The sequence below is a fragment of the Pinus tabuliformis genome, chromosome 3_2 (assembly GCF_031772625.1).
Source record: "Pinus tabuliformis cultivar Carrire ecotype Pingquan chromosome 3_2, CPIR1, whole genome shotgun sequence".
Taxonomy (NCBI): domain Eukaryota; kingdom Viridiplantae; phylum Streptophyta; class Pinopsida; order Pinales; family Pinaceae; genus Pinus; species Pinus tabuliformis.
This window is the reverse complement of record NC_142302.1, coordinates 211,534,576-211,606,664: the sequence shown is the minus strand read 5'-3', so window position 1 is coordinate 211,606,664 and position 72,089 is coordinate 211,534,576.

The window sequence follows — 72,089 nt, the reverse complement described above, 5'->3', positions numbered from 1 at the left end:
TTTGTTGTGGTCACCAACAACCCCCCCTCTTTGCTTGATATTAGCAATAACGTCGAGCAAAGGGGGGACCCTGAACAAAAAATCCCAAAAAATATTTTGTTAAATTTTTGTATTTTTCTCCCTAAGGCTTAAATCGCATCGCAAAGAAAGGTTGAAGCATTACTTAAAGCGCGAAAAGTAAAACTGCAAAAGAGCGACGCGAAGTTCATCGCGTCGCATGCATCTCAAACGCGCTCTAAAAGGAGGACCTCCAAGAAGCGCCGATCGCCGATATGCGACATCGCACATCGCAAACGTCACGCTATGGCACCATGAACCATTGAATAAGATCTGCGATCTGCGATGACTGCGATCTGTGATGACTGCGATCTGCGATATCAGTAAACTGCGATCTGCGATCTGAAAAGACTCATCACACGATAAACCCAAAGACCAAGCGCGCGCCTTAAAGGAAATTAATGACCGCATGCTTGAGTATCAAGGAATGATTGCATCGCATTTATCGAAGAGTCAAGTCATGATGCATGTCAGGATTATGCATTCATTAGAGTTTAATGCTTTTATGTCAATCTTTTCATTTCCCTTCTTCTTTGCGTAGACTGCAAGACACGCAACTGATATAAATCTATATGCAGGAAACATCTGAGAGAAAGGGGAAAGCGCCAATCAAATAGCAGAGAGAAGATGCCTCCGCAAACGAATGCCGCATGCAGCAGGACCACAGATTCCAGACTATCAGACAACCGACACTGATGAAATTAGACTATCTAGGACTCAGAGTCAAAGGCGCAAAAAAGCAGCGTGTTCACAAAAGATCTTGAAGCTCAGACTGGGTAAAGCAAAAAGAGAAACGCAAAAGAAGGAGGACGCTCCAGAAAAGCCTGGAACAAAGAGCGGAAACAATTCTCGAAACAGGGGATTGTCCATACAGCGCGACTCCTAACCCACTCAGTCATTCGCACGACCGGAAACCGGAATAGCAACAACAAAATCAGTTCGAGAAGAACCTAGGTTGTGCTAAGTATACACGCGGCGAATACACCCAGCTAGAGAAAAGTTTTCGAAAATATCTTCTGGTCTGTCAGAAGGAAGTGCCAGCTCTTGTTATTTCCACTTTTATCTCCCGAGCGAAAGAAGAAGGCGGCCAGCCGACTGTTCCCAGGAAAACGTTGTGCTGTTGACAACACTAAAGAGAATATACAGAAACGGTCAGAAATTAGATTTAAAGTTTTAGAAATAAATTTGCTTTTAGTAAAGGGCGGTCATTTGAAGCCGATTCCCTAATTTCGTGTAATTAAGATTAATTAGTTAGTAGTATTTAACCCTTCTCATGGCATTTGGAGAAGGGTCCGGAAATCTGTCAAAAAACTTGTCCTCAGAACATGCACTTCTGCACCCTCAGAGGAGGTTTTTGATGAATGGATGGATCGATATTTATTTATGTTTGCATTTTAATGTCTGTTACTGATGTTGCACTTCTGTACTCTTAGCAGATATTAGAACAAGTAGAAGTAAATCATTATTGCTTGAAGTTTATTAGTGAAATCAGTCATAAATGGTACTTTTATCTCTTGACTAAATTCTGCTAGTATCCCTAAAGTGATATACAGCTGAGTTCTTTATATGTTACTGTATGAATGTCTGTATTACCATTTGGCACTTCTGTACGGTGGAGTCATTTATTTATGCTTGACATATAGAAAACTGATTATGCGATATGCTGTTCACAACTACTCTGCCTAACTTCTTATGCAGAATGGTTTATCTTTATCGATTTATATTCTGATAACAGTTGAATGATCTTTATTACCAGCTGTTGTTAGAAATCTTTCTAGATCGCATAACAAAAGAGAACACCCCGGGTTAGTGTAGATTAGATGTATTGTTTCTCTTCATTAGATCACATTAGTATAGAAGTAGTTTAGCTGTTAGAATTAAGACTAGTTCAGAGAAACCTCTTAGATTAATATCATCAAACTCTACACACACACGCACACCCTTCACATTGGGAAACTGGTCCCATTACCCCCAGTCGGACCCGCTACTCCAAACGGGCAAGGAGCCGCCAACCAGGTTCCGGACCGGGTGGGTATCCCCCTTGTTGTCGACCCGACTTTGGGGCCCTCAACATTTCTGGCGCTAGAAGGAGGGCCTGAGCTATGAATGGCGCATAATTCAAAATCCAAATACCATTCTGAGAGCAAATCACCCTCACCAACTTCCCCGACTTCTCCAGTACGACTAAACTCAGAACTAGAAGTCGCTCGGACATCCACCGCTGCTATACACCCCGATACATCAGACCGTCCTATTATCGATCCCCCTGAAGTTCAAAATTTGATCCGTAAACTCCAGGGATTCTCTATTTTCACCCAGAAGTCTGATAAATCTAAAGGCAGCTTGACTTCGCAGTACAACCCTGCTCATCCCCTGACCCGATTGAAGAGTGAAAAGTTTGGCATCCAGCCAACTGAAACCCCTCTCCCTACTAGGAAAAGAGCAAGGAAAGCACTTCCAGAGTCTGACAGAGAGACTCTTTCATCCACTTCGTCCATTTCAACTCCCTCTCCGCGAAGTCTACCACCCACGTCGTCACCTCAAAACACTCATCCATCTCCCACAACCCTTCCTCCGCAATCGTCGAAGGTCGTAACATCTCCATCTTCTCAACATCAAAGATCATCTTCTGCACTTTTGTTAACTAGTCACTCAGCGATGGCCCAATCTCCATGGAACAATCCTGGGGCGGTTTTAATGCCTCCACCCCTAAGTCCAATACCTGCCCATCCTGAGAAATGGCTGCCGAAATTCAATCCAGAAACATGAATGCTAGCTGAAGAACATATTAATAATTTCATGCTTTCTGTTAATCTCAACGGAGTTACCAACGAAGATGCCGTGGTCCGACTTTTCCCTATACAATGCAAGGGACAGCCGGGTCATGGTACTTTTCGCTGCCCTCCGGATCTATCACCAGCTGGGACATTTTTCAAAATCAATTTCTCACCAAATTCGGCGATGATAGATCGACAGCGACACTGATCAACGATTTATCCAATCTCAAAGCTGAGGCTAGAGAACCCATTAAAGATTTTAACTTACGGTTCAACAAGATCCTCAACAAAATCCCCGCTGCTTCTCAACCCAGCGAGGAAGTAAGATGCGAATGGTACATCACGGCCTTACCTTCAAACTTGGCCATCTTCGTAGATAGGGCGAGCAAGACAACCTTAGTCGAAAATTTGGCTGAGGCGTTAGCAGTTGAAAGACGCATAGTAGCCCTAGAAAAGAGATCTACAATCGAAGAGCGTAAATCTAAGAAAATCTCTTTCAAAGAAGACACCAAGAAGAAGCAAACGAAAGATCCTTTCGACATGGAAGGATTACAAAAGGTACTAAAGGCCATGTCCAATGAGATGATTGACAAAAGGAAACAAGTAGCAGAATCGTCCCCAAGAAAGCCTTTTAGGAATTTTAAGAGAAATCCTCCTATGGAGACGAAGCCACCCAACGTGGTCTCAAACGTGGAATCTGACGAAGAAGAAGAAGAGAGCACCATCGAAACGCAGACCGACGATGAAGAAGTGGTGGAACTGCAAGGAATGTGGGATTTCATCCTCCCACAAGAGGAAGATCAAGAAGCACTTCCGGTCAGCACACGAAGCAGAAATCAGCTTGATCCTCCCCAGAATATCCCAAAACAGAAGGGCGCAAGCCCTGCAGCAAAAGAAAGGGTCGCACCAAAGAAAACAACTGCTAAAGCGACCTCTTTTAGCCCAGTCCAATCAGAGCAAACGCCTCCATCAAAGACACTAATAGTGTCGGATGAAATGGAGTATAACATCATCGATGACATGAAAAAGACTAGGGCTAATATCACCCTGTACGAGTTGAGCAAATTGAAACACCAACAGAAAATCATGATGAAAGAGTTACACGCCGTACCTACTACACCTTTACCTACAGCCGTAGCTTCCCATAATATAGGAAGACCTGCAATCAACACGATCAATAAAATCGATCCAAATGACATCGCTTTGATTGGAGGGAGATCTAGATCTCATACTCCTCCTTTCCTCCTCACTTATGAAATCTTTAACAGAAACGTGCACAACTTCTTGGTTGATTCTGGTGCTTCAACCAATATTCTACCCAAGTCAATATGTGCCAAACTCAACGTTCAACCGCAAAAATCCGCAGTGCGCATAGTTCAACTTGATCGATCACAAGTCGAAGTGATAGGCGAACTGAATCAAGTGACCATAAGACTATCGTCTAACCCCAAGGTATGCCAAGTTATCGACATCCTAGTGGCTCACATCCCTGAATTTTATGGCATGATTCTTAGCAGGGACTGGTCCGAGAAACTCCACGGATACTTTTCGACCGACTGGTCGCACATGTGGTTACCCTTCAACGGGAAACCAAATCAAATAAAGGTTGAACGAGAATTGCACCAAAAATACATAGTGACGGATTTGGAAGGAGAGAATGAAGCCATAGCATACAACAACAACATCATAGGCAACTACTCGGTAGACTATTTCGTCGGAAATTTCAATGCTCACATATCACCATATTTAGAAAATTCAGTTTTGTCCCAAGTAGAAAACTTTTCCCAGACTGATGATTCAAAATGTGTTAGTTTCTTAGATAACCCTGTAAATACTTCTCTATTTTGGAAATTATATTTTGATGGCTCTAAATCCAACGAGGGAGTGGGAGCAGGATGCGTTTTGATTAGCCCTGACGGAAATAAGACCATGCTCACATGCAGACTGGAGTTCGATTGCACGAACAACACAGCGGAATACGAAGCCTTGGTGCAAGGCCTATACAAAGCAATCGGCTGCAACGTCAAATATCTTCAAGTCTTTGGAGATTCCGAGATCGTCGTCAAACAGGTACGTAACACCATACACTGCCTGTCTAGTCATTTAAAGCACTATCAATCTTTAGTACAAGATCTCACGGCACATTTTACAGCGTTCAATATTTCGTCAATCCCGAGACTTCACAACGCAAGCGCAGACCTGTTAGCTAACGTCGCCTCCAGACTCATTCCCTCCGAAGACTTTAGTCCAGATAGGTTTTCGATAGAACTGATTTTTAAACCGTCTATCCCTGACAACATCACTAACTAGAGAGTATTCAACGACGACCCAGACATCGTAAGTTTCCTCACCTCCGAAGGATCCTACTCAAACCAGATAATCGACGAAGACCGTCATGATAACCAGATACAACAAAATAACACTGATAATGCCATACCCAAATCGGTGGTTAAACTAGAAGACTTATACGACTTGAAAAGTCGGTTCAAAAGGTCAGCCAATGCCAAACTTTACAGTTCGACTCTGAACTACGAATCAGTGAACCTAGGAACCGATGAGAAGCCGTAAAACATTAATCTAGGCCAAGGCCTGGCTCCTGAAGAAAAATCAGCATATATCCGTCTTCTACGACAGTACAAAAACGTCTTCGCCTGGAATTACGATGAGCTGAAGACTTACAACACTTCTATCATTCAACACACTATCCCCATGATTGACAACGAGAAACTTGTCCAGCAGAAGCTCAGAAAAATCCACCCCAACTTGGAAAGTCAGATAAAAACTGAGCTGAATAAATTGTTGAGAGCCAGAATAATCTTCCCGGTCAGACATTCCAAATGGGTATCCAATATGGTACCTGTTAGGAAGAAAAACAGAGATATTAGAATCTGCATCGACTTCCGGAACCTCAACAAAGCCTGTCAGAAAGACAATTTTCCCCTCCCACCTATGGAGAAAATATTACAGGCAGTCGCAGGCTCAGAGTTAATGTCTTTCCTGGATGGATTTTCAGGATATAACCAAGTGTTGGTACACCCAGATGATCAGTTAAAAACCACCTTCCGAACTAAATGGGGTACCTACGCGTATCGGAAAATGCCGTTCGGTCTGATCAACGTCGGCGCTACTTTTCAAAGGGCTATGGACATCGCGTTTAAAGGTTTAGTCAACAAATCGGTAGTGATTTACCTGGATGATATAACTGTGTACTCCAAGAACCGAAACGACCACCTCAAAGATTTGAAGCAAATCTTTCAAAGATGTTTAAGGTATGGGATCTCGCTTAACCCGAAGAAATCTTTTTCGCGTTGAGTGAAGGAAAATTGCTAGGATTCATAGTGTCCAAATCTGGCATTCACATTGAACCTGACCGAATCAAAGAAATTTCCGAGATATCCATGCCCCATAACAAAAAGACCATGCAATCTTTCCTAGGACAGATCAATTTTGTCAAAAGATTTGTCCCAGATTTTTCACGTATTATTTCTCCTTTACAAAAAATGATAAAAAAGAATTCAAACTTTAAATGGGGTCTAGACGAGCACGAAGCGTTTAACTTAATCAAACAAGCCATCATCAACGCTCCATCTCTAGCAACCCCAAACTTTTCAGAGCCTTTTGTCTTATACACGTTTGCCTCAGAGAATTCTTATGCTGCAATCTTGACTCAAGCGAATCAAGAAAAGGTAGAAGCTCCGATCGCATTCTTTAGCTCAAACTTACAAGGTGCTGAGCTTAAATATTCGGACGTAGAGAAACAGGCATATGCCGTTTTTAAAGCGATTAAATATTTAAGACCATTCTTGCTAAAGGCCCATACCAAAGTCATAGTACCGTTCCCAGCGGTAAGAAATCTCCTGATACAGAAGGATGTGGGCGAAAAGAGAGCGAATTGGATCACCGCCTTGCAAGAATACGACCTGGAGATCAAGCCGGCACACATCGTTCGAGGCCAAGGCTTCTGCAAGATGTTAGCTGGAGCATCGCAAATCCCCGAAAAATCGTCTGAAGAGGTACACGCGTATGCGGTAAGCCTAAATGACGCAGAATCATTATATGCTGACATCATTTATTTCCTAAAGAACGGGCATGCTCCATTTCACCTGGATCACATCAAGAAGAGAGCCCTGAGATTAAAAGCCAAACAATACCAACTCGTGAATGATGTCCTGTTTAAAAGAAATTATGATTCTGTGCTTCTTAGATGTCTTGAGAAAACTGAAGCCGAAAAGGTTTTGCAGGAACTCCACGATGGACCAGCAGGTGGACACTATGCTGGAGAAGCCACCGCGCACAAAATCTTACGTGCAGGGTACTACTGGCCCATGATGTTCAAAGACTCGTACAATCACGTAAGAAAATGCCAAGTCTGCCAGACTGCTGCAGGAAAACAAAAGAAGTCATCCATGCCACTGCAGCCGGTTAACATCGAACAGCCGTTCAACCAATGGGGCCTGGACATAATAGGTGAGATCGTTCCTCACTCCTCTAAACAGCATAGGTATATCCTCACGGCAACTGACTATTTTACTAAATGGGTAGAGGCAGTTCCTCTCAAGACAGCTATTTCTGAAAACATTATTGAATTCATAGATCAGTTTATCATTACTAGGTTTGGATTGCCAACGGCCTTAATATTCGATAATGCTTCATATTTTTCTGGAAATACCATGACTGAGTTCGCGCTCAAAAGAGGGTTCAAACTGAAGTATTCTGCCAACTACTATCCGCAAGGTAATGGGTTGGCTGAATCAACGAACAAGAACCTAATCAGGATTATCAAAAAGACAGTCGACCAAAACCAAAAGAATTGGCATAAAGCGCTAGTAAACGCCCTATGGGCAGACAAAATTACAAAGAAATCCTCTATCGGCACTTCTCCCTTTAATTTAGTTTACGGGAGAGAAGCAGTTCTTCCTACTCACTTAGTCATTCCCTCCTTGTCCTTAGTACAATACATTGATGAAGTATCCACTTCTCCCTTACAACTAAGGCAAACGGAAATAATCAAGCTAGAAGAACAACGAGAACAGGCCAAGAAAACCCATGCTCACCACCAAGCGCTGATAAAATCCTCTTTTGATTCGAACATAATGACCAGAAAAAACTTTCAAATGGGAGATTTAGTTTTGAAGTGGGATAAGGCACATGAAGAAAAGGGCAAACATATGAAATTCCAGAAGCTGTGGCTTGGTCCTTTTCAGATTGTAGAGGTCATAGGCCTGTCGAATTTTGTGTTGCAGGACTTGACAGGCAGAAGAGATTCTCTGCCTGTAAATGGACAAATCCTCAAAATGTATTTTCCATAGAAGGTTATCCTTCTAATTTTTGTAGGATAATTTTAGTTTTATTTATTTTTTTATAAATAAGGTTGGTTGTGAATGATCATAAATTGTATTTATGAAGAATATACCATTTCTCTATCAGATTTTGATTTCACTTGTATAAATAGTAAAACTTTTCGAAAAATCTGACTTTTATTATTGACAGATAGAGTTAACTTTAGCCTGAATATGATGTTAGTTTCAACTTCACAAAGAAATCTGGGATGAAAGTAACTTTTGGCAAAAAATTGTTTTATGCCAATGCAATGAAAAGTATCATCAATAGCAAAATAAGTATTCTCTGCAAAACTGCTGTTCTTAAACTCTATTATTGTCGTCCAGAGCTTTCTTAAGGAAAAACAATGACTTCCTCCCTGTTAAGGAAAATTGCAACATCCAGAGAAACAATCCAAGAAAACACTATATCTCAAAGAATAAGAGGTCTCATCACGAGCCGGCTTATCATGATCACATATATTATAACTTGCTGACTTTGCCACTACTGTCTATCAAAACAGGGCAACGACTCAAGATTGTTGCAATCAAAAGACAAGGGGTCTCATCGCGAGCCAGCTTGTTCAACAAAAGTGTAAATCAAGTGAATGACTGTGTCATAATTTGGCCACCAAACCAAGACATTGTTCTTTAGAGAATAAAAAATCAAAAAAGAAAGAAAAGTGTCAAAAGGATTTTTCTCTGGAATGTTGTAAATAACCTCAAGCAGGAAAAATGATCATTGCTGGATAATATGGTAACCCTGTCGAGGCTATGGACGCTTGCGGGCAGCAGAGGCTCTACCTACGACAAATGAGCATACTTTACAAAGCCAGTACACAGAGAAGACCTTATTTTGTCTTTGAAAAGACTGAGTAATGTCTAGGTGTGAATACAAGAAATAACCCAGAGGAAGCAAACAATCGGAATGAAATAAAAAGTTGTGACGAAACATCATTGACAGGATAAGGGGTAATACTCTATCCGTCCATAACAAAATTTAGACATAAGAAAATTTTTTCTGTTTTGGAAGTGAAAATGCAATAGAGCAAGCAGAGATAACTGGTTCTTCACAGTGAATCGCCATTGTTGTGGTCACCAAAAACCCCCCCTCTTTGCTTGATATTAGCAATAACGTCGAGCAAAGGGGGGACCCTGAACAAAAAATCCCAAAAAATATTTTGTTAAATTTTTGTATTTTTCTCCCTAAGGCTTAAATCGCATCGCAAAGAAAGGTTGAAGCATTACTTAAAGCGCGAAAAGTAAAACTGCGAAAGAGCGACGCGAAGTTCATCGCGTCGCATGCATCTCAAACGTGCTCTAAAAGGAGGACCTCCAAGAAGCACCGATCGCCGATATGCGACATCACACATCGCAAACGTCACGCTATGGCACCATGAACCATTGAATAAGATCTGCGATCTGCGATGACTGCGATCTGCGATATCAGTAAACTGCGATCTGCGATCTGCGATTTGAAAAGACTCATCACACGATAAACCCAAAGACCAAGCACGCGCCTTAAAGGAAATTAATGACCGCATGCTTGAGTATCAAGGAATGATTGCATCGCATTTATCGAAGAGTCAAGTCATGATGCATGTCAGGATTATGCATTCATTAGAGTTTAATGCTTTTATGTCAATCTTTTCATTTCCCTTCTTCTTTGCGTAGACTGCAAGACACGCAACTGATATAAATCTATATGCAGGAAACATCTGAGAGAAAGGGGAAAGCGCCAATCAAATAGCAGAGAGAAGATGCCTCCGCAAACGAATGCCGCATGCAGCAGGACTGCGGATTCCAGACTATCAGACAACCGGCACTGATGAAATTAGACTATCTAGGACTCAGAGTCAAAGGCGCACAAAAGCAGCGTGTTCACAAAATATCTTGAAGCTCAGACTGGGTAAAGAAAAAAGAGAAACACAAAAGAAGGAGGACGCTCCAGAAAAGCCTAGAACAAAGAGCGGAAACAATTCTCGAAACAGGGGATTGTCCATACAGCGCGACTCCTAACCCACTCAGTCATTCGCATGACCGGAAACCGGAATAGCAACAGCAAAATCAGTTCGAGAAGAACCTGGGTTGTGCTAAGTATACACGCGGCGAATACACCCAGCTAGAGAAAAGTTTTCGAAAATATCTTCTGGTCTGTCAGAAGGAAGTGCCAGCTCTTGTTATTTCCACTTTTATCTCCCGAGCGAAAGAAGAAGGCGGCCAGCCGACTGTTCCCAGGAAAACGTTGCGCTGTTGACAACACTAAAGAGAATATACAGAAACGGTCAGAAATTAGATTTAAAGTTTTAGAAATAAATTTGCTTTTAGTAAAGGGCGGTCATTTGAAGCCGATTCCCTAATTTCGTGTAATTAAGATTAATTAGTTAGTAGTATTTAACCCTTCTCATGGCATTTGGAGAAGGGTCTGGAAATCTGTCAAAAAACTTGTCCTCAGAACATGCACTTCTGCACCCTCAGAGGAGGTTTTTGATGAATGGATGGATCGAGATTTATTTATGTTTGCATTTTAATGTCTGTTACTGATGTTGCACTTCTGTACTCTTAGCAGATATTAGAACAAGTAGAAGTAAATCATTATTGCTTGAAGTTTATTAGTGAAATCAGTCATAAATGGTACTTTTATCTCTTGACTAAATTCTGCTAGTATCCCTAAAGTGATATACAGCTGAGTTCTTTATATGTTACTGTATGAATGTCTGTATTACCATTTGGCACTTCTATACGGTGGAGTCATTTATTTATGCTTGACATATAGAAAACTGATTATGCGATATGCTGTTCACAACTACTCTGCCTAACTTCTTATGCAGAATGGTTTATCTTTATCGATTTATATTCTGATAACAGTTGAATGATCTTTATTACCAGCTGTTGTTAGAAATATTTCTAGATCGCATAACAAAAGAGAACACCCCGGGTTAGCGTAGATTAGATGTATTGTTTCTCTTCATTAGATCACATTAGTATAGAAGTAGTTTAGCTGTTAGAATTAAAACTAGTTCAGAGAAACCTCTTAGATTAATATCATCAAACTCTACACACACACGCACACCCTTCACATTGGGAAACTGGTCCCATTACCCCCAGTCGGACCCGCTACTCCAAACGGGAAAGGAGCCGCCAACCAGGTTCCGGACCGGGTGGGTATCCCCCTTGTTGTCGACCCGACTTCGGGGCCCTCAACATGTTTGTAGTTCATATTTCTAGTGATAAAGGGAACGATGTTGAGGATGTTGAAGTCTTGAAGAGGTACCCTATTTTGAAACAATTTCAAGATGTGTTTCCTATAGAGATTTCAAAGTTTCCTCCTCATATAGAGGTGGAATTTTCTATTGATTTAAAGTTGGGAGAAACACCAACATCTAAGGCACTGTACGAGACGAGTACTCCAGAGGTTGTGGAATTGAATTTGAAAATTAAGAAGATGCTTGATAAAGGATACGTAAGGCCAAGTGTGTCACCTTGGGGTGCACCAGTATTGTTTGTAAAGAAGAAGGATGGTACTCTCAAATTGTGCATTGATTACAAGAAGTTGAAAAAGGTGACCATCACGAACGAGTATCCATTGTTGTAGATTGATGACTTATTTGATAAAATGAAGGGAGAAATTTTGCTTCCAAATATTGATTTGAGATTAAGATATAACCAAGTGTGAATCAAAGAAGACATATGCAAGACTACATTCCACGAGGTATGGAAATTACGATTTTGTGGTGGTTCCTTTTGGTTTTACCAATGTTCCAGCCACCTTCATGTGTTTTATGAAAGATGTGTTGCGTCCTTACCTGGACAAGTTTGTGATAGTGTTTATTGATGATATATTGACATACTCTAATAATGAAGAAGAGCATACAGATCACATGGAAACAATTTTGAGATTGTTGAGAGAGCATAAGTTGTATGCCAAGCTTAACAAGCGTAGTTTCCTTTAGTCTCAGGTTCACTACTTGGGACATGTTATTTCCAAGGAGGGGATAGTAGTGGACCCATAAATATTAAAGCTATCATGGAGTGGCCAACTCCTAGGAAATTGGATGAGGTTAGATAATTCATGGGAGTAGTAGGTTATTACAGGCAGTTCATCATGAATTTCTCAAGGATTGGATATCCTATTACTTCTTTGTAGAGGAAAGGGAAGAAGTTTGAGTCGACTGAGGAGTGTTCACCTAGTTTTGAGAACTTGAAGAATTTTCTTATAAATGCTCTAATCTTGAAGATTGCAAATCCTGATAAGGAGTTTGTGGTTTGTATAAATGCTTGCAGGAAAGGACTTGGTGGAGTCCTGATGTAGGGAGGGCAGGTGGTTTGCTATGACTCTCATGATATTGATTTGGCAGCTATCATTCATGCATTGACGATGTGGATACATTATCTTCTTGGTAGGAGGTTCTTCTTGAAGAGTGATCATAGTGGGCTGAGGTATTTTTTTGACCAACCCAATCTAAATGCCATGCAATCTAGATGGTTGGCTATCCTAAGTGAGTTTGAATTTGAGATCAGGTACATCAAGGGAATGGAGAACAAGGTTGCAAATGCTCTCAAAAGGAGAGTGCAGGTGAATCACATTGCAGTTGTGAGTTCATACAAGACAAATTTACATGAGTAGATCTTGCATGTAGGGCAACATGATGAGAGGTATTAGCAGCTGAAGCAGAGATTACAGTAGCAAGGTGAAGGTGATAGGGATGATGAGTATCACCTCACGACATATGGCTTGGTAAGATTCAGGGACATGATTTATGTTTCAGATAACAGTGAGCTCAAGAAGCTTACCTTGAGGGAGTTTCATGTCAAGCCATATTCAGGACACCTAGGATATCATTAGATGAACTTGAAGAAAGAAGTGGTTGAGTTTGTTGCAAGAAGCTTGGACTGTTAGTAGGTGAAAGTAGAGTTTAAACATCCAGCTGGTTTATTAAATCCTATTCTAATTCTAGAACAGAAATGGGATGTCATTTCAATGGACTTCATTATAGGTTTGTCGAGGACATCGAAGCAACATTATTCCATCATGGTTGTGGTTGACAAGTTGAGTAAGGTAGCTCACTTCATTGCAATAAAGTCTACTATTTCAGCTAGTGAGGTAGCTTAGATCTTCATCGGGGATATAGTGAGATAACACGGTGTTCCCAAGAAGATTATATCAGACAGAGATACCAAGTTCACTTCCAAGGTTTGGCAAGAGTTGTTTATAGGCTTGGGGATAGAGTTAGCTTTCAGTATAACTTATCATCCACAGATAGATGGACATACATAGAGGGTTAACAAGATTCTTGAGGATATGTTGAGGATGTATGTCATGCATCAAAAACGAAAGTGGGAGGAGTATCTTCCCCTGGTGGAGTTTGCATATAATAATGGGTATTAGGAGTCCTTGAGGATGAGTCCATTTGAGGCTTTCTATGGGTGGAGTTGTAATACTCCTATCAGCCAGAGTGATCTAGTGAACATGGTGTTGATTGGATTGGATATGTTGGTTGAGATGGAGCGGGAGATGTAAGTTATTAGAAGGAATTTAAAGGAAAGACAGGACATGAAGAAGAGTTATTCAGATCAACATAGATAATTCAAGGAGTTTCATGTTGCGGAGAATGTGTAATTGTGCATCAAGCCCAAGAGGATCTCCTTGAGGATTGGGTCATGTGCGAAGCTGACACCTCGATATTGTGGGCCTTTTGAGATCCTAGAGAAGATTGGACTAGTGCCCTACCGACTTGCACTGCTGCCAATAGTGAAAGTCCATGATGTTTTCCATGTTTCAGTGCTTAAGAGATATGTCCAGGATGTTGATCACGTGACTTATTGGTCTGTATTGCATATGGAACTAGAGGGATAATTCTAGCTAGAACCTTAGTGCATTTTGCAACGTAAATAAGTCATGATCTAGAACCAAACAATAGAGAAAGTTAAAGTGCAGTGGAAGCACTTTGGGCCCGATGAAGCTACATGGGAGATGGCTGATCAAATGCGGGATTTGTATCCTTCTTTATTTGTTGGTTGAGCAGATGTGTTTGGTTTATGTGTTTTAATTTACATTTACATATGCATATGTGTATTGTAAGTACTCCAATGGGTTGTGTTATAAGCTCCAATAAGCAATATGTTGTAAACACTGCATCGAGAAATGTTATAAAGCTCCATGGGCAACATGTTTTGTTGGTTATAAGCGTCATTGAACACTGAGGATGATGTTACCCCAAGGGGAAGGTGTTTGTAACAACCCTTGGTTGATTTTCAATGTAAATAAAATAATACCAAGGTCATGGGGCACATATTCCAAGGTGAATGGTGCTTAAACATCACAGTGGACATCACTTGTGGTTTAATAATGGTTATGGAAATTGGCAACGACAAAGAGGCAATAAATGGAATTTAATTACGGGAAATAAAAGAAAATTGGAGAAAAGTAAGGTAAAGAGACACAATTTGCATGCAAGGGAAATTAGAGCAAAAATGAAGGAAAATGAAGAAAAATGAGAAATCAATAATAAAAAGGCATAAGAGAATAAGTTCACGGATTTTGTCAGTTCTATCTCTTTGACAATTTTCAATGGAGCTCTTGTTCATTATCTCTTACATTCTTGCTCACTTAGAGAATTCTTGGAGCATCCTTGGAGCACTCTAACATTCTTGGAAGTGCAAGGAAACAACTGAATCATCAAATAAAACAAACTTACTTTACAGGTAACAAGTTGCATGCGTGATCTCCTTGCTGGTTTTTGGATGCATGGTATATGCATGTGATTCCTTGGCCATGTATTGTCATTGGCATGAAGATTTGCTTGGATTGACAGTGGTTTCAACCTTGCCTTTCCATTCCCTGGATAGCCATGATGTAGTGGGTTCACCATTTGTTCTTCTGATTGGTTCTAAATTTCCCTATAGTTTTGGGTTGGGACAAATTCTCTGGAGCCCTGAAATAAATTGGCTTCCGTAGAGGTTGTGGGTTGAGTTATTGGTCCTTGGAGCTTGTGGGTTGGGACAAATTCTCTGGAGCCCTGAAATAACTCAGGTTACCTAGAGGCTATGGGTTGAGTTACTAGTTCCCAGGGCCTCGACAACTTGGGTAGAGACCAATCTGGTTGATGTTAGTGATTTTTGGACCATATAGGTGAGATCACTATGCTTTAAGGTTGAGGTGCTTTTGCCTTTGGAAGCCTTGCTAGGTTTAAATTTGGTTCAACCCTTATGAACCAACATCGTGCTTGGAATAGGGCTTGGGCATGATTGGATGAAAGAGAGATTTGGTTCAACCCAATCTATGGTCGAGTGGTACGTGAAAGTCCCTGACTTCGTAGGCATTTTCATATGTTAATATGAGCTATTTTCCTATTGTGATCTATGAGCACTCATACAGGTTATTATGGTGATATCATGGTTGATTTTTCATAATTTCTATTCTGGCTATGTAACAACCCTGGTTAAAAATCCATGTAAAAGTTAATAAAGACAAAAATAAGGCCAAGGTCATGGGACATGAATTCCAAGATGAATGTTGGGAAAAAAATCTTAGTGGGTGTTCATTTTGGTTTATTATGGCTAAGGAAATTGGTAAAGGCAATGGAAAAGGCTTTGGAAAGGCAAAGATGCATTATTTGGCATTTTAGTTATGAAAATAATGGAAATTAGGAGAAAAGGAAGGTGAAAGGTCACAAGTTGCATGTGAGGAGGAAATTTAAGAAAATAATGGAAAATGAATAAAATATAGGACTCATTGATAGAAGGGATTCCAAAGATTAGTGGGCAGGCTTGGTCAGAGTAACCTTTTTTCAGTTTAGCCTTGGAGCTCTCTCATTATTCTCTCTCTCTCACACTCTTGGACACAGATTTTTCTTGGAGCATTCTAGCTTTGGAGCAAGGAAGGGAAAAGAAAGGAAAGGAAGGACAAGGAAAATAAAGGAAAGAAACGAGCAAGCAAGGAAGAGCAAGAACAAGAAAATTCAATAGGAATACTTTCAGGTAGCTTATTGCATGTGTGACTTACTAGCTGGTTTTGACATGCATGGATTTACATGTTGGTATTTGGTTCTCTGGCTGTCGGTGGCATGGTATTGCCGAGTTACGAAAGTCATTTTCATCCTTGCCTTGCCTTTTTCCTAATAGCCATGGTTTTATGGGATTGTTTCTTGGTTTTGAGCTTTGGAATTGTCGAATGGTTTCAGAATCCGGGCAGAGGTGGTTAGAGGAAAATTCCCAAAGGCCTAGGAATCCCTTGACCGGTTTTGGTGGGATACACAGTAAAGCCTGAGGGTGGAGTCTCGGTTTAGGGCCTAGTGATCCAGTGTGGATTGTGGTAAATCCTGAGAGACAAGGAGATGGAAAATTCCTCAAGGATAGTGATGGAGTTCAGAGGTATTCCAAGCTCAGTTTATTTTTGTGATCTCGGTGTCTGTTTTGGTGAGATCATAGTTTGGTGAGGGTGGAAGTGGTTTAAACTGTGGATTCCCTTGGTTGTTTTGGATTGGTTTATCCATGAGATCCCATAGTCATGCTTGGAATATGGCAAGAGGGTGAATGGCTAAAAGAAATATTTGGTTCAACCATGTCTATGGTCAGGTGGTACATGGAAGTCCCAAACCTACTTGGCTCTTGCCTATGTTTAATAAAAGCTAAGTTCTCTTGCTTTTGCACTTGTTATTATGTGGCCTTAATGGATTTTATCTCATTGTTATTTACATGGTTTAATGTTGGTTATATGACTGGCTATAGTCATGGTTATTTTATGTATTTATTTGTAACTAAAAGGATAATGGATGCAAGACCTAATTTATGCCAAAACAATTAAGGGAAGAGGGTAGTGATCCTTCTTGTCAAGTCCCATATAAGTTATTAGTCATTTATGCTCTATCTTGTATTCATGTCCTGTAGATTGCATTGATTCCAAGTGTTTGACATAATGTCATTCCTGGTTACAGATGGTCAGGCCTAGTCCTGGAGCCAATTTTTGGCTTGCAAGCCTTGTTGTCATGTAAATTGTGGACTCTAAAAGCTACAGGGGGTTTTGGGCGCTGACATGGGATTTAGGCCTAAAAAGGTGGCGCAAATCCCAGAGTGACATGCACAACACTAGGGAAAAAATTCCCTGGAAGCTCCCTTGCCCTTGCCATGGGAGCTTCTGGAGCCTCCTAGACACACCCTAGTCCATATCAAGGGAGCATTCAGGGGTTTGATGCACCAAAACTTTAGTTGGTCTCAGGGATGGTTACCTGAGTGGTTGGGATGGGTCCTGGGAGTTCTGTTTCTGATGTGGAAGGTTTGTGTGATGTGTCTACTGGTTCCACTTCCTTAACTGACACATAGGGAGTTGAACCATATCATAGTAACTTCTCGTCACATGTTTACTCCGGTTGGTCGGTTACTTGGGTAGATGTGGGAGGAGGGTGTTAAAGGTTATATGCATGGTTTTATGATGTGCTCTAGCTATGCCTATTATTCATGATTTGATAAGTTACTGGATGGTTGATGAATGCATGGGCTAACAAGTGTTTTTTGCAACTAGATTGAGAGGGCATTGAGCCTTCTTGGTGATTGGATATGCATTCATGATCTATAACTTATATGTTTACTATATGTTTGACGAAATTCCTATATGGTATTAGGCATGTCTAGGTCAATATTTTTCTCGAGCTTTGAATGTTTCACATCATTATCATCATATTCATGATTCTGGAAAGTTATAGGTAGTTCTGGGCAGTGGTATGGAGGCTAGCCTGAAAATGTGGCATAGACCTTGTGATCACATGCAAATAACAGAGGGAATTGGGTCATAACCGTATGTACGCAGGCTTATGGATGCGGTTGGAGCCTCATAACCAAATGCACAATGTGCAAAGGGTGCGGTTGGGGAGTAAACCTAGTGAAAATGGGTTCCAGCTCAGTGATTGATCACCTGGGGTGGTTGGTAGACACCTGTGTGATATGTAGTCTCTGAGGGATGTCAGTATACTTCCAGTTTGTAGGCCCCACTTCCATAACTGGAACTTGGATGTCGGGTCATATTATAGTGACACTCAGCTCATGGTTACCTTGGAGAGCTTGTTAAAGTAGGTAAATGTGGGAGGAGGCGTTACAAAAACTTTTACATCTTATTTGTTTTTAAAATATATTCATGTCTTTTCACATAATTGCATTAATTTAACATCATAATTACATCTTATTGTGTCACAAGTGTGTCATATTCATTTAGATTGCATCAAACTTTGTTGTGTTATTTCACAAATGTGCCATATTAACATAACAAGTGTGTCATTTTTTTTTGACAAGATCGGTTACTGATATATTATAAAACAAAAAGAGGGGGACTAGGTCCCAGTACATATGGAGAGGGGAAAATAGTGGGATTGGAGCAAAATGGGAACGCAGTCTCGTCATCCAAATCACTACTCAAACTTATGAAAATTTGAAAAACATATCGACTATATTGTCGAATGAACCGCCCTAACAATAAACAGAAATTACATTGCGTAGAAAATTAGCAAAGGAATCACCAAAACTGGTTAACAGAATCATCTGGAAGCTTGTCTTTTGTGTCGCAGGGCTTGGTCAAGGCTTTGCCTTGCTCACTTTGATTCAGTGTCTTTATGTATCTTACTGCTTCTTCCAGATGTTGGCATTTTTCTTTTAGCCCTTCGATTTATGCTTTCTGCTTCTCAAATTTCTTCTTCTTGGACTTATTTTCAGACTCCACTTCAGCCTTGAGCTCATTGAAATATTTGATGAAGTGTCTGATCATGAAGCAGTGTGCCTTGCAGAGTGCGCAGTCGCTGTTGGTCTCGATCTGATCCAAAGGATTGCTAGACATTTTGGAAGCAAAGGGGGAACTACTCTTGTCCTCGTTACGGATCTGTGCCCGAGGTCTTCTAAATGTGGGTGAGTAGAAGGCAACAATTCTGGAGTTATTGTCCGAAATTATCTCTTTGGACAGAAATCTGTTGCAGATCAAGTGAGGCTTGTAAAGCAGTTCTTTGCTTAAGGCCGACTACTGAATATGCCTGTAGGAGAGAGGGATTTTGAGAGGAAGGGTATGACAATGGGGAAGGATCAACCTGTTAGGGGGGTCAGATACTTTTGACGAAGGAGGAGGGAAGAAACAGAGAGGATGGGAGGAGATCTAGGGGCAATGAGAGGGAAGAAGTTGTGTGGGACAGAGAGTCTCCTCTTAAATAGATTGGAAAGCCCTGATCGAAAGCTGAAGCACAAAGACAAGCCGAGAATTAGCATAAAATTTACAGAAACATGGAACTGAAACAACTATACCTCTGCCAACATTCAGGAGAGAAAAGGAGAAGCTGCGCCTAGGACACCTCCATAAATAATGACTGCAACCTGTAAAGCACACGCTGATGGGAGGATTATTCCTCTGAAGTAACCTTATCCCGAGCTGATTCTTATAGAAACTGATGAGAAAATCCTCGTGATCCTTCCTGATTGCTGTTACAATGTGATATATGACATAGCTGATATCCCTGTGCTTGAAAAGATTGAAGCCCACTTCTATCTTTTCTTGAGGACGATACTTTTTATTCAGAAGGATCCTCTGTAGATTGCTCTGGACGAGAACGATTTTCTGCTCTGCTCTAGGCGGATTTCCTTTGGTCTTTGTGACTGTCATCTGTTGGGAATCATGGAATGGGACTTGATAGTAATGTGTTTCCTTTTTTCCCATGAGTATTGTTTTTCCCTGTATAATTTTTTTTTCCCTTTGTTATGGTCCATATCACCCCAGCCGGCTGTTTATGGAATTGATTTTTTGTAGACAACATTATTTTCTTTTGCTGACCCAACTTCTCTATCCACCACCTTGTTGGCTAAGGCATCAGCTACCTGGTTGTGAACTCGTAGCACATATTTATAGACCACTTTCCCTAGCAGTTTGATGTTTTCATTAATTCTCTGCTTTATCTTGTTCAAGGCTAGGTTTGTAAAATCTCTTCTAGAGTCCATGGTTGCTATTATAATAGCAGAGTCTCCTATAATAATTGGATATTTGACTTGGAGATTTGTGAGGAAGTTTGTTCACATTAACAAGCCATAGGCCTCTGCTATGTTATTTGACATAGTCCCAAGCCCCCACTCGAACATTAATATTATTTCACCTTGCTGATCCCGGATTAGCCCACCCACCCCAGCTCTTCCTGGGTTGTTCTTTGATGCACCATCAAAGAAAAGTTTGAATTTTTTTTGGTTTTTGATCCATTCCTCTACTTCCCTTTCATTTCCCAGCAGCTTCCAATTTGCTTGTTTGTTTTCGACATTCTTTGGGATATAATTTTTGGCTAGGCCATCCAAGGGGATTTTATTGTACCAGACTTTTTCTGCGTGTGTCCAGTTGATTTCATAAGGGGGAGGCATACTTTTGGCATTGATCATTTCCGCTATTTGAGCCCAAGTTTTGGTAAGAATAGTCCCTATACTTGGTTTTTTACCTTTGAAGATGCAGTTGTTCCTGGCCAGCTAGATTGGCCAACAAAGTGTAGAGGGCAGGCACTTCCATACACTTAGAATGGCTACCTTATTTCACTTTGCATGGGGATAGCTATGCGCCCAACTTTTGAATAACGGAGACAGCTACACAATTGAATCAACATTCATTTCAAGGGGGTAGATAACCTATTTCCAGCACTGTTTGGCTATGTGGCAATTCAAGAAGAGATGCTGGGAGCTATCTTCTTCAGCAAGGCAAAGAACACACATAGATGGCCCTTGGATGCCCTTTTTCCTCAAATTCTCCGTAGTGAGAGTCCTCCCTTTTAATAGCATCCACATGAAGAACTTGACTTTAGGTAGGCAAGAATTCTTCCACACAGCAGTCCAAAGACTCCACTTATCAAGGTTGCTATAGTTGCGGAGGAAGTTGTAACTAGATTTGACAGTGTAGGCTCCTCCACTAGGATCCCAAATATAAGTTTCCTTGTTCTTTTTGTTTATTGGAGCTGAGCCATATAGAAGTGCCTGCAAATCTTCCCACTGATCAGCAAGGCGATTTGGAAGAGTTGGCCTTTTCCAAGCTATCCATCTATCTTGGTTCCACTATGAAATAACAAATAAGGAAGAAATTCCCTTCTTCTCCATCCAGTCATGAAGGTCATTCAGGTTGTGGTGTCCTTTTAACGGGGCTGCTCCCATGATTCTGTCATTCTATATGGAGGTGTTTTCTCCATTTCTAGGATTCTTTGAGAGATGATCTTTGACGTGGGGAATGGATTTTTTGATAAGTCTCCAAATTTGAGTACAAGGATGTTCTGGGATCAGCCCATCAATTAGCAAAGACCTTTGGCCATTAAGGTATTTCCTGGCCAACGCTTCTCCACACCACCGATCCTGACCAATAAGCATTCGCCAAACTAATTTTATACCAAGAGCTTTGTTTGTTAAATTTGGAAGGCAGATAGATATACCTCCATATTCAAAAGGAAGGGTGACTTGGTCCCACCAAACCAAACTGAACTTCTTGGAGTCTTGTCTCCCCCCCGCCAAAGGAAGCCTCTGATGATGAGCTCCATTTGTTTATGGATGCTAGCTGGAGTCAAAATTAATGCGAACTGGTAGATAGGCAAAGCCGAAAGGAGCGCTTTGATTAAGATATTTCTACCCGCCAAGTTTAACCACATCATTCCCTAGCTTTGGATTTTCCCTCTTACTTTCTCAATTTGTTTGTTCCAAGTCTCTGTTTTTATCTCTTCTTTGACTAAAGGTTACCCCAAGTATATGAAGTGGTTCCAATTTTGCTGAAATGGGATTTCCAGAATTTGGGAAATCCTTTGCATGATGTTGTTTGGCACATTCCAGGTGTATATTCTACATTTTTTGTTGTTCAAAAGACCTCCAGAGACAACTAGAAAGTCATCTAGAACCTTTTTGAACCTTCTTGCAATTATACTGGATGCTCCCCCAATCAAAAGGGTGTCATCTGCAAAGAGAGAGTGATTAGTTTCTTTAACACCTCGTGCAATTCTTATGCCTGTAATCTCTCTTCTCAGACGCTAATTTTCCAGCTGTATACTTAAAGTTTCTGCCATAATTATGTACAAGAAGGGAGAGAGCGGGCATCCCTGCCTCAATCCTCTTATGCTGCCAAAATACCTACAGGGTCTTCCATTAATCAGGGGTGTGATCCAAGGATTGGAAATGCATGCTTCAATGATTCTAATGAACTTGTCTGAAATGCCAAACTTTTGTAAAACTGCAGCAAGAAAACGATGGCAAACACGATCAAAAGCGTTAGCCATATCCAACTTTATAACCATTCCTCTTTCATTGTTTTGGACGCTGCTGTGTATGGCTTCTTGTATGAGGATTACATTGTCAGTTATTTGCCTTTTTGGGACGAAGCCCCCTTGGTTTTCCAAAATGATACAAGGGAGGATTTTTTTAAGATGGTTTGCCAAAATCTTGGTAATGATTTTGTATGAAGAGTTACAGAGAGAAATTGGCCTGAATCTGTCAAAGGAGACTAGGTTTGGCTCCTTAGGGATAAGAGCCAAGTTTGAAGTTTTTGTATTTTCCCCCACCTTATGCTTTTTAAAAGCATTCTTAATCATACGTACCAGATCTTTTTGGATTGTCTCCCAATGGCTCTTATAAAAGGCGATGGTGAATCCATCGGGACCTGGAGCTTTTTCCGGATGCATGCTCCAGACTGCTTCCCTTATTTCTTCCGCTGTTACCTCCTTCTCGAGCTCAATATTTTGGTGATCGTTGACTTTGCTGTTAATTTGAAGAAGAAAATCAACGCTATCCACTTGCTGATCCTCGGCTGTGAGGAGGGAATTAAAGTGGTGAAACACTGCTTCTTTTATTTCCTCTTTTCCCTTGATTTCCTACCCTGCCACAAGGATTTTATCAATTTGGTTGCTTGCTCGACGAATCTTTAGGTTGTTGTGGAAAAAGGTTGTGTTCTTGTCTCCAGCTAAGATCCAAAGACATTTGGATTTTTGTCTAAGTTCTTCCTCTTCGTTTCTATTTTTCTTATATAGGGCCACGAATAGTTTTGCTTCCTAGGCTTTGTCTTGTTCAGTGACTTGTTGGCTTTCCTTTTCTTTGTTCCACTTCTCCATTTTGTCTTGCAATTCTGATTTTTGATTCTTGCCTCTTACAACTTCTTCTCTGGCCCATGTTTTATTTTTTTCTCTCACGTTTTTAAGCTTTGTCTCCCATACATACTGTGGGGAGCCCAACACCTCTTCTTCCTAGCTTTTTTTGATCAAAATCCTGAAGTTGTCCTTGCTGTCCCAAATTTTGCTGTACTTAAAAGGAATCGGGCCCTGTTTGTCCCATTTGTCCAACATGAGCACAACCGGCTTGTGATCGGAGGTCGAGGCATGCACGATTTTACTCTTTATGGACGAGAAATTTGCTGCAATATCCTCATGGATCAGGATTCTATCAAGCCTTTCTTTTATATTATGAATGCCCATTCTTTTGTTGCTCCATGTGAATTTTCCATTATTAGGATGAATATCGAGCAACTTATGATCGGCAATGATGTCCTCTAAGGCAGCTCTTGACGGATCTCCTATAAATTTACCTCCCAACTTTTCCTCTATATTCCGGATCAGATTTAGATCCCCTCCCATTATTAGATTGTCAATCTGGGCATCTTGTACCTCTTCTTTTAGAGACTCCCAACATAAGGCTTTGTCTCTATAGTGATTCGGTGAATATATATTTATAACCGTATATCTGATATTTGTATTCTTCTTTATTAGATCTATCCTCACCTAGCTGTTGTTGACTTTTTGGCTGAGAAATTTCCAGTTCCATTTGTTCCACAACGTTCCAATGCCTCCTGATGCCCCGTTTGAATCTGTTGCTATTCCTTCATAATTTTTTTGGATTGCTATCAAATTTTGAAATTCTCGGTTATTAATTTTGGTCTCTTGGATCATCAAAACATCCGGCTACTCTTGCTTTATCAGATCTCTTGTTGTGTTGAGTTTTAAGGCAGAACCCAACCCCCTGATATTCTAAGAGACCAAGATCATTATTTACCTGGTTTATGGTGGTTCCCTGTCTTTTCCTTTGGCTGCATTTTTTCCGCACTCCCTTTCTGTTTGCCCAAGAAGGTGTCCATAGGCTGTTGAGTTCCTATAGCCATGTCCTTTGCTATAGACTCATCTCTGAGTTCCTTATTGGATTTCCTCCCGACTTTTTTTGGCTGATCCAGAGTATTGGATGTTTCTTTGATTTTGTTTTTGGTGAGGATTCTATCGATTGAAGGTGGGGGAGGCGAGAAGCTAGGGGGAGGGGAGGAAGCACTGGCATTAGCATTTGGCTAGGGAGGGGAGTGAGGAGATGGGGGGTCATCATCAAGAAGTTCGAAGGGATTAGAAGATGGGTCTACCGGAGGAGCCGGGATGATGAGGGGGTGTGAGGAAGTAGCTGTGTTTTCATTTGTTTGGGGAGGGTTCTTGATATTTTGTTTATTACTATATTTCTTCCTTTTCACTTGTTCCCAGTTATTTTCTTGGGTTTTTGCATTTTCAGCTGTCTTTACATCCTTAAGCTTGCTACATCTATTAGAAAAATGACCATACTCGTGACATACCTTGCATTTGAAGGGGATTTTCTCGTGGTCCAACTGCTGAATGTGTGTCCACTGATCCACCCTGAGTTTGATTGCCTCGGGAAGCCCTTTTCCCAAGTCTACTTCCACGCAGATCCTGGCGCAAGCGTGCATGCTGTCTTTTGGTTCGTATCTATCAATATACTTGCCCACAACATTCCCTATAGCTTTGACTGATTCGTCCCCCCAACAGTGAAGTGGGAGATGCGGCAATCTAACCCAAACCGGCACTGCATTTGGAATGTCCATCTCAGGATCAAAGTCCGGAGACCACCTGTTCAAGTATAGGCCTTGCGAATCCATGAAGTAGGGTCCGTTCCTGAAGATAAGGTTCCTGTCTTCTTTAGTTTCAAATAAAAATGTGTAGTAGCCCCTTCCGCAGAACCTGATCGCAATTTTCCCTTGTATGTTGGCGCTCCAATTTCTCTCCACCCATTTTTGAACTGCTCTGGGGGAGGGCCACAAACCTGTGAACTGCCCAACCAGTCCCCATTCGGCCAGAGAAATGGCTGCTTTCCAAGGTAGAGTGGGGGGTAAGGCTATTTGAGGAATTTCATCAAGTTTTTTTACAAATTTGCTTGCAACTGGTTTGGTTTTTGGGACTCCTTGATCTGCTATTAAGGAGGCGAAAGCTGCTTCTTGGTTTGGATCATCATTTGGAGATGAAGAGCCATCCCCCGGCTGATGAGACATTAGGCAGAGGGAAGCTCAACAGCAGAAAGCTGCCAAGATCTGGATGAAAGAGGTCAGCGTGGAAGGATCCCGCTAGCAGGAGGCGAGAAGGAAGGGAGGAAGCCTGACAGCAGCAGGCTGCCAGGCCGGGCAGCTGCAGGAGGCAGGGGCAAGGCTATGTCTCGGGCTCGCAGCAGCAACGATCTTCTAGATTCATAAACCTAAGGGTTATTCCTTAACAAGAGTGCCATTTGAGTGTTAGAATTTCTATCTAATTATTGTTAACAATTTACCTTTAAAATAAATATTAATTAATAATTCAATAATTCAAATATTATGAATTGCTTAATTATCATTGTTAATTTCATTATTCTTGATCATTTAATTATTATTTAATTTTTTTGGTATTTTTATTTTATAATTTTTAATTATGGATGAGATGATAATTAATATAAATCCATTTTGGAGCATACTAATCACAAAAGGAAAAACCATGTATATATAAAAGCAATTATGCTTAAAAAAACTGGTATGAGTAAGTTTCGGTGACATTGTACAATAAATTAGTTCAATCCAAGCACAAAGTCTAGTTTTGAAACTTGGAAAAAAAAAATGCAAAATATGCAAGGGGTTTTCTAAAATCCACCTTGCTTGTATAAGCTTTTGAAAAAAATCTAACAATGATTACGTTATAAATTCGAAGAGACTATCATACCATAAAATTTTGATGTGCACAACATGAAGTCTATAATAGTTAAGACAAAGTTATAATTTTATTTTTGATGTGCAAAACATGAAGTCTATAATAGTTAAGACAAAGTTATAATTTTAAATTCGAAGAGACTATCATAACATAAAATTTTGATGTGCGCAACATGAAGTCTATAATAGTTAAGACAAAGTTATAATTTTAACAAGATTTTTTCAGAGTTTTCCTTTTTGGTGAGGTCTCATTTAGTGGTTATTTTATGCCCATTTCAAAAAGTGATGTCACTGTTAGCACAATTTTTTGGGAGGGTGGTTAAAATTCCAATTTTTTGAAATTGAAAACTTGACTAGCACTCTAATGTGCAACAAACTTTAAAATTTATTTCTAATTTGAAGAGTGATGCTATTAGTAGTACCAATTTTATTTTTGAAGTTAAAATCATGCCATAATTGAAATAATGGGCTTAACCATTAGTATCATTGTAAATAAACCAACCTAGATCCATCTTCACTCCGGATTTATCAAGTGCCGAGAGGGATCAACTCTCTTTTCACTCAAGAGATTTGATCTCTTTTGGCGCTTAGTAGATCCATAGTTAAGATGGATCTAGGTTGGTTTACTTATTAATTATAATTATAATATAATTATTAATTTTACCTTTTTATTTTATTTTATTTTTATTGTGTCGAGAGACACTCTCCAAACCAATATGGAAGAGATGTTGTGATGTCCTATCTTGTTAAACATTTTGACTCAGTCAAATTTCTTAAAAAAAATAAAGTAAAGAATATCATTAATATTACTATTTATAATTATAATTAGTAATTACATCAGTCTAGATCCATCTCAAATTTGGATCTACCAAGTGTCGAGAGGGATCAAATCTCTTGAGGTGCAAACCTCTTTTAAAATGAAAAGAGATTTAATCTGTCTCGACGTTTGGTAGATTCAGAGTTAAGATGGATTTAGGCTAGTTTTATTTTGAATGAGTCAAATGGTTAAACAAAACATTACAACATCTCTATCGTACTACGCTGAAGAGTTTTATGTTTTAAAATTTATTTTATTTTGATATAGTCAAAATGTTAAACATTACAACATCTCTATCATACTGGAAATTGACACTGAAGTCCAAAATTGAAAAACTTAAAATTGACTCTAAAGTCCAAAATTGAAAATATATTTACTAATTAACTTGAAAATAATAATTTATATTAAACAATACAAATATTGAAGAAGGAAAAAATTAGTAACCACTTTAAAAAAGGCAAAGGAAAAAACTACCATTTTGTTGAAAAATATAACACAAAACATAGTTTAAAAAAAGAAAAAAGAAAAAAAAAAAGAAAAAATATAAAAGATGAAAAAAATAACCCTTACAAAATTAAAATTAAAAAAAAACTTCAAAACCACATGTTGCACGAGTTTTTATAATGATGGAACTTTGGGAACATGGGTACGAGTTCTAGAAATGGCTACATGCTTGGTTCAAATTTTCCAAAAACATAAAATTCGAAGCGACAATATTATATTAAAAAATGTAAAAAATATTTTAGATTACATTGTTTCAAATAATTTTATATTTTAAATATGGTTTCAAATAAATTGAAATTTAATCGAGGAGAACTCTACTAAGATATTTCTATATAGTGTTCATACTATAATATATTAGTAGTATACTACATTCTATTTTCAATATTAATAAGTATTAACGGGGAGGCACGAGTGGGAGGGGTTATTTTTTGCCCTGATGAAGAAAGAAAGATTTAGTATGCTTGGGGTTTAAGATTGCTAACTAACAACCATGCTGAATATTTAGCGCTATGGCAAGGACTTAACATGACAATATCAAGGGAAATTTAATATCACTCTATCTATGGCGATTCGATGATTGTGAAATAGCAAGCAGTTAGGCTAAAAGAGAACTCTGAGTAGATTAAAACTCCCATACTGCATAATATAAGTTCTCAAATTGCAAAATTTGATAGTGTGGAATTCTTTCATGTTAGAAGAAATCTCAACTGATGTGTAGATTTGTTGGTAAATATAGGTGTCACTATGGAACAAGAAATGTGAGCATTAGATGCTGTTAATCCATTTTACAATTCTTTGCCATGATAAGAATACATCTATTCCTAAATATGTATGTCACAGTAGGATCCATTAATCGAATTAAAGGAGGGGGCATTTACTGTCCTGTTGTTAGAATGATTGTAAGAAATTCCTTAGATAATCTGTCATTCTCATTATTTTGGTGACCCTTTCCCCACAAAGAGGCTTGTATTCGTGTACCTGTTTGGAGCTCCCATGTTCTTCAAGATTCGTCAAGGGACAGATGGAGGTCGAAACACATTGCTATTAAATTTGAGTTGAATTTTAAAATTAGCAACTTCACAATTTTTATTTAGAAAGCACACTTAAGAATGCAACCATTATGGGAGAAAGAAATAGAACTCATATTGGAAATTATGGCTTTGGAGCTTCTTGTTTGATGGTTGCACAAAAATCAATGCAACATTTAAGCTGTAAGGAAGATCACTGGTCTCCAAAAACTAGAAAGCTCTGGCTATAAGAAGAGAAGTTTTGTTCTTGCAAGTTCATAGTCACCCATCTAGTATTCATTCCAATTGAGTAAATTAAAAGGTCGTGCTGTGTCCACTATAATGGAGAACCGCCATATCCTGGAGCATGCGGAGAACAACTTATATCTAGCTCAATTATCAATGTTAATGGAGTTTATATCAACATGATATTCAGGCAAGGAGAAATGATCCTATTAAAACGAGAGCCCATTGCGCACTGGTAAATCAAAAGTTAAACTTGTTGGAGGCTAAATTGGACAAGTTATAGGTGACCTTTGATCGACTAAACATCAAGATTGGAAACATAAATATCCCTCAAAATTAGAAGTATTCGAGGAGAGCAACAAAGAATATGAAGCCTCTTGAGTGCAACAAGTGATGACTTTTGATTTATAGGTGGTGGAATCAGGAAACATGTCCTCTTACTCTCTATCTGGTTCTGAAATCCTTGAAAATGAAGACCCCCTTGCACAAGGGGCGAATATTAAAGAATAACTTTTTTCATGTTGGTTTAACTTATACATAGTAATCCTAGGAGTGCTTTGGAAGATATATAAGGATAATTCCTTTAGAACAGTGGCATGTAATAAAAGGAGTATGAGAAATGGTTTATTTTGGATCATTTTGATTTTTGATGATGAAGACAATGTCACTGATGTAAAAGGTTATGGCCTTCAAACTAGACTGCATTAATACAAATCTCATAACCATTTCTTAATATATATATATATATATATATATATATATATATATATATATATATATATAGATATATATATAAGTATTAATTTCAAGATGTATTAAAAGCTCGAAAATTAAAAATTTATTAATTTGTGCTAATAATTATATGAAAATATTTGACAAAATATTAAAATTTTAATATAAAAACATAATTTTCTACAAAATAGATAATAAACTAAGTAGAGAAATATTAAAGTCTTTATAAAAATGAACTTTCATTGTTTTAGTTTGGTTTTGAAAAAAGACGATTACTACTCGTAACACAAAAATACAATAAAAATTAATAATTTGGATTTTTTTTTTTAGTTATATGAAAATTTGTGCCCGGATCACAACAAATACATCAGGTAGTACATAGTTATATCTTCAAAAAAATTTCCTGAGCTCTCTCATCCAATAAAACCACAAATTTCTCTAGAGGGACTCCAAGTTGGACAACAAAAATTAAGATTTTTTAGGTATATACCTTACAAAACCAACCCACCAAAAAACATAATTTACATGTCATACTATCACTGATTGATAATGTAGTCCTTCATAACTATGTAATTCCAATCCATTTAGTTATAAGGAATAGGAGAAGGCTTGATTCAATCATTGATTTTTAAGTATCCTAATATTAATTTACATCCTTCATTAGCACATAAGTATGCAAATTTGGAGAACATGGAAATATGATATTGAAGAGAACCCTTCCGCTGCTTTCCTAATTCTTTTTGTAATCCTTTCCAATGTTTTATCCCTCAAAGAGGAGCCTTTCACTAAGTTCTAAATAAGAAGGAGGGAGTCTCCCAAAACAATGGGAGAAGTTACATGTATTTCTTTGGCTAATTGAATCCCCTAGTAGAGGGCATAAGCTTCAACTTGGTTGTTTGCCATGCATCCTAAGCCCGATTAATACTATGCAAATTTAAACTCCTTAGGGCCATAGAGCACCCGTCCCCCTCATGCCACCCTAAATAATTTGGATTCTTTTTGAAGACTTACATGTTTGGTTTTTGCACAAAGAGAAACATATATGCATTAAAAGTTATGCATACACACAACTATAAAGTGAATATTATTATTTTTTTTATTTAAATATTTTTTGGAATAAGATTTATGTGTATTTTAGGGGTGGAATGGGGGGGGGTGCGGGGGGGGGTGTGGGGCTTTCATATAGCCTTGATGAAAAATCAAATACATGCCTTGGGGCTGAGATCAATGACTAATAGGCAGGCTGAATTGCATGACCTATTGTAAGGGTTGATGCTAGCAAGAGCTCTTCAAGTAACTAATATCATCATCCTTAACGACTTGCCTGGCCTAAAGAAAGTCGTCTGGAAAACATTATGAAGAGAATCAAAACGTTGCTTGAAGAATTTATTCATAAATATTTCTTCCATATCTTAAGGAAGTAAATAAGTGTGCTAACCAGGTTTGCATGCTCAAATCTAGACAATTGGAAATCAATGGCACCCAGGGTTGGAGTAATTTACCATAAACACACCCAAAATCAAGTAGAAATGAAGCATTACATGAAATATATTAATGTCATCACACAAAACTTAAGGCATACTATCAATACAATGAAATTAATCATGCTAATCAATCTCAACAGGTCGCAAGGATCTTGATACGGATCAGGGCCTCCATATATCAACTCCATCCTTTCACTAACCCAAGCCAAACCATATTAACACGCTACTTCATCGTCTAGAGGTCACAAATCGATAACATGGTACACTCTCCTTATGGAAGCATAATGGATGTCCATAATTGAGGAATTATGGTCAGGCTCGAGGCTTTAACTCCTCACGCAGGTTGTTTATTTGGGAAACATCCCATCATGATTACCTAACCGACACACACACATTAGAATTCTCCATTTTTAAGAAAAACTGTGATGGAATATGATTATGGTTAGCTCTGCGACCTTGAATTCAGGCCGAGGAAATTCAAACTTGGCATGTGAACTATAAATATACATGGGAGATTGTTGAAGGATTAACAATTCATAAATTTTACCTTTAGTGGGAGATATTGTATGACATTCTAGCTCTATGGGTTGAGCTATCTCTAAATTCGGCTCTGAAGCCACCATGTGAACGTTCCCCTGTAAACTTGGTTAACATAGACAAGTAGGATAAGGAAAAGAAAGGAAGAATAATAGTGAATTCAAGAAGGAATTATTGTGTTCTAATCACCTAAAGATTTCTATTCAACGTTTCCAAACTCTTTGGCCTCCTCGAGTTGATATCATTTTTGTTTTCTATTTTTCTTGGGGGCAAAGAAAACTCTGTGCTGGTCTGCTAGTGTATCACCAGGTCTTTTCTCTCTTGCTGACGAGTATTGTGGGAACAAGAATAGACTATAGAGGAAGGAATTTTGAGGAGACACAAGAGTCAAAATGTGGAAGAGCTCCACAAAAATAGCAGAAAACAACCATGGAATTGGGAGACTAAATTGTTCCATTCTGGATATTCTTACACAAATAAAACAACAAATCTATGTTATGGGAGTGGACTTACTTGTCCTCAATCTAAATATTAAAGGCTATATGCTATCCACTATCCAAGTCCAAGAGGAAAATCAACTCCTCAAAAAAAAGCTTGCTCGACAAGATGATTGTAATTAGAATCTCTGCGCAGTCAACTCATGGATCTCCAAGATCAAATTAGTCTTCTACAAGCATGAATCAATGTGAATGAATACCCAACCAAAACACTTGATGAGAAACTCCTAGATATTAACAAGCTGGCTATAAGAGAGTAATTCTCTTGCATCTAAAGCATGTTGCCAAGTAAATTTTGCTTTCTATTGGGCAATTTTTGTTGTATCTATAGTTTTAAACTCGATATAATATGGAGTTTGGTGAGTATGTTATAAGCAATCGTATGTTCCATTGTAACACCCCACACCACATTTAACCACCTTTACAAGACCATCCGGGAAAACTCGAGACGCGAGTTACTATGCATGACCCAACAACCAAGTTCCACTTATGGAAGTGGGGTTTACTATCTGTAAAATTTACTGCAACCTCCGGGAACACCAAATCACCTAGATGTCAAACAACATTGACTGATCAACCTTCCCTAGAATAGAAATTTATTTTTCAATGACTTCACAACCCAACCGCACACATGCCCAATGATCCATGTGACTAGAAGGCTCCAACCGCATACACAAGAATTCCTTTGTGCAACTACAACCAAATTTCCTCAGTTCTGTGCTTGCGGTCACAGACTCAGTGCCTGTGGTCACAGACTCAGTGCCACATTTTCAGGGCTAGCCTATAGGCCATTTCCCAGAACTCTCCTGAATTTTTTAGAATCAAATATAATACAATCACAAGTATGCATAGCCTATACTTAGGCTCATATATTTCCCAAACATTCCAAACACATGATAAACATTTAGACAAACATATGGTAATCATGGTAGCTATAGGTTATGAATGCAAACTTGTTCACTATATCATTAGTTTCACTAGAGAACCATCAAGAAGGCTCACTGCCCTCTCTAGCAAATTGCATCAAACACTTGTTAGCTCATACATTCATATAACCATTCAATGACTTATCAAATCATGAATATATCCATAACAAGAGCACATCATTTAACCATGCCTATCAACAACATTTAACCAGAGTGAATGCCATGACAAACCAGTCATAAAATAAACATAGTAACCAATAGATGTTCTCATTAATCTCAACAAGAAGTAGCACACAATAACATATGCATAAAACTAACCAAGTTAGTGACTTCCACGTGTCACTCTACCATAGATTGGGTTGAACCAAATCTCTCTTTCAACCAATCACCCCCTGCCATATTCCAAGCATGAATGTGGGATATCATGGGATAAACCAAAGCAAAACCAACCAAGGTATCAAGAGGATAAACCACCTCAACCCTCAACCATAGTGATTTCACCTAAAATAGTCCAAAAATCACTAAACCAACACAAGCTTGGATGCCTCAGAATTTCTTCACCATACCCAGAGGAATTTTCTTGTCTCCACCCACCTGTCAAGGGCTTCCCAGAGAAAATCATATCCACCCCCAACCCTTGGGATTTTCTGGAGACCACCTCACTCAAATAAAAAAATCTTCCAGCAACCCAAAGCTCAACTAAGAATGAATGCCATCACACCATGGCTATCCAGGAAATGGTAAGACAAGGCCACAACCAATGTCAATCCAGGAAAATCCAATGCCAATTACAACAACATAATCATGTAAACCAGATGCATGCACCATGCATTCAAATCCCAACAAGGAAATCACACATGCAACCTTTTACCTGCAAAATATTCCTGCTGTAGCTACTCTTCCAATCTTCTCCTTATGCCCCCTTGCTTTTCTTTGCTTGCTTGCTTGCTTGTGTCCAAGTGCTCTCTCTGTTCTCTTGGAGTTCGATTTCTTTATTAACAAAACTAAAGCTATCAAAAGCTGAAACTAGTAAAAAATTGTCAATTGTTTCTTAGATGCATTTTTATCATTGGTATCTGGTGTCTCTTCCTTTCCTTTTCCTCCTTTCTTTCATTTTCTCTTTAATTTCCCTTGCATGCATATTCTTGTCTCTTCATCTTCCTTTTCTCATATTTTCCTTTATTTCTTTGCATTAATTGCCATTTATTTCCCTTTGCCTTTTGCCAATGCCAATGCCAATTTCCATATCCATTAATTAACCACAAGTGATGCTTACTTTAATATTTCCCCCTCCATTCAACTTGGAATATGTGTCCCATGACCTTGGTCTTATTTTTGCCTTTATAATGTCCTCCCATTTACATGGAAAATCAACTCGAGACTGTTACATCCATGGATTTGGAAGATAATGATAATATTATAAATTTCCCATGTATTCGCCATGTCCGAGCACTTATTTAATATAAATGTTACTCATCCTTGTAAATAATTAAAAGAATATTTACATGTAGTTTAATCTTCGTTTTGTAGTGATATTTTGAATAAATATAATAAAAATATTTTTAATAAAGTATGTGTTTGTAATAATTGAATAAAGATATTTACATTTTAATATAATAATATTCAAAGATGGTATTTATTCATATTGGAAACTCATTCTCAATCTCCTATTTCCTTGAAGTTGAAGCTTCCAAAAAGCTCCCAAGTTCTTGGAACCATTCCCAAATAATTAAGGGCATTTCATTCTCGTTCCTAACATCCAAATAAAATGAAAACAACCAAAACATGTTTAAAAAATGGTTGAAACAATTCTCATGCAACTATGTCAACTATCCAAAAAAGTTAAAACGTAAAAAAAAAATAAATCTAAAAAATAAAAAAGGAAAATAAAAAACATTTTTTTTAATTAAAAAAAAACCAAATTTCAAAAACTAAATTAAAAAATTAAAAAAAAGAACAAAATGTGTGGGGAGGGCGATACTTGACATCACCCTTCCCCCCACCCCTTTTTTTTTGCAGAATCAATCCTAGGCGGGCCCACCCAAAGGGGACTCATGCCTATTCGATCCCACGACTAGGAGCGAAGGAGAAATGAACTCGTACCTCATAATAGAGGGCCAATAAGTTGGCAAGAGGGCTTCAACCAACTGGGCTACCCATCATGGCTCCCTCCCCTCTTTTCTTACTCCACCATTGTTGCTAAATTCCTTGATGCCCCCATTTTCCTCCACTTCCCTCCCTCCTCCACCAACACTAACTCCCCTTTTTTCCCTCCTACAAGGTTTCCATGACATGTTGACAGCGCAATGAGTGACTTGTATAGTAGAATGGAAGGAAGGGAAGTTGGTGGTGGAAAAGGAAGAAGGGAAGTAGAGGCAGACCAAGGCATATGGGGTTGGAGCGATAAGATTGCATTTGCATGGCACAAAGGGGTAGGCAATGTGGGGATAAGTGATGCTGGGCATCACCCTCCCCCCCACATTGTTTGCATTTCATTATTTTTTTTAATTCTTTTTCTATGTATTAGTTTTTTAAATTATTATTAATTTATTTTTATTTTTATTTTTATTTTTGTTTATTTTTTCTAATTTGCTTTTAGTTTTTATCTTTAATTTTCTTAATTTTTGTTTTAGTCTCTTAGTTTATTTATTTATTTTATTTTTATAGTTGTGTTTTAATATTTTTTTTTTCTCTTAATTTTAAAAAATTTATAGTTTTGGATTTTTTACATTCTTTTTTAAATTTGTATATTTTTTTTGGTTTTCTTTTTTCAATGGTTTTGTTTAAGCTAAAATTTCATTGAGAATTCATCAAAATTACAAGAATAAAGAGTTTCTATTTGTCTCTGATTGTCTCTGACTTACCACCTGAAAAAACAGACTAGAGATAAAATAATTGGTTATTAGTCATAGAGAAAGTTAAGAGAGAAAGTTAAGAGTGTAGTCAACAGATTACAGAGTTTGACAGTTGTCCCTATAGTGGGAAAGCCACCCGGGAGGATAACAAAAATAGTGAAATAGAGTCCTTGACCTCATAACTAAAACAAAAATACTTTAAACAAGAATATAAGGAAAATAAATATGTGTCCAAATCGATGGGTTGAGCTTCATCCTTGCTGGGTGGAGTGTCGACTAGTCTTGGAGGTGAGCCAAGTTCAAGATGAGTGAGGCAACCTTTAATATCCAAAAGCGGTAATTTCAAATCATCCAACTTTATCAATAATTATTCCTTGCATCCCTATGATCCAACATCACCTTTCCCAAAAGAGTTTTTAACTTCCATTACAAATTCCTTCCCTTCCCTTAGTATTCCTTATGTCGGGAATCCAGGTGGCAAGGTTGTCAAAAACCTTTGGATTCGAAATCTTTTGATGATCGTGCTTGAATTAATCCTAAATTTCATTGAGTTCATATTGAATTTTTGGGGGAGTATGGTCCTAAAAATAATGATTCAATGCCTCTACCCTAAACCAAGCTCGTGATCCACTAACAGCTCCTCAGCCTCCACGTCCCCTACAACAATGTGCATGTTAACAAGTCATGGCCTTATTAGGGAGGACGAATCACACTAGATTTAATAAACCTAATTCTGAATGACAAATAGAGTGCAAGGAGATGAAATGGCGTGAGCTTCTATGCAAGCGAGCAAAGAATCTGTGATGAGGGGGGAGGGCGAAGCATGAGCTACGAATTATGTGAAGGGCATGAAGAGAGGACAAAGTAAACTGATAGACCTCAACATGAAAAGTGGATATATACAAAGAAAGTCCATGATGAGTGAAGGAAACAACTGTAGGGATGTTGAAAAAGCTAGATGAAAATGAAAGCCCAAGAGCAGAGTGATAGACCCCATAACAAAAATCTAGTTTCCAAGAAGGCATAAGCTGAGTAAATGTTTACAACCATGCGAGGTGGTGAGTGGGGTGTTCGAAGCCGCTGAGAAGGTAACTACTGTCTAATTGGCATGCTGACATGTCTGGTGCACCTCCACCTCCTCATTAACATTAAACACCCCCACTGGGTATTTTATTTTCATTTTATTCTAATTTTTATTTCATTTTATTTTTATTTTGATTTCATTTAAAAAATATTTTTTAACAAACAATAATTTATTTTCTTTTTAGAAATAATATATTTTTTTCCCTTTTTTTAAGTAATTAAAAAAATTAATAAATAAATATTTAATTTTGGATTTCAAAGTTGATTTAAATTTTTTGAATTGCAAATGGTCAAGCCCACAATTTTAATTGAAGAATAACTTTAACTTCAAAAATAGACTCTTGGTGCTTCTGGTAGTATCACTTTTTGATTTGATTTTTAAGGTTTTCTTTGCCATGGTATTGCTTGTCAAGGTTAGTGTTTCAAATTGTTCGAAATTTTAACTACCCCACTAAAAAAGGGTGCTGCCAATAGCACCACTTTCTGATTCAAGGGTTGATTTGCTATTTTTGACCTAAAATTATGTATTTTTTGGACTAGATTTATTGTTAATGAAGAAACTATGTTTTAATGGAAAATTTGTATATTATGCACATTTTTGCTTACTTTGTACTTTAGTCTCCATACCAATTTATTCAATTTCCATGTCTTGTCGAGCCACATGGATGATATCTTTCTCCATTGCTTCATCCTTGGGATATCTTATTAAAATATTTGGGGGATTTTGATAGAGTTTAGAGTTAGTTGTGAAAACATGTTATGATTAAGGATCATCCTCTTAATTTAAGTGCTCTGGGCTGCCACTCTCACCTCTTAATTGGCATGCTGACATGTCTGGTGCACCTCCACCTCCTCATTAACATTAAACACCCCCACTAGGTATTTTATTTTCATTTTATTCTAATTTTTATTTTATTTTATTTTTATTTTGATTTCATTTAAAAAATATTTTTTAACAAACAATAATTTATTTTCTTTTTAGAAATAATATATTTTTTCCCTTTTTTTAAGTAATTAAAAAAATTAATAAATAAATATTTAATTTTGGATTTCAAAGTTGATTTAAATTTTTTGAATTGCAAATGGTCAAGCCCACAATTTTAATTGAAGAATAACTTTAACTTCAAAAATAGACTCTTGGTGCTTCTGGTAGTATCACTTTTTGATTTGAGTTTTAAGGTTTTCTTTGCCATGGTATTGCTTGTCAAGGTTAGTGTTTCAAATTGTTCGAAATTTTAACTACCCCACTAAAAAAGGGTGCTGCCAATAGCACCACTTTCTGATTCAAGGGTTGATTTGCTATTTTTGACCTAAAATTATGTATTTTTTGGACTAGATTTATTGTTAATGAAGAAACTATGTTTTAATGGAAAATTTGTATATTATGCACATTTTTGCTTACTTTGTACTTTAGTCTCCATACCAATTTCTTCAATTTCCATGTCTTGTCGAGCCACATGGATGATATCTTTCTCCATTGCTTCATCCTTGGGATATCTTATTAAAATATTTGGGGGATTTTGATAGAGTCTAGAGTTAGTTGTGAAAACATGTTATGATTAAGGATCATCCTCTTAATTTAAGTGCTCTGGGCTGCCACTCTCACCCCTTAATTGGCATGCTGACATGTCTAGTGCACCTCCACCTCCTCATTAACATTAAACACCCCCACTGGGTATTTTATTTTCATTTTATTCTAATTTTTATTTTATTTTATTTTTATTTTGATTTCATTTAAAAAATATTTTTTAACAAACAATAATTTATTTTCTTTTTAGAAATAATATATTTTTTCCCCTTTTTTAAGTAATTAAAAAAATTAATAAATAAATATTTAATTTTGGATTTCAAAGTTGATTTAAATTTTTTGAATTGCAAATGGTCAAGCCCACAATTTTAATTGAAGAATAACTTTAACTTCAAAAATAGACTCTTGGTGCTTCTGGTAGTATCACTTTTTGATTTGAGTTTTAAGGTTTTCTTTGCCATGGTATTGCTTGTCAAGGTTAGTGTTTCAAATTGTTCGAAATTTTAACTACCCCACTAAAAAAGGGTGCTGCCAATAGCACCACTTTTTGATTCAAGGGTTGATTTGCTATTTTTGACCTAAAATTATGTATTTTTGGACTAGATTTATTGTTTTAAGGTCACATTTATTGTTAATGAAGAAACTATGTTTTAATGGAAATTTTGTATATTATGCACATTTTTGCTTACTTTGTACTTTAGTCTCCATACCAATTTCTTCAATTTCCATGTCTTGTCGAGCCACATGGATGATATCTTTCTCCATTGCTTCATCCTTGGGATATCTTATTAAAATATTTGGGGGATTTTGATAGATTTTAGAGTTAGTTGTGAAAACATGTTATGATTAAGGATCATCCTCTTAATTTAAGTGCTCTGGGCTGCCACTCTCACCTCATATTTATTTTTTTTGCCTTTAATGCTTCAAAATATGTATATGTACTCCCATTGATTTATAAAATTAGTGTATAGAGTTGTCTATTTAATATGATAATCTCCTATTAATTCTTCAAAATTTTACAATGTCATATGGGTTGCAACAACAAGGGTATTGTTGGCCATCCATAGTGAGAATTGGAACATGTTGAAGATAATAAAAAGGCACCAATATGAGTAGAAGACTAAATCCCAAGAACCCTTAGCTTTCTAATGTAGAGCCAAGATGAAATGGGTTAGGTCGCATTACCCTAGACTATCATACCTTCACCAACCTATAATTACCTTAAAAGAGAGGAAATATACCAACATCCAAAATTGTGCCAACCAACATCCTCTTATACCTCCTCATGAGGGTTGTATCCAATATTTGAATTAGACATCTACAAGTGTCTACACTCCATTAGAATAATTTTGGAACCAAAAGCTTCCCTTTAGACCACAAATCCCACCTTCATAGTAAATAATCGCCCTTGCAGCGATTAAACACCTGCTCTACTCAAGCATGATAACATAATAAGAGAGTACGGGGGATGTGAAGCTTTAAATTATGATGCATGTGGATTGAATTGATCTACCACTTGTCATATATCACACAATGGATAAAATTCCCATAGTTCTTACTATCACTAATAATGCAAGGTGTTTGAGAAATAGAACACCCCCTCCCTAAATCCCCCCACCAAATTTTGCACAACATTGATTGTTCCATGAACACTTCCTTATTTTCAAAACAATCCACTTGGGAATTATGATTGTGGAGGATATGGAAATATTCCATTGAATTTAAATACCTAACGATCCTTTGAATTTTATCGATACCTCTATTTAGACTTGATAACTTAGTATATGTCAAGTTTCTCATTTGTTGTATAATATTTAAAGAATCACCAATATCAATTAGATTCCTAACTTTTCTTGCTTGCATTAGTTTGAGTCCTTGGAAGAGGGTTAAATATTCAAATTGGTTATTAGAAGTCCTCAAACCATAAGCAAATGTCATTTCATTTTTATAATCAGAACGATAATTTTTTGAGAATATGTAATTTCGAAAGATTGATTGTCACTATTACACCGCGTACAACTATTTCATAAATGCCACAAATGTACTAATTACAACATGTCTTTGAAGACTTGAACCCATGTAGCTGGGAAACAAATTGTTCACCAAAACCACTCGAACTAAGATCCTTTGACAATATAGGTCAATTCATAATGTCCTTTGGTGTTGTAAATAATGCCTCCCCCTCCTCCTACACCTGGCACCACAAAACACAATGATGACAATTCAACCCACTACAATTTAATAAATTTCATATCATGACAACATAAAATCATGTACCTATCAACGCAATTATGAAAATTTTCTGCACTAACATTCAATAAATTTTAAATCATGAAAGTAAGAAAACCTTGTACACATAAAGCAATATTCAAATTGTAAATAGTTTTTTCTTCTTGTAAACAAGTGGTATGTTGTTACCCGTGAGAAATGTCAACTTCGTATGTGGCATTGCATGTAAAAAAAGTATACACATATAAGAAAATGAAATGAATTTAACATTAGAAGTTGGTTCAACTATTGCTAATTCCCTCCTCATTTTTATTCCTCTACAAGATGACATAAAATTAGTTAGCCACAAAAGTAGGTTGATGGTACTAAATATTATATCAAAGAAATATAACAAGTTAAAATCATATCAAATTAAATAAATACAAGCGCATCAAAGTGAGTAACTACAAGCATAATATTTATTACTCCAAGCTCAACCTTATGATAAAATACACAATTGTTACCTCTTCTTTGTCTTTTTCCAAGGTAACTCTTCATCTCCATTCATCATCATCTTTGTGCCTTGCTCTCAAACATTAATATATGTGTCATAGAATGAATAAGTTCCATGAAAAACATAGCATATGGATTCATCTATAGTATTATTTTCATTAAAAAATGCAAGATAAATTGTGCCATGCTAATATTTACTATGACCAAGGCCATGCGAGTTTTTTCTCTTTTGCACCAAATGCAAGTATCCATATCTAGGTATGGTTTATTACTTTTGGTTATATATTTTATAAAGACAACAATTTAATTTATTTTTTTAAATCAAGCTCTTTTCAAAACTTAAACATACTACAAGTAATAATTAGAGTTATAAGTGCAAAGTTTCATAAAATAATATATTTTCCAATATTGTATTACAATAATAAAGCATGTGATTGCAACTTATTGGGGTTGAATTACAATTTATTTACCTTTACAATCCTATTGCATGCACATCTAATTGAGTTTTATAAACTCTAGGAGCAACGCTTGGTTGACTTGAAGATCACAATTGAAAAAGATAAAAAACTAAGCATTGGATGGAAGATTTCTGACTTGATTTTAGAGAAAAATGATTTGGAGGAGTTAATATGAAATGCTACTCATTCTAACATTCCTACTCGCATTAATCTATTAGAGCTAGTTATTATTGAACTTGAAATATAATTATGAATAAAAGTGTTGGAAATCAAGTCTAAATAATTGGTCACATTAATTTAAATGATTTATGCCTATATATTTATAGGTTCCAGTCTAAATGTCACAATTTTACACAAATTTAGAAGGGCTATGATTAAGATAATTTATTTGTTGTGTTATATGTCATTGGAACATTTAAGGTTATAATACACCAGTTTGACTAATCTTTTTGAAGATGGATTAGGTAGGGGTTTGTGTGCATCTCCATGATTTTCTGTAAATATTACATTCTTGACCTAGATGCATTAATACGAGGTAAAATGAAAGTTATTTAGGTTGATGTTACAAATAAAGGTATGGTGGAAAACTCCATTGCTGTTAAATAATGATATCTATTGTAGTGCCCCTGGTCAAATTAACTCTTATCAAACTTTTATGATTTTTATTTTCATAAGTATGGACGATGGTTGTGAGGCTATAAAGTAAAGTTGAACATTTTTATGAGAATGTAAATATTGATTACTATAATGAAATTTTGTTACTGTACATATTTTTATTTTGAAAATATTAGAGGAGCCACCACATGAGTGTTACAGGTCAATTTGGGCACATCAACCCCAGCTTCCAGATCCGTATTATTAGGGTCCATCAATCCCTAATTCAGTTGTTTTCATTCCCTAATGAAGTTAACCTACATCTTGCTTGCCTCCCAAGAGTTTCCATGTCACCATTCATTCAAAAAATGTCCCTAAGGAGATCAGCGCAGGAAGCCTTCTATCAGGCTGCACTGCATTGTAGGAACTACACTGTCTGGGTGCTATGCATCACACCTAACCTTTGTTTTACCTGCGCTGAGCGAGATTTATTGAATTTTTTAAATGTATCCATTGGATTCCTCATCCAATGGACACTTTTGGAAGTTTCCAGATGGATTGAGCTCGCTTTTGGTTGAGGAAGGAGGTGAATGAACCTTAATCCATTATCCCCTCCTCCATGGAACCACTTCCAAATTTTGGCAAAGCATTCATGAGGGCCATTAATGGCTTAACCTCCTCCATTCAGCTATAAATGGACCAAGCATTCAAAGTCTGGTCTAGGTTGGAACTTCTTGAGCTAAGGAAATGTTGTTTGAGTGAGATTTGCAAGAGTATTGTGATGATGTCAAATTGTTACTTCATGAGGAGAGAAGGGTTTGAAGCTGGAAGGATGACACTAAATCGAGCATGCATCTACATGGGTTGTAATCTTTCCTTCTATTAATAAAGATTTCTCATCTTTTTCCATTCATGTGTTCATATGATGTATATCGTATTCTAGATTCTATGATATGTTTAGTTAACAGATCGTCATTATTGTATGCTTTGATGAGTTTCTGTCTCAGCTTGTGTGTAGGTACTTTCCAAGCGAGTTAAGTACAGAAAGGAGTGGCGAAATCGGTCAAAGGAGAGAGGGATTGAGCGAAAGTTATAGGTTGGTACCTTTGTTCTTCTTTCTCTTATCTACTAATTATAGGAAAAGCGACGAATTACTTTGTCTGTTGTTTCTAGACTAACTACTAGGTCTAGAGGGTTAGGTGTTTGAAGAAACACTGAATTTGCCCAAAAAAATGGCGAATCTGCTGGGGAACGATCCTATCCCTTATAGTAGCTCATCTATCTCTTAAAACACTTTGACATAATGTACCTTCTGTTATTCGTCGAATTCAAGTTCAATTCACTAGAAATTGAGTCAATTTTGAGTATAAAATTGCCTTCACTAATTATCGCACTTCTGTGACTGACATAGTGCAATACAGTGCACTTCCCGCATAGATCCAGTGCGATGCATCGCACTGTATCTAATTGCTGCCTATGATGATCCCTTTAGGGTTAGTTTTCCCATCTAGGAACTGCAAATTTTTGTTAATTTTCATCAGTTTGAATTGTGTTGGAAATAATACTGAGAGGGGGGGGTGAATCAGTATTATCACATCAATATAACTTTTTCATTTCCATATTAAGATTCATATACTCTACTTCAGTTAAGGAAACAAGCGTATATCCAGCAAACTTATGATGAGTGCATTAGAACATTATTAACCATAAGAACATTAAACAGGAGCAGTAAAACAGAATAGATCATCACACACAAGAAGCATACACGAACACCATAACGGAAGGTGGAAACCCAATGTGGGTGAAAACCACCTGCTGCAAGTCATCTCAATCTTCCTTTTAATAAGAAACTTCTTTTACAATGATTCTGTACTGGTGCAGTCTTATACCAGTACACAGGGTTCTACCTGTAGAAGGCTACAACCTTCTTTCATTCTTCAACTTCTCTTGAAGGGAGCTACAACCCCCATAGTTCTTGTACTAGCCGATCCATTTACTAGTACAGAGGCTACTACCTGCTGACATGCTCCAAAGTTTTCCAACTGCTACTGGAAGGGAGCTACCACCCCCTTAGCTTTTGTACTAGCTAAGATACTAGTACGTAGGCGCCAGCATACAATCTTCTCTCCTTCGGGTACCACGTTTCATACATTTTCAAACTGGATACTCCTGAAGCACAACACATAATCTGAAGGCCACGTTTCATCCCATTTTCATACTTGACCCATCAATATTATTGAAGCACACACTCAACCAACATCAATCTTTACATCACTCAAAACTGAATCACTGAAACCCCAATATATAGAATCAATCAAACGCTTCTTTGAACGATGTAACCAAAAAAACAGTAACAGTAACCAGACACCAATTATGAACCCAGAAAACAAATTTCAAGCAGGGTCCACAACTTCACCAATAGACATCTGCGAACATCCGCTCTTCCGCTATATGAAAACTGCGGATCTTCGCACCTGCAGTCGTGGCTGACCTGCGGGTCTCCGCACCTGCGGCCGTGTCACACCTGCGATCCTGTAGGTATAGATTAATTTTTCAGACTTCAAGTATACCCCAGACTATCAGATTTACAAATTTGATCATGCGTGAAGGGGATCTCGACCAATTAGTAGATCCATCTTATAATTATCAGGTTTCTCCTTGATTTAGATTAGGATATCGCTCACCAACCGACCAGAATTTCAGATCTATCTCTTCTTAAGATATTCAACCCATTCATATCCAGCCAAATGATCTCCTTTCCTTTTTATAGACAACGCCTTACACAAACCATGGTTCAAAACCATAGGAATCCAATACTAGGGACCCAAAAACTAGGTTCAATACTTTAGAAGCAAAACCACGGACCAAAACCATAGGATCAAAAACGTCGGACAAATACCATGGACCAAACATACGATTTCCCACGTGCACATTTTTCTCTGCATGAAAGTCCGTGTATTTTAGGTTCGCACCTTTTGTTTGGAACACCTGTGAACATGTCCACACTCTTTAAATGGTGCACCTGCGGAACCTGCCGATGACCGCAACTTTGTGAACAGGAACCTGCGGATATCTCATTTTCTACCATTCTGAGTATTCTGATCATCAATTCTTTGCTAATGTCCTGCTGCACTATGATCTATCATCTGTGTGAGTTTCCATCAAGGACAACACTTCTATCATAATGCCAACAATCTCCCCCTTTGGACTTGATGGCAAAGCTAACTTGCCCTTGTTATCTGATTCCTTTGATTTGTCCTGCATCCCATGTATTCTGTCACATCTGATATCTCTTCTGTAGATTCATCTAGTTATGTATAAGTGAGTTTTTCTTCTACGAGTGGGTTGCCATCAAGTACAACACATGCATCATAATGCCAACAATCTCCCCCTTTTGACTTGATGGCAAAGCTAACTTGCCATACTGAGAACATCAGTTATCTGATTCCTTTGATATGTCCCACATCCCATGAATTCTATCACATCTGATATCTCTTTTGTAGATTCATCTAGTTATGTATAAGTGAGTTTTTCTTCTACGAGTGGGTTTCCATCAAGTACAACACATGCATCATAATGCCAACAATCTTCCCCTTTGGACTTGATGGCAACAACGCCAAATCACTCTCCCCCTTTGACATCAAGGGCAAAGGGCGGATCAAGATATTCTCTTTCCTTGATAAACATTCCGCTGTCCATACTCCCCTTGAGTATTTGCTGAAATCTCTGAATGAGCTTCCCCTTTGTATATGCCAAGGTGTACCAATCTATCCATGCTCCCTTTGAGTACATGCTGAAACCTCTTGTTCTGCTGAAGAGTGTTGTTCATGCTCCCCCTAACTGTAAGCAAAGGAATGTTCTACAAGAAGAACATGACTCTATACATTAAAATGACCTTCCTATTACCAAGGACTCATACATACATCCATCTCTCAACCAAGAGGGGATATACCAATATTGACTCGTCCACCCAACCAAGTGGGGATACACCAGATACCAATACATGATTGAAATATTACATCATCCTTCCCATGCATAGTGGGGGTACAAATTACATCATATGACCAAAAAGGGACTCATCAAATGACTACAATAGACAGAGACAACTATTACATCATGAGTCTTGATATGACCTTTACATTGAATGATATACATGATGTTTATAACAGAGACCAAACATCTAAATAAGACCATGATAGTCATCAGCAACTATCATACACAATGTATGATCTGTTCCATAAGCATCTGTCAACAACATCTAGACCAACAACCAAATCATATGTGAAAAACACCATAGCCATCTCATCAACATCAAGATCTACATGATCCAAGTATCATCACTTTGGGAATATCAATCAACATATGTAAGTATCAATCTGTCATCATATAGGTAAGAACTCATCATCATCATGTCTCCAACCATGCAACTTTGAGTAATCATCCATGTATCCAACACTATGTATCTTGAGCTCAAGATCATTTGTCAAGACTTCTTGATATCATCAACAACAACAATCCTCATCCATATGAGCACCAAGAACTATAGAATCCTACATCATAACTGTATTATATGATCTTTATGCATATGACGACATCAACATATGAGTGACTCATCATCAAGTAATGTGAATTCAAGGTAAGCACCATATATGCATCATCAGAGAATCAACCACAAATCTGATCTGAACATCAACTATGTAATCCCAAGAATCATATGAGACAACTCAAAACTATATCTTAGCAAGATATATCATTTAGCCATGTAATCATCATTACCAAGGACTACCAACCATAATGCCAACAATGCATTACTGAAAGTGTATGCTCCCCTTGAACCTGTGCCATCTTATTTACTATCAGATCTGATCATGCATATATCAGCAAGAAGTATCAAGGCATCATCATCAACAAGTTAGGATCAAAACAAGTATCAAGACATTTCCACACATCATCAAAAGATTGTAACCATTATCAAACAAAGCAAGTAATGGACTGAATCATATCAGACCCTTTTCTTGAGCCTATCCCACTGCTTTTCTTAAACTGACATATACACGACTGTGCACTGTCTAACTCGCATATATACACGACTTCCATTTATGAAATTTGCATATGAGATTTAGGATATTGAAGTTTCAGCTCCCCCTAAGTCTGTTATGTCTGTATATGGTGTTGTGCCACATCTTTCTGACTGTACTTCCTTCTTCTTCCATATCTTCAAGTGTGATGATGTTTTCTCCTATTGGTGTGGTGCCCGTACCTTGTTCCTTCATTCCTTTGCTATATGTCCAAGCTTGTTACATGCATAACATCTCATATGTTTCATATTCTTCCTATAGCAATCAACAAATTTTTGACCAAACATATTGCAAGAAAAAAAATATCCCTTAAAGTACCTGGAACGTGATGATATTTTTGTGTGATGGTCTCGAACCATTCTTCTTCTACATCTAGCTGCAACATGTCCAAGATTATGACATATATAACATTCAACATTATTCATCGGAGGAGTAAAAGATTTTCTTTGAAGAATTTCTTTCCTTGGCTGTTGATGGGGTTGACCTCTCATCTCCTTGTTGAGCATTTCAGATTTTGCATTGGAGTCCCTTGTCTTACTTTGTGAACTAGATTCTCCTTCAACAGATCCATGAAAACCAAGACCGATTTTGATAGCAGGAGACCTTTGACTACTAAGAATATCATACAAGATCTTAGTACTATCTTGAAATCGTAAGAGCTTATCTTTTTCTTCTAATTTATCTTTTAGAATATTTACCTCATCCTGATGTTGCTCTTCCTTTTCAAGATACTGCTTCTTCATGTTTTCTTCAGCATTTCTTCCTTCTTCCAATTGATGTCTTAGATGAAGAACTTCGTTTTCTTGTTTTTCAAGAGATTGGAGTAGTTCTTTATTCTGCTTCTTTGATTCTTCTAGATCTTCCTTTAGCGAGAGGATCGTAGCTTCAAGCCTTTCATAATAAGTAGATCTATCTCTGAGTTTATTGATTGTTGTGCTCCTTTCATTGACTTCATTTCTTAATGATGTCACTTCATCCTGCAACTTTTGAAATTGAACTACCCTGTCCTTGAATACCTTCCTTACCTTGTTTCCTTCCTCTAGTTGAACTTTTAGTTTGGTAGCTTCTTCTTTGAAGGCACATTCCCTTTTGTTCAACAGATCTTGTTGATCTCTGATTTTGTCTGTAAGCCTTTTAAATTCTGCCTCTATTTGATACCTTTCTTGCTCACCGATAAGAGAAAATTCAGTTGTTTCGTTACCACTTTCATCATCTTCAAATGGATAGATAACTGTATCACCAAAGGATAACAAATTCATACCTGAAAGTTCCTTTGTCTATTCATCTTCATTCTAAAGTGATTCTGAATCTGAAGTGCTTCTTCCACATAATCCCCAGTCGATTCTCCCACTGTCATAGTTCTTCTGAGATGCATTCTTCTTCTTAGGTGCTTTCTTCTTAAGCTTCTTTCCCATTATTCTACGGATCTCCTACAAGCGATCAAGATTCTACGAAAGGACCTACTCTGATACCAATTGTTTGAAATAATACTGAGAGGGGGGGGTGAATCAATATTATCACATCAATATAACTTTTTCATTTCCATATTAAGATTCATATACTCTACTTCAGTTAAGGCAACAAGCGTATATCCAGTAAACTTATGATGAGTGCATCAGAACATTATTAACCATAAGAATAGTAAACAGGAGCAGTAAAACAGAATAGATCATCACACACAAGAAGCATACATGAACACCATGATGTAAGGTGGAAACCCAATGTAGGTGAAAACCACCTGCCGCAAGTCGTCTCAATCTTCATTTTAATAAGAAACTTATTTTACAATGATTTTGTACTGGTGCAGTCTTATACTAGTACACAGGGTTCTACCCGCAGAAGGCTACAACCTTCTTTCGTTCTTCAGCTTCTCTTGAAGGGAGATACAACCCCCATAGTTCTTGTACTAGCCGATCCATTTACTAGTACGTAGGCTGCTACCTGCTAACATGCTCCAAAGTTTTCCAACTGCTACTGGAAGGGAGCTACCATCCCCTTAGCTTTTGTACTAGCTAAGATACTAGTACGTAGGCGCCATCCTACAATGTTCTCTCCTCCGGGTACCACGTTTCATACATTTTCAGACTAAATACTCCTGAAGCGCAACACATAATCTGAAGGCCATGTTTCATCCCATTTTCATACTGGACCCATCAATATTATTGAAGCACACACTCAACCAACATAAATCTTTACATCACTCAAAACTGAATCACTGAAACCCCAATATATAGAATCAATCAAACACTTTTCTGAATGATGTAACCAGAAAAACAGTATCAGTAACCAAACATCAATTATGAACCCAGAACACTGTAGAATAGACAAAGGCAGTTAAAATAAATTTCAAGTAGGGTCCGAAACTTCACCAATAGACATCTGTGAACATCCACTCTTCCGCTATCTGAAAACTACGGATCTCCACACCTGTAGCCGTGGCTGACCTGCAGGTCTCCGGACCTGCGACCGTGTCTGATCTGCGGTTCTCCGCACCTGCGGCCGTCTCTGGCCTGCGGTTCTCTGCACCTGCAGCCGTTTCTGTTCTGCGGTTCTCCGCACCCGCGACTGTGTCGCACCTGCGGTCCTGCAGGTATAGATCAATTTTTCAGACTTCAAGTATACCCCAGACTATCAAATTTATAGATCTGATCATGCGCCAAGGGGATCTCGACCAATCAGTAGATCCATCTTGTAATGCTCAGGTTTCTCCTTGATTTAGACCAGGATATCACTCACCAACCAACCAAAATTTCAGATCTATCTCTTCTTAAGATATTCAACCCATTCATATACAGCCAAATGATCTCCTTTCATTTTTATAGACAAGGCCTTACACAAACCATGGTTCAAAACCATAGGAATCCAATACTAGGGACCCAAAAAATAGGTTCAATACTTTAGAAGAAAAACCACGGACCAAAACCATAGGATAAAAAATGTCGGACAAATACCATGGACCAAACATATGATATCCCATGTGCGCATTTTTCTCTGCATGAAAGTCCGTGTATTTTAGGTTCGCACCTTTTGTTCGGAACACCTGCGAACATGTCCGCACTCTTTAAACGGTGCACCTGCGGAACTTGCCGATGACCGCAGCTTTGTGAACAGGAACCTGCAAATATCTCATTTTCTACCATTTTGAGTATTCTGATCATCAATTCTTTGCTAATGTCCTGCTGCAACATGATCTATCATTTGTGTGAGTTGCCATCAAGGACAACGCTTCTATCATAATGCCAACAAATTGCTTGTTGAATGAAAATGATGTCTTATCTCTGAAAACAGTCTTTTCATCTCCTTAATCCAGCCCTACTTTGATTGGATTGATTAATTTTTCTTTAATTTTTTATTTTTAATTATCAGTCTATAGTCAAAGTAAGTTTTTGATCGATTGTTTTTGTCAATAGAAAAGTGTCGTAAAGTCATCATTTTCTTCGAATTATGAAGTGTCGTATAGTCTTCCTTCATAGATAATCGATTGATTCAATTGTGAATTTGATTCATATTTTCGTTTAAAGTGTCGAAAATATTCACTTATTTAAAGATGAAAGTGTCATTTAGTCTTCCTTTCCCTTTAAGAGAAATTGTCATAAATCGACATTTTTTGTGAAAAGAGTTTCTGAATCATTTGTGCATTAGTTTTTCTTATTGCATCATTCACATTAAGAGGAACTGAAAAGAAAATACGTACATGCAATTTGCATTTTGAAGTTTGTGAATGCTTGAAAGGAATGGTCTAGGGAATTGCATTAATTTGTGCTCTTTGTTGCTTGTTCAAAAAGTACTTGTATGCTCTATCCCTCATAGCTAGGATTTTCATTGTTGAAAATAATTGGAAAGAGTGCTTCTCATTCTAGTTGCATTCTTAGGAATTTCGGAAAACATCACGTGGTGAACCTTGAAAGGCAAATTATAAAGAAGATAAACTTAAAATTTATCTGAATTAATCTAATAACGCATTGGAACTTAACGGAAAACATCTAGAGGTCTAGGCTAGAGACGTGTTCTGGCATCTTTAAACCTAGTGGCTGTCGTTTTCACTGAGGTTGGACTATTCCTCCTCTCTGATTCAATAAGTACTAGTACGGATTTGTGCTCCCTGTATCGTCAAGCATATGGTAGGAGATCCCAATGGGTTGAAATCCTTTATCCCTACGAAGCCGAGTTTGCTGCCTTACCAATCGTAACGCACCGAACACAACATTCGGGAAGACTAACTGCCGTACAGTAAATCCTTGGTAATTTCTCTTTCATTTATCACCAAGGTGTATATTGCAGTTTTGTGATTAGTATGGTAAACCCTCTTGTCTAGAATCTCTAGAGCAGTCAATTTCGTTCCTTTTCGACTCTTTAAAGAAAAGGATCATCTGAGCACTTATCCTTTCACGCTCATTAAACATCGAAAGTGACTAGAGTCATCTTTTGTTTTTTATCGACTCTTTAAAAATGAAAATGCAAAGTTGTGTTCCAATGTCGTAAAAATTAATTGACTGTGGATAAAATCCTCCACGCTCGCTCCTTAGTTGATCTTAGGTTGAAACATATGGCGACAAATCCGAAGTCCATCGATCAAGGAATTCCTTTTGATGGGAATCCTAGTCCTTTTCCTCCATTTTGAAATATTGGTGCTCCATATATGGCTACATTGTCCCTTCTGGGATTTACCATTGGATTGCCAGCATGGGTGTTTTCAACCTCCTTGGTTCAAAATGTCGTGATTTCTCTGCAATCAAGTACACCTCCAACTGGACAAAATCAACCTCCAATTGATCCTAAAGTTGACCCTTTTCCTTGTTCCTCGTTTGTTTCTTCCTCCCCTTCTTCCTCTTCGCTTGGTGAAAGTATTTGTACTAGTAACCAGGTGGCTAAGAAGAAGAAGAAAGGGAAGAAGAAGAAGGAGAAGCAAATTCAGCAAAGGGGCAACCAAGCAACCATTGCTTTGGATGCAGCATCTGATGAGAAACCGTTCGTCAAGCCTCACAAAGTTTGATATCCATGCAAACTTTGTGCGGGAGACCATATTCTTCGAAATTGCCTTGATATTCCTCAAATCTTAGAAGAATGGTCTTCCCGTTCACATCATCCTGTGTCATCAAATCCTAGAGATTATGTTGGTGACACACCATCAACTAGTGATAGTAAAGTTCATGGAAAGAAGGGAAAAGTCAAGTTTCCATGTAGGTTATGTGAAGGGAATCACCCCATTCACCATTGTCCCTATCTCGATGAAGCCAAAAGAGTGTTGGATAACCGTCCTGCTTCACCGTAGCGACTTCCATTTGGTTACAGGAAACTCTCCCAAAATCCTTCACTAGTTGATGAATTGACTGACCAAAATCAACTGTTGGTCGAAACCACTCTCTCTGAAAGTGAATCCTATGAGTCTATACCCGACCCAAATCAACAGGTCAAAGTAACAGTTGACCCAATTTCACCTTCAGTAAATCATACCTTTCCCGAAGAGAGTGAACATGATACCACTCAAGTTCCTTTTGTTTCTTCTTATTCTAATGAGCTTGGGGGCAATCTGCCTGTTCCATCAACACAGGAGGAAAATCCTCCAGTTCTTGTAACTCAAGGGGTTAATCTTCCCGTTTCTATGGTACCCCCTCCAAGTAGCCTGGTCACTCCCCTTGATTGGAATCGACTGGCAGGATTTCGCCTTCCTTCTTATGTGCCTTTCCAGATCAGAGTACAAGTTTGTAATATGATTGTATCTGGAACTATTATAGATGAAGGTGCATCAGTGAGTATCCTTTCCTCAACTGCTTGGCAAGCACTCGGTTCACCACCGCTTGTACCAATTACTCAGAATTTGTTGGGTTTTAACAGAGGAACCAGTCAACCATTAGGGATCCTCCCTTAGTTACCTATTACTTTAGGAGGAAAGACCGTTTATCTGAACGTGATGGTAGTCCCAGGCCCTTTAGATTATAACTTACTACTTGGGCGCGAATATGTTTATGGCATGGGAGCTATTGTTTCCACACTCTTTCGAGTGATGTGTTTCCCACATGAAGGTAGAATTGTCACCGTTGACCAGCTTTCATTTCCCGGTCCAAATATAGCTCCTGGTCAACCATCTTCCCTAAATGGTCCATTTATACCAATGGTATAATCCTCGCCACAAGTTAATTATGTGGCAACCTGTTCCATACATACATCAACTGAAAATCAATTCAGTGATGTTGTACATCATGTACTAGGGGCATTGGAACCATATATCTCCTTCATGACCTCTTATGAGTTGTGATTGAACCTGAGGATATTTCGTTGTCTTGTGTCAACCTCGTTAAAAAATGAAACAAGGAGTACGAGGATGGTTCTTTTACTGTGTCAACCTCGGTAAAAAAATGAAACAGGTCCCACGAGGATAGTTCCTTGTCTTGTGTCAACCTCGTTAAAAAATGAACCCAAGGATATGAGGATAGTTCTTTTACTGTGTCAACCTCGTTAAAAAATGAAACAGGCCAATGAGGATAGTTCCTTATCTTGTGTCAACCTCGTTAAAAAAATGAAACCAAGGATATGAGGATTGTTCCTGGTCTTGTGTCAACCTCGTTAAAAAAGGAAACAAGGAGTATAAGCAGAGTTCCTTGTCTTGCATCAAGCTCATTAAAAAATGAAACAAGGTCCCCTGGAGCAAAGTTCGAAGTCGAGTCTTTGGTTAGATCTTGTAAAATCCCAGTCGAGTCTTTCACTTGATCTCGTAAAAGAACCTTCATTCCATCCACTTGATAGCCTTGAGTAGTCTACTTAGGTGAATGTAATGAAGCTTGGGGGGCATGCACCTAATGGTAAAAGTTAAGTTTTCCTGTAGATTATGTGAAGAGAATCACCCCATTCACCTTTGTACCTATCTAGATGAAGCCAAAAAGGTGTTGGATAACCATCCTGCTTCACCGCAATGACTTCAATTTGGTTACAAGAGATTCTCCCTTTTATCATGCTGGGGGCATGTAAACCATTTTCAAGCATAGTTTTTCATTTCAAGCTTGTGTAAACATGAAACTGAATCCAAGCATAGTTCCCTATGGTTCAAGCTTGTGTACAAATGAATCCATTTCCATTTTTAATCCTCGTGATTGCCATTCTATCCGCCTCTTTCGTCAGATGAGCCTTGGTTGTTTTCATCCCATCGCTACTATTCCTTTGGCCAATCATATGCTTTCACTTGGTTGTTTTACCCTTTTTGAGGAACAGTTGCAATGAGTGGTCTTATTAGACAGCCTCTTGACATAAATCAACATGTTTTGAGAAGTTCCAACATCACCAGAACCAGTTGCTACCCTAGACACCACTCGTTCCTCAAAGCGGAGTATTCTTTAAGCTCTTTTGAGACTCTCTAAATATGAAAAGATTGCTGAGCCCTTGTCCTTTCCAGCTCATTAAAGGATTGGAAACGATATCTATCTTGTATTATTTTACACTTTTTTGGACTTGAGAGATTATTTTACGAAAAAGAACTTGTGGAGTTTCCTTTTAGTCCCTTTTTAGACTCTCTAAATGTGAAAAGGACCAAGTTATCTTTGTCGTTAAACTCGTTAAAAACATCAAATAGTGACAAACCTGTCCATCTAGACAAGACCGAGTTTCACCTTTTCTAGACTCGTTAAAACATCAAATAGCGATGGATTCACCCGAAGGGTGGAATTATACAACAATCATATATTATCCTCCTCAAGCTTGATAAAAATAAAGAGGTACTCGTCAGAAATGACTAGGGAAAGTGGGAAAAAGCTGAGAACACTTTATGGTAGCAGGTTGCTCTTGAACATGACTCTTTCACCTCATCACCGTGACTATGTGGGTTGGGTCATTCAGCTTTATGGTTATCACACCATTGGTCTATCATACCATCCATCACTTTGTTTTGGGTCAATGCTACCAATTCACTTCAGTGTCGCCGATATGTTCAAGAGAAGTCATTCAGTTCAAAACTTGATCCTTTACAATACAATAAACCTTCATTTTCATGTCCGCCATTCCTGAACCTTGTGTCGTCAGTCGATGTTTCATCTCCAAAATCATTTACCTCATTTCTTATCGTTGATGTGGGATACTGATGCAGGCAGAGCCTACAATACCCAGGATCTCCATTACTCGTGCATGTAAAAAAAAATGCGCCTCAAACATTTCCCCAATTCAATTTCCATACACGCCAATGTCACAACTGCCCCATTTTCCATGCGGAAGTTTATCTTTCATGTGGTTCAAAACATTCACCATTTGTTTCAGGCTTTCATTAACGCCATCATATATGGAATAATCTCAAATGCAATATTCATCAGCATGCAAATTCAAAACCTTGGAAGCCTTCCATTTAAAACCCAATTCATAACTCAATAAAAGATGCGCCATACCATCATTTCAATCCACATAAAACCTTCCATATCAATAAACAATCTCATATATATATTTGCTGGATTGCGCCCTTACCTTTAATCTCTGCGACAGTCATAGACCGAATTCTGCAGTGGACAAAGCTCGTATATCTATCTATCAAAACAAAACGTTATTTAATCGACGACCTTACACAATATATATATGCTCAGTTACACATACCCACAACATCCTCTTTGGTGTGAAGGCTTAAAAGCAGTGTCCATTTGGCGGATTAAAAGCGATATCTTTCCTTTAATGTGGATTACATAAACGCCATATACATCCACGCAATACATAACAGAATCATCATAAACAAAGACTCCCTTATCCAGGACTTCTAATTGTATATACCTTCATGTTATAATTACCACGCAACATATAGGTATACGCTAAGGCATACAACGTTACTCCTTCCTGTGCAACCGTGGCTATTTATACATGACAGTCATAGTCATTAAGTCGCACAACCAGTTTTATAAAACCTTGTTTATGACATTCAACCTTCCACCGCAAGCAAACATACAACACCAAAGAATATTCCAAAGGATTTTTAAACATATAATACACAGAGAATAACTATTCACTTACGCCACGCGCTGGATGTTCTTTCCTCCCCTCTAATATCGCCGCTTGGCTCTTACTTAACCCAAAGGCTCATACATATATATAACCACGGAAATTTCTTTATCTCCTCTTGCATCGGCGATGGTGATGACTGCTCCTTACCATAGATAACAGCTCCTATGTGATGGACCAACGGCTATGTATGCTTCAGCATTTTACAGTGTTTCGGATCGTTATATTTACAAGTCGCCATGTATCTCTGCTCCCTCCATCAGGTTCGATATGCATATATATCACAAATAAACACACGTTTAACTGGTTTGTAGAACCTTCTTCCCCAATGTCGCCTCCTCGGTAATTAACCACACAGAAGGTGTATAATTAATGAATATTCAAAGGTTATACAATACGCAGACCATAGAGATATCCACTCTCATCTTTACTTGGAGATAGACCATATAAAAATAATATATATGTGAAGGTTTAATACGCTACAGCGACACCTTCCCCATACTGATACGCTTTTGCTACGCCACTCCGATCCGCGTTCGTTGCTCCAGAAATTAACACCACAATTTCATTTAGCACAGAACATTGGCATGTCAATGAGCTTGTAAGGAGACCATTCGAAACTGCAATCATGTTCTACGCAGTTATGATTGTGTAGACAGGCCATCGCTTGACTGCTCACTTTCCTGAAACTACAAACACTATCAATGCACATGACACCATTCACCGCGGCGCTTTAAGTCATTATACATCAAACGACAGGAAACTATTCCACAGCATGTGCACATAAGAAAACAAATAGGAGCCATTAAACATAGATTTCTGCCATCATGGATAGAACCAAATCTCAGAATTCATTAAGCAATCAGGCTCATACAGAACATGCTCATAATTACATAAAAACAAACATTCATACAGAACTTTACATTCATGGCCAGATATGCAAATCCATGGCCCTTTTACAAACTGCCAGAAGGCTTCCAAGGAGAAACCTTGCTCCTTCTCACACTCACTCCTCACTCTCACTTTTTTTCCAACTTCTTCCTGTTTACACAGTTTAAAAATATCATTAAATTAAATGCTCAATCCCTTCAATTCCTCAACAAACCCCTAAATCTCTCAACATCCCTAAAGGATAGCTCTTTATCCCTAAAATCCTTCCACTAATTAAATTCCCTCATATCCTTTTATTAAATAAAAAGATATTTACAATAGATCCTCACATTTTCCTATTTTACTCAAATTAATTTAATAAAATATAAAAAATCAACACACCCCCTTTTAACATATTTATAAAATAAAAAAACGCCCTTGATGCTCCTGCATCAGACTCCCCATGTAACAAAGTTCATGACCACCTGGTCATAAGTCTGGATATCTCCTCCTGGATCCCAAATTTTATTTTCCTTGCTTGTCAATTGCTTTACTACTGTTGCTAGCTGCTGTTGTCATCCAGTTGCTTTGCTCTTGCAATCCTTCGCTATCTTTCTCTTGTTGTCTTTCCTTTTCTTTCTTGCTGCTGGCTTCTTCCGGGATTCTTTTGTCATCAATCTTCGGATACTTTCAATCTCTCAGTCCAATAAATCTCTTGGTTGTTGGTTTCTTGCTGTCTGCTGAGCTAAGATGGCTTGCTCAGTTTGTACTGTCACTCGCTGACTTCTTGCTTCTATGCTTGTTTCTGTTCTGACTTGTTCAGTCTTCACAGCCACCCAATCATCCATGTCCTCTTGTTTTCTAGAACAGAAAACTTCTTCTTCCTTCATTTGACTTGTCAATTGAGTCAAATGTTCTGCAACAATACCTGCATTCACAAAACACTTGTTAGAATAAAAATCAGAAGGCATCAGTGCCTTGTCCTCCTTTGCCAGCACTTCAGTATGCTGTTCTGAATTCTCTATCAGCACATCACTATGCTGATTCTCTTTGCCCAAAGAATCCTTTGAAGAATTCTCAAGACTGTCAACCAGTCTTTCTCCCACATCATACTCCGAATTTTTCAACAAATATTCTAGCAATGCAATTTCCCTGTAGCATTGCTGAAGCATAGCATCACCATTACTTACAGTCCCTGCATTCATACACAACTTGTCAGTTTGAAAACTACAAGTCTCAACAGATTTAATGGTCGGTTCATATACCAGCTCTTCCAGCTGATCATCTTCTTCATTCACATGAACTTCCTCTTCAACAAAACCTGTAATCACATCACAACTGTCAGCTATAAAAACACAAGATTTCACATTATCCAGCTGATCTGGATCTGCCCAATAGTTCAAGAAATCATCAATGATCTCCTCCTCTGTTTCATCAATGGAAACCTCCCCTTACAACTCAGCTGCTCTGAGTTCTTCACGTCTCAATTGTTCATCCATTATCTGCTCGAGCTTCCTCAGCTCTTCCGTTAATTGCATGTTTATCTGTCGATTTCTTTTCTGTTGTAGCCTCTGCCACTTCACTTTCTTTCCCTTCAGTGGAAAGATCCATCCTCTATTCTGGTTTTCCTGCTCTTGCAGCCATTCCTCTAGTACCTGCAATTGCACTTTCATTACTGCAATCTCTCTTTCTCTGACTTCTGCAGTCATCTCATCGCTGTGGCATTCCTCTGAACCTATTCTTTGATCCTCCATGATCATCTTCTCCATGAGTTTCTCACTCACCACGAGTTGTACCAGCCTCTACGACAGCAATCTCTTCTACTGTCACTTACCTCACCAAGCCCTTCTCACTCAGTCTTTTGGTAAGTACTAGTTCACTGCCTCTGGAACCTCTTTGAGCACTCTCCTCTGCTCACTCTCTAGTCTGTCTCTTCAACTCACGTTCTTCTTCAAACCACTACAATTGTCCTCCTTATTCAGCCTTTAGTTGAATGCAAGGTTCAATGCCATCATCTTCTCTGCAACCATAAACCTCAATCATAAATTTCAAATCAAAAAAAACATCTCACCTTCAAGATCCTATTGATCTCGCTTCATCTCCCACCTCCACGGCATTTCTGTGCTGCAACATTCATCAGTCTCCAAATCTGATCTTATCACATGCAATTAATAAAAAAAACTTCATCCTTCAAACAAAGCTATTCCAGCTCTGATACCAAAAATGATGCAGGCAGAGCCTGCAATACCCAGGATCTCCATTACTCGTGCGTGTAAAAAAAAATGCGCCTCAAACATTTCCCCAATTCAATTTCCATACACGGCAATCTCACAACTGCCCCATTTTCCATGCGGAAGTTTATCTTTCATGTGGTTCAAAACATTCACCATTTGTTTCAGGCTTTCATTAACGCCATCATATATGGAATAATCTCAAATGCAATATTCATCAGCATGCAAATTCAAAACCTTGGAAGCCTTCCATTTAAAACCCAATTCATAACTCAATAAAAGATGCGCCATACCATCATTTCAATCCACATAAAACCTTCCATATCAATAAACAATCTCATATATATATTTGCTGGATTGCGCCCTTACCTTTAATCTCTGCGACAGTCATAGACCGAATTCTGCAGCGGACAAAGCTCGTATATCTATCTATCAAAACAAAACGTTATTCAATCGACGGCCTTACACAATATATATATGCTCAGTTACACATACCCACAACATCCTCTTTGGTGTGAAGGCTTAAAAGCAGTGTCCATTTGGCGGATTAAAAGCGATATCTTTCCTTTAATGTGGATTACATAAACGCCATATACATCCACGCAATACATAACGGAATCATCATAAACAAAGACTCCCTTATCCAGGACTTCTAATTGTATATACCTTCATGTTATAATTACCACGCAACATATAGGTATACGCTAAGGCATACAACGTTACTCCTTCCTGTGCAACCGTGGCTATTTATACATGACAGTCATAGTCATTAAGTCGCACAACCAGTTTTATAAAACCTTGTTTATGACATTCAACCTTCCACCGCAAGAAAACATACAACACCAAAGAATATTCCAAAGGATTTTTAAACATATAATACACAGAGAATAACTATTCACTTACGCCACGCGCTGGATGTTCTTTCCTCCCCTCTAATATCGCCACTTGGCTCTTACTTAACCCAAAGGCTCATACATATATATAACCACGGAAAGTTCTTTATCTCCTCTTGCATCGACGATGGTGATGACTGCTCCTTACCATAGATAACAGCTCCTATGTGATGGACCGACGGCTATGTATGCTTCAGCATTTTACAGTGTTTCGGATCGTTATATTTACAAGTCGCCATGTATCTCTGCTCCCTCCATCAGGTTCGATATACATATATATCACAAATAAACACACGTTTAACTGGTTTGTAGAACCTTCTTCCCCAATGTCGCCTCCTCGGTAATTAACCACACAGCAGGTGTATAATTAATGAATATTCAAAGGTTATACAATACGCAGACCATAGAGATATCCACTCTCGTCTTTACTTGGAGATAGACCATATAAAAATAATATATATGTGAAGGTTTAATATGCTACAGTGACACCTTCCCCATACTGATACACTTTTGCTACGCCACTCCGATCCGCGTTCGTTGCTCCAGAAATTAACACCACAATTTCATTTAGCACAGAACATTGGCATGTCAATGAGCTTGTAAGGAGACCATTCGGAACTGCAATCATGTTCTACGCAGTTATGATTGTGTAGACAGGCCATCGCTTGACTGCTCACTTTCCTGAAACTACAAACACTATCGATGCACATGACACCATTCACCGCGGCGCTTTAAGTCATTATACATCAAACGACAGGCAACTATTCCACAGCATGTGCACATAAGAAAACAAATAGGAGCCATTAAACATAGATTTCTGCCATCATGGATAGAACCAAATCTCAGAATTCATTAAGCAATCAGGCTCATACAGAACATGCTCATAATTACATAAAAACAAACATTCATACAAAACTTTACATTCATGGCCAGATATGCAAATCCATGGCCCTTTTACAAACTGCCAGAAGGCTTCCAAGGAGAAACCTTGCTCCTTCTCACACTCACTCCTCACTCTCACTTTTTTTCCAACTTCTTCCTGTTTACACAGTTTAAAAATATCATTAAATTAAATGCTCAATCCCTTCAATTCCTCAACAAACCCCTAAATCTCTCAACATCCCTAAAGGATAGCTCTTTATCCCTAAAATCCTTCCACTAATTAAATTCCCTCATATCCTTTTATTAAATAAAAAGATATTTACAATAGATCCTCACATTTTCCTATTTTACTCAAATTAATTTAATAAAATATCAAAAATCAACACACCCCCTTTTAACATATTTACAAAATAAAAAAACGCCCTTGATGCTCCTGCATCAGATACATCAAGGCCCTCCTTCAACGAGTCGCTTCTTGTCAACATCAACACATCATCCAAGAAGTTGACTTAGAAACACCCCTTCAGTACCTTGAGGCTTGCATATATCAATGGCAGGTTTCTCACTTCTGGCGATAGGTTGACATCACTGGCCTTCGACCGAAAGACTTGTATGGTGTTCGACTTCAAATCATTTATTCACACCATGTGAAATGTACTGCAGTACCTTGAGGGTCATTATCATTATCGGTGATTCCTCTCGCGTCCGTTAACGACTTACATCATTGGCTGGTAATCAGATGATGTCTCTCCATGTTCGACCTCAGATCATCTATTCACATGGTTAGACTTGTACATTGAGTGAAGATTGAACGAGATTGAAGACCCCAGATCTAGTTTCATCCATTCAGGCTGCGATATATTTTCAGGAGTACTATATCAAATGTACAATGGCCTTACATTCATGGTCATCCATTCATGGGTCTACATCTGTAGACGACTATATTTGTACATGTAATGAAAGTTTATAAGCTGAGCATGGGTATGCCTTCCCTCAGCTAAAAATTGTGAGAAAAAATCAAAGTATCATGATATTTGTATTGTAATTGATGCAGGTCACCTTCCACTTTGAAACCTTCTCTCCAAGTGGTAAAGCATCTCACTTGACATGTTTATTTTCGACTTCATGCTTTAGGGGGCAACTGTTACAGGTCAATTTGGGCACATCAACCCCAGCTTCCAGATCCGTATTATTAGGGTCCATCAATCCCTAATTCAGTTGTTTTCATTCCCTAATGAAGTTAACCTACATCATGCTTGCCTCCCAAGAGTTTCCATGTCACCATTCATCCAAAAAATGTCCCTAAGGAGATCAATGTAGGGAGCCTTCTATTAGGCTGCAATGCATTGCAGGAACTACACTGTCTGGGTGCTATGCATCACACCTAGCCTTTGTTTCACCTGTACTGAGTGAGATTCATTGAATTTTTTAAATGAATCCATTGGATTTCTCATCCAATGGACGCTTTTGGAAGTTTCCAGATGGATTGAGCCGCTTTTGGATGAGGAAGGAGATGAATGAACCTTAATCCATTATCCCTTCCTCCATGGAACCACTTCTGAATTTTGGCAAATCATTCATGAGGGCCATTAATGGCTTAACCTCCTCCATTCAGCTATAAATGGACCAAGCATTCAAAGTCTGGTCTAGGTTGGAACTTCTTGAGCTAAGGAAATGCTGTTTGAGTGAGATTTGCAAGAGTATTGTGATGATGTCAAATTGTTACTTCATGAGGAGAGAAGGGTTTGAAGCTGGAAGGATGACACTGAATCGAGCATGCATCTACATGGGTTGTAATCTTTCCTTCTATTAATAAAGATTTATCAGCTTTTTCCATTCATGTGTTTATATGATGTATATCGTATTCTAGATTCTATGATATGTTTAGTTAACAGATCGTCATTATAGGTTGGTACCTTTGTTCTTCTTTCTATTATTTGCTAATTATAGGAAAAGCGACGAATTACTTTGTCTGTTGTTTCTAGACTAACTACTAGGTCTAGTGGAGAAACACTAAATTTGCCCAAAACAATGAGTAGACAAACTCCCAACTGTCATGAAAAGTTAGAAATCAATTATGGTCCAAGAAAGGATAGTTGCTAGAGAAAAGGAAAAATCCTTCCTCTTCTAGGGGAAGATTTTTCCCAACCACCAGAACTATCATGACTAGATAGAAATGTGATGGGTGGAAGATGATTTTAAAAAAAAGATTGCAGGAGAGAAAGGAAATTTGGAAAAAACGAGGTACTAGAGAGAGATAAAGAGTGTACTTGCATAGTTAAAGATTTAAGCCTAGATTTAGCAAGACACTGTTAGGGCTTGAGGAGGCGAAACTGTAAAAGTTACTAATTTTTTTTCCCGAGAAAGGAGTCTAAAGCTCGAGGGAACTTTTGAGATAATAGTTCAATGGTTGGGAGGACAAAGGTACCTTCTTTTATATTTTCAAAAGAGAATAGATAAGTAATTGGGTTTTATGTTTTGTTTACTAGAATCCCATGGTTGGCTTATGTTATTCCATATGGGAGAGGAATGAATGAAAGTATTAATAATTAGGTGTTCTACTGTCAAAAAGGGTTTAATTCCTATTGTAACTGCTTATGAAAAAAAGTTGTCTGTTATGTAAAATTTAGTTAGCCTTGGTAGTAAACTTGTATTGGAAACTATGAACTAAGTGGGAGAACTATTATGGATAACATTATCTAAAGTTAGTACATAATTATGAAGGAAAATTTTTGAATGGATGTGAGTTGATCAGAGAGAAGGTTATTAGGTTATTTCACAAAAAGTAGTCATTGTAATAATATGGGAAAGCCTTATAGTTTTAAGTACTGATACCCGATAACCAAGGGTCTTGTACTCAAAACTTATGAAGCGAGTGTTTCCCTAGACTATCTAATATATATATATATATATATATATATATATATATATATATATATATATAGATATAGAAACATAAATCAACATCTCAGGACTACTAGTCCTTATGTTAACAGTCAATGAAATGAATAGGAAGACAAATATTAACATGAAGGTTACAAAACATGCATGGAGGCCTTATTCTTGTTTCAAGAGGAATGAATAATTCTAGAATATATAAGAAACATAAATCAACATCTCAGGACTACTAGTCCTTATGTTAACAGTCAATGAAATGTATAGGAAGACAAATATTAACATGAAGGTTACAAAACATGCATGGAGGCCTTATTCTTGTTTCAAGAGGAATGAATAATTCTAGAATATGTCGTATATATATATATATATATATATCTATATATATTTACAACTATTTTCTCATAAAATGGAAGATATCAATATTTTAAAACACAAAACCAAGGTGGAAACAATCCCAAAGTAAGCATGCAAATTTCTGTGTAATTATCTTGCTATAGAATGCAATTTAACAATGTATAAATTAAACAAGATAGTCTAAGGAGTTCAGATACAATAAGTTTTGATAAACAACCCAGTATCTCGACAACCTATTTCAAATTATAGTATCTATTGGCCATTAAGGCAATGTAATTGGAATAGGGTGTTCTAAAGGGAGGTTTTTCAACTAAAACTTTAACCAGAGTGAATTAATACACAAGTGAATCTCAAAGGATTCAATTTATTTTGAAAGAAAATTTCGAAGAACTAGAAAACAATTATAAAAATTAATAACCACAATCACAATTGTTCTTGGTTGATAAGAATTGACCGCTTGTGATAAAGAAAAGTCTACAATGAAAAAGGGGTTGGGGTTAGAGAAGCCTAGATACTTGGTAAATATCGGAGTTGTAAACGTAATCTCAGGGGAGGAAAAAACCCTAGAAGGAACATGTGCAAACCTGTAACATACAAGAAAACTACGTCAAAATGGGTCCAAACACAAGCATGAAATTTACACCCGTTTAGAAAGAAAGCATGTAACATGATGTATGCATAAATACATTAGCTTACACCTCACTTTTTATCGAACCCTATTATGTGCATAAATGTTACTCAAGAATAAGAGTTAAGAAAACTAGAAAGCAAAATTTGGAATAATCTCTCAAGAATATACAAAGTCATGTTGTATTAAACTTCTTACCCTTCATAGAACACATTGAGACATACAAATCCTGAGGAATCTTGACACATAATCTCTATACAAGTGCAAGCCTAGGCAAAACAAAAGAATATAGTGTTCTATTAAAAGAAAAATGGAGAAAGATAAACCATTGAAATTTGATATATTGATAGAATAGGAAAAATATTTTTTTGCAAAGCACCCAAAGGGTATTTAACTGAGAGTTGCAGCATGAAGAAGAATGAGCTTGAAACCTAATGCAGAGTTACTTCCATCGACCAAAAATAATAAACCTAAAATAATAATTAAATTCTCTCTTAGAGTTCCCAAACCAACCCTAATATCTTTTTAAGTAATCCAAGAACAAAGTCAAAACCTCAAATGAGGTAAAAATTATTCAAGAGAAAAGTGAGTATTTGAGAAGGAAAACTCCCAAAAATCTCTAAGAAAATTTGGATTGAGGTGTTTACAAGTCGAACTTGTAGTGAATTAAGTAAAAAATTGAGTAAAATCTTACAATAAGTAAATAATCCTTGAAGGAACAAACAATTTGAGCACGAATATACCTGTAATTGATAAACCCTCAGAGAAGAAGCTACAATAAGAGATTTGCTAGGGCTACAACATATATTGAGTCATATTACATAAGACAAAAGGGGAATTAAAGCATGGTAAATCCAAAACTTACACAAAGAACAAACAAACCTCAAATGGAGTAGAGCTTAGATCTCCAGATTAGTCGACGCAAGTGACAATGGAGTCAGAGGTGGGGGGGGAGGGGTAGGGTGAGGTTAGTTACCCTAAATTCCCTTTAAGAAATTCTCCACCCTTGAAACCCTTGCGATGGATGAAAGATATCCAACATTGACAAGCCCCATGGCCAGGCATGTGGCAAAGTAGTATCTTACCAAGCAACGCTGATTAATACCTCAACGAAGGTTTTAACCTTTAGAACCATAACCATATCAAAATAGTACCAAGGGTATAGTGGTAGAACCAACATGAAAGTCCTTTTCCCATTATGGTGTTGAGTTATGGAATGAGCCCTTGTTATAAGTATAATTATATGCATGTTTGACAAACTAAGAATATATGTTAGTGCTTAATAGAAACACATTTTTTAATATAAAAGTTACAAACATGCTCTAAGCTTAGTTGGGGCAATCACACGAGTGAAGGAAAAACGAGTTTAGTAAACTTGAGCAAAATAAGTTTTATGTTAAAGGTAACTCATAAAATATTATTGTGAGAACCTTAAGCAACTACGGTGTTTGCGTATATGGAGTAGGGAATGATTGTTACCATTGAAGAAATAATTATGAATTATAGGGAAGCAAACATAATAATGTTGCTAAGGAAATAATAATGTATTGTTATTTTCTTAATTTTTTTCTTCATATAATTCTTAATTTTATCTTGGAAAATTGAGGTACATGACATATGGAAGCAGAGAAATAAGTTGCAACATTATGACCTATGAGTTCAATCATGATTTCTATTTAACAAAATCATTGCTTTGTTTTAGACAGAGTAAAGAAAAGAAGAATGGTAGAACCACTTGAAGGGACACACATATGCGAAGAAAAAATCTGAGTACCTTTGGGAGAGAAAACACCACTACCTACAATGGAATTACTAAACATGGTTAGAGACTTAAGGACAAAGTTAGGTAGTCTTCATGCAGATAACGAGAAGTTGCTAAAAGCCAATTCTGTGAAGCAAAAACTTATTAAAAATTTAATAGGTAGGTCAAATCCAAAAACCATGGAGCCAATAATAGAAGAGGAGGACATAGGAGAAACATCCAAACAAAAGAATCCTAGTAGTGTATATGAGAATCAATATGATAAATTTGATAATATAGAGGGTCAAAATTTAGTCAAAATGCCTATGAATCAAGGAAATAAACTAAAAATAGAGCTGTAGTGGGAATTTAGGAAATGCGACCTCCAACCTATGATGGAGAATTAGAGGATGCAACCGAAGCATGGTTACTTAATATTAACATATATTTTCAAGTTTATGATTACCCCAACAATTTGAAGGTTAAATTAGCTACATATCAACTTACAGGACAAAGCATCCTTGTGGTTGTAAGAAGTCAAAAGTGTACATAAATTGGAAGACAATATTATTAATGCGGAATAATTTCAAAAGTTTTTCAAGGAAAAATACTTAACAAAAAAATATTATGACGATAAGAACAAAGAATGTCATAAATTGAAACTTAGCCAAATGACCATGGATGAACTAGTGACAAAATTTACTCACCTTTGAGATATGTACCTTATATTCATGAGGAAAAAACAAAGGTACAATGATTCATTGATTGCCTTCCTCTCTCCTTTAAAGAGAAAATTGAGTATGATAACCCAAAAACGATGGATGAAGCTATTCAGAAGGGAAATAATATGCTATTAGCAGGCTAAAAAAAGGAATGAAAATGTAAAATATTGGCCTAGCAAAAGGAAGGACAAATTTTCATAGGGAGGAAAAGGGTTTAAAATTGCATCTTTTAAAAATTTTGGTATGGGTAAATAGAGTTGGAATTTCAACAAAAATACTAATCAAACAAAAAAAACTCATACTTAGATTGGATCTAGACACATAGATTTGAACAATAAAGGTTTTAATGGGAAGGAAAGGGAAATGTTGAAGTGTTGGGGTTGTGGGTAGCCTCACCTTTTGTGGAAATACCCTTATAATGTGAAAACGGTTTAAAATCTACAAAACATTCAAAAATATTCCACTGTAAATGATGTGGTCAAAAACATTCCCAACATTAATGCAATATTGAGGAGCATTAGGATGAACATCAATACACCATGGTGGAGATAAAAGGTAACATTATGAACCAACTTGTTTATTTTTTGATAGATCTAAGTGATATTTTGAGTAATATTAGTCCCGAGATAGAAGGAAAATGTTAACTCAATTTAGAAAAATACAAAACTCTTGGTTGGTCCGGTTGGCTACAAAACAAAGAGGAAAGTTACTAATTGATTGAAGTAATTCCCTATTGATTCAAATGGAAGTAAAACCAATATCACCCTGAATATTCAACCTTTGGGTTCTTATGATATAATAGTAGGGATGGACTGGTTGGAAGGACATCGAGCGATTGTTAACTATTTAAAAAAAACAATTACCTATACCATGGATGAAGGAAAGTTAGAGATCATAAAAGGGATACCCAACCCATTTCCATTCGAAAGATATATGCCTTATAGGTAAACAAGTGTGCTAGAAAGTGGTGTGAGCTATTTTCTATTCAAGTAGAGGATCATTCATAAGAAACAAAAACCAAAACCTTAGATGACATAGAGGTGATTCGTGAATACAAACATGTGTTTCCAGATGAGATTCTCGGATTGCCACATAAGAGAGATATTGACTCTTTCATTAAGTTGGTTTCCGGGGGCCACACCAATGTGTAAAGCACCCTACAAAACGAGTGTGCCATAATTCATGTGGTTAAAAATGTAGCTTCAAGAATTATTAAATAAAGGATATATTAGACCAAGTGTTTCACCATGGGGAGCACTAGTTTTATTTGTTAAAAATATGGATGGCATATTTATATTATGCATTTATTACAGGTAGTTGAATAGATTAACAATTAAGAATAAATATCTACTGCCTAGAATCGATGACTTATTTGATCAAATGAGGGGAGCCACTATTTTCTTCAAAATATATATAATGTCTGGATCCCACCAATTAAGGATTAAAGGTGAATATATTCCTAATTTTTTTTTTTTTTTTTTTTATTTTTATTTTTTATTTTTTTATTTTTATTTTATTTTTATTTTATTTTTATTTATTTATTTATAATTTATTTTTAATTAATTAATTAATTTTTTTTTTTTTTGTTTTTTATTTATTTATTTTTATTTATTATTTATTTATTTATTTTTATTTTTATTTTTATTTATTTATTTTATTTATTTACTTATTTTTTTTTAATTTTTAATTTATTTATTTAATTAATTAATTATTTTTTTTTTTTTTTTTTTTTTTTTTTCAGAACTAGATATGGGCACTATGAATTTACTGTACTTATGTTTGGACTTACGAATGCACTAGCTACCTTTATGTGCTTGATGAGTAGTGTTTTTAGTCAGTGTTTGGATAAATTTGTTTTAATATTTATCGATGATATTCTAATATATTTAAAGACGCTAGAGGAACATGAATAACACCTAAATATAGTGATAAAAACACTTCGGGAACATCAACTATACGCTAAGTTCAGTAAGTGTAAATTTTACCATGATAAAATACAATACTTGGGACATGTAATTTCTAAGGATGGGATAATTGTGGATCTTGAAAAAGTAAAAGTCATTATTAACTGGATGATTTGCAAGGATGTGGCAGATGTTAAGCCATTTATGGGTATTATGGGGTATTATTGTAGATACATTGAGGGGTTTTCTAAATTGGCTCACCCCATAACTTCCTTACAAAAAGGGGGGTTAAAATTGAATGGACATGGAAGTTAAGAATTTTGAATTGTTGAAGCATCTGCGCACTATTGCACCTATGCTTAAAATAGATAACCCTAATATGTTTTTTTAAGTTTGTACCGATGCATGTTTAGAAGGATTAGGTGGAGTACTAATGCAAGAAAATAATGTAATAGCTTATGAATCTAGAAAATCAGAAGACCACAAAAGGGCGATATATTATATGGAATTAGATGTAGTTATTCATGCACTCAAGATGTGGCATTATTATCTAATTGGTAAGAAATTACATTAGTTATTGATAATCTTAGTTTCAAATACTTTTTTAGTCAGCCTAACATGAATGCTAGACAAGCCTTATGGATGGATTTTTTGAGTGAGTATGACTTCGATATTAAACATACTAAGGAAAGGAAAATAAAGTGGCAAACACGCTAAGTCGAATTTTGAAGTAGATCTATGCGTGATAGTAAGAAATACTGAAACATATTTTCTAGAACAAATCAAAACAATAGTTTTCGAAGATAAGATTTATAATCAAATTTGGGAAAATTTGAAAGATAAAACTATCATTTCGAAAATACATAATATGCAATTAATGAAAATGACTTGCTAACCTTTAAGAATAGAATTCATGACCCTGATGTGCCTAAGCTCAAACAATAATTCTTGATGAACACCATAAAAAGCATTTCTCGGCTCACCCAGGTTATCAGTGTAGTGTCCCTTTGGTGAGATAGCTTTGATGATACTTAGAGAGGGTGATTTTGATTTAATGATATAATATTATGCGTAAGAAACTTATGTACAAGCTTATATGTTATAGACCTGGTTTGGGTCACCTAGTTGTTGTGTGCTCAGGATAATATCTATGGTTGTGTGTATAAGAATTGCTTTTGGTTAAGAGCATATTATTGATGTTTTCTCTTTTGGTACCTTCGTTTGGCACTAGGTGTATGACATGGATGTTGATTCAGGATTGAGACACATAGATCCATGGATGATCATGGTTATGTGGAACATATGGTTAATTATGATTTATGGATGATACATGATTTATATGATTATATATGTTTAATCTTGTAATGAGCAAGATGTGGCAGGGGACATAGTTATTTGCAAACAAGGATGCTCAAATTATAAATGACTGTGGAAGTCATGATACATGATTTTTATGATTTTATATGCTTAATCTTGTATTGAGTAGGATGTGATATGGAACGTGGTTATTTTCAAACAAGGATGTTCAAATTTTAAATGGCTGTGGAAGTCATTTCTCTAGAACCAAAATGGTTGTGGAAGTCATGCACAATCTTTGGTAAAATGTGAATAAGTTAATTATGAAATTCATTGATTCCTTTGATCTATGAGATTGTGATGTGTGCAGGTCTTGGAACAAGGCCTTACCAACGAACCATCAGATGGGTATGAGCTCACAATCAATACCTTAAGGTGAAGCGTGGAGTTTCAAAGTAGAGCAGATGAGAGGCCATGGAAATTAGGGCACGAAGTCCTAAATCCATGAAAGATAAAGACAGGGAGTCTTGTATCTATAATAAAATGTTTAAGGTGTGGAGTCCTGAATATTTAAAAAGATCAAAGTTTGGAATCTTGGATCTTTAGAGTAGATCAGGGCACAAAGTCCTCAATATACTAAGGCATGGTGATGCATGCAATAGGGGTGCGGAACCCTATTCTCTGGAAGAAAAAGACCACTCATGGGAAGCTCAGGGATGAATTTCCTTAATAAAACCTATTTTATAACAATCCTTGAGTGACTTTCTAAAAATAGAAAGTCATGTCTAGCATATCAAGCATGCTTTCTAAAAATAGTAAATCACCTTCCATAAATTGGCAATCAAGTATAGTTGAAGGAAATTCACTTAACTTATCACTAATCAATCCTAATATTTCAATATTGACTTAATCTTCAATATTATTAATATTATTATTATCTTTTATGAGACTATGATATTATTATTAAAAGGGAATTACAAGTCACCTTCATCTCCTCAATCACTTCACACCTCTCTCCTTGATGATTCTCATGGATCTATGTAAATCTCTCTCTTTTAATAATACATTACACTCTATTTTATGCACTCATCAAAGAATGGCATATTCCTCTTACACTCATTAAATACGTGTCATAAAAGATTCCTCTTACGCTCTCTTTAATGCATAATTTACACTCTCCTTAACTAAGGCATGTATACCTCTCCTTAATGGCATGAGTTACACTCCTGTAAATGGAATACAAGGCATGCATATTACTCCTCCTTTATGACAAGAATTTGGTGCTCCTCCTATATATGTGTCTCATGTATTGTGATACCAAGAGTTGGAGAGATTTGAAAATATTATGATAGTGAGAGACTTGCAGAGTAGCCAATTGATTTCAAAATGATTTTGAAATTCCTAAACTAAATTACTATGTAGCTCTATCTGGTGGAGCTGACCATGAGTGGTTTTGGGAGGAAGTGAAACTTATCTTCCTGAGCTTGCCTTGGATATCTCTCTACTGCTATATTTTGGTATTGTTTGT